The 72,089-nt window shown below is 45.6% G+C and overlaps 1 protein-coding gene across 1 annotated transcript; it reads right to left on the reverse strand.

Annotated features, from left to right (window-relative positions):
* Positions 1-13,040: 13,040 nt before the first annotated feature.
* On the reverse strand, positions 13,041-28,722 carry GALR1 (galanin receptor 1). Its single transcript, XM_019987007.2, has 3 exons — positions 26,698-28,722; positions 22,216-22,281; positions 13,041-16,610 (listed from the first exon to the last, which is right to left on the reverse strand). The coding sequence occupies exons 1-3, from the start codon at positions 27,361-27,363 to the stop codon at positions 16,293-16,295; spliced, it is 1,050 nt and encodes a 349-aa protein (XP_019842566.1). The 5' UTR covers positions 27,364-28,722; the 3' UTR covers positions 13,041-16,292.
* Positions 28,723-72,089: the final 43,367 nt, after the last annotated feature.

A 72,089-nucleotide genomic window follows, 5' to 3' on the forward strand; every position in this document is an offset into this window, starting at 1 on the left:
AGTCACAGCACATAGTCAGGGATCACATTCAGGTTCCCAATCATTTCTGTCTGTTCTCAACGATTCCTTCTATAAAACTCCTTACCTCCAGGCAGGCCACTGAGAGGAAAAGACACAAATGATTAAGTATTTGGAAAGTTGGTGAAGTCGAACAAATGCATACAAAAGGTTAACTGGAATTCAAAACTGTTTCTAAATGCCTAACATGGCATTCCCTCCATGAGACTGAAGTCCCAACAAGGGGGACACAGTTGAAATGAAATCACAGGAGACATTTGACAAAGAGGCAGGGTCCCTAGATTTGTTCTTTACCCTGACTAATCAGAATGTCATAATATTTTTCTGTTCATCCAAACTTTCATTCTCCAAACAGTATGACCTGATTGTACACAGTAGAGTATAGTGATCTCAATGTGGAAAACAGTATGGAGTTTCTTCAGAAAACTAAAAACAAGCTCCAACAATCCCACTCCTGGGCAAATATACAGTGTGGGGTGTGTGTGGGGTGTGTGGTGTATGTGTGGTGTGTGTGTGTGGTGTATGTGTGGGGTGTGTGTGTGGTGTATGTGTGGGGTGTGTGTGGGGTGTATGTGTGGGGTGTGTGTATGGGGTGTGTGTGGGGTGTGTGGTGTGTGCGTGGGGGGTGTGTGTGGGGTGTGTGGGGTGTGTGGGGTGTGTGGTGTGAGTGTGGTGTGTATGTGGGATGTGTATGGGGTGTGTGTGGGGTGTGTGTGGGGTGTGTGGTGTGTGTGGGGGGGTGTGTGGGGTGTGTGGTGTGTGTGTGTGGGGTGTGTGGTGTGTGTGTGGGGTGTGTGTGTGGTGTGTGTGGGGTGTGTGTGTGGTGTGTGTGGTGTGTGTGGGGTGTGTGTGGGGTGTGTGTGGGGTGTGTGTGTGGGGTGTGTGTGGGGTGTGTGTGGGGTGTGTGTGGGGTGTGTGTGGTGTATGTGTGTGGTATGAGATTGAAGCATGCAGAGCTGGGCAGTGAGAGGAAGTGTGTTGCCCCTATGAACACTTACTGAGCCCCATGAAATTGCAAAGATCAAGAAGACAGGTTTGTATCCTAAAAGAATTCAGATGTGAATTGCAGGTTTCCTACTTCAGGGTGTATAGACTTCACCACAGCTGTGATGATGTTGACAGGGACAGTAGCTAACATTCGAGGCGTTCGTCACTGGCAACGTGCTCTGTGATGTCCTCTGGCTCCTGTGAGCCTCATGGCCTCCCCCAGACAAGGCCCTCGTGGCCGCCGTCGGCATCGCGCTGTGCTGCCTGTCCTGCAGAAGAGGGTCAAGTGGACGCTGTGCACGTTGCAACGCCCAGGTCAGCAGGACTGAAGGCCAGCCCAGCCTCACGCTCTGCTCTGACTGTGCAGGTATTAAATGTGACCACGGGTGAACATCAGAATAAAGTCAGAGACAGAGGAGACCTTGAATGTGCGCTTGGCACGATGAAATGTTATGAACCAAGTGTGCAAGCCTTCTGACTTGTTTTGAAATCATTTTTTCAAAAATAGCTAAAAATGTCTAGTGACAATCAAGGAAAGAACAGAACAAGAAAAAGAACATTAAGCAAACAAAATACCAGACGAGTTTCTATGGTCTTTCCCTGCAGAATGTCCTTCACAGGAAATTGCATTTTAAGATCTTCTCAGGCAGAAAGACCCTGTTTGCAAAGTGCAGGGCTTTGTTGGGGTGGAAAACGGGTGTTACTCTAAGGACAGCATCCACCTGTCCTTAGTCCCTGCCGGGGTCATGTGCCTACCCATGCTTCCGGGCGGCAGAGCTGTCCACCTCTTTCTGGCTTGACGCTGGGCACCTGCAGGGCCAGCTCTTCCCCGTCAGCTCCTCCCTGTGAATCCCCGGCTCAGAGCATCCACTCCTGCCACTTCCCCCTCCGTGTTCCACCCACGCCTGCTGAGACCCAATCCTGTCCCCCTCCTCTTGTTTGTAGAAAAGCCTTAGTATCTGAGGCCTTCCTTGAGTTCCAAAGAGCAAATGTAATCAAGTAAGAAAATACAGACACAAAGGAAAGCAGCCAAGCAAGATAAAGTAATAACAGTTTAGCCCGAAAACAAAGCCAAGGGACTTCAGTTCCTCCTCAAGGGCTGTGGACATTATCCTGAGCCATGTCCTTGAGCTGTTTTGTACACAGTCAAACCCACAGCAGGTGGAAAAAATAACTGCCTGCTGACCACTAGCATGTGGACCCCAGAGCGGCTGGAACCAGAGGATTGATTCTGGACACACTACTCTGTTACCTCCCCATCAATCAGGGAATCATGTGTGAGCTGCTCAGTCACTCTGGAACCATCCACCCTCACTTTGCCTTTAGAACCCTTCAGTCAAGGCCATCAGGGAGTTCAGATCTTTTGAACATATTTTTCTTGCTTGGTGGCTTGTAATAAATACCATGTGTCCGGCTCTTTGCGACCCCGTGGATGGTAGCCCACCAGGCTCCTCTGACCATGGGATTCTCCAGGCAAGAATACTAGAGAGGGTTGCCATGCCCTCCTCCAGGGGATCTTCCCAACCCAGGAATGGAACCCGAGTCTCTTAAGTCTCCTCCACGGACAGGTGAGTTCTTTACCACCAGTGCCACCTGGGAAGCCCAATAAATACTGTACTTTTCTTAATAATGACACTTTTCTTAGTGTCGCTAGACTGGCTCTGCTGTTGGGACCCAAGTTTGGTCAGCAACACAGTGAACCTCTTTTAGAAAGAATGGTCAAAATTAATAGTGTCACACCTCTAGAATTCAGAAAAAGCAAGAAGATGGATTCTCTTTGAGAGGCTTCAGAGAGAAATACCGCCCCACTGACACTTTGATTTTAGTCCAGGGAAAGCTGTGTAGGGCTTCTGACCTACAGAACAGTAAGATAATAATATATCTATATTGCTCAAGCTGCTAAGTACTTGGAAATGTGACATATCAGCAAGTGAATTCCAACACACGCATGTGTGTAGGCTGCCATCGTTGTTTCTAGCAAATAGAAAGGAGGTGCGGAGGGTCGGGAACGGTGTTTGTCTCCTCAAATGCAATGAACATGGGACCCAGAAAATGGAGGCATTTTGAAAGCTGAACTTGGAAACAGTAATAGGATAAATTATAATTCAGCTTCACTGAGAAATATATTAACAGTGTCACGTTGTCATCTCCTATTCTTCTTCTGAAGTTGGATTTTTTCACTCTCCGCTGAAGCTACTCTGACTAATCCCGCTGACACAGTCCTCAGTGGAAAACCCGAGAGCCACTTTGAGAGCTGGGTTTTATGTAACTTCTTTTGCATCACAAGTGGAGGTTTTCTCCCCACCTTTTAGAAACTGTTTCATCTGTGACCTTTTCCTCTGATCCTCCTCATGGCCTGGCCCTCCTGTACAAAGGTCCCACGGGGCCACCTCCTCCCGGCCTGCCCTCCGCAGGGTGGCCTCGCGGATGTTTATCCCTGATCTTCTGGGTATCTCGTCAAACCCGCCAGTGATGACTCCTGAGTCCAGGTCCCTACCCAGACCCTCCCCCTGAACTCCAGGCCTGTGCTGGTCGGCAGGCAGCCTGCAGGGATCAGAAGCACTTTCACACTAATACCAGGGCGGAATCTGACTTTTTCAGTGTGCTGATGTTTGTGCTGATGGAACACCAGGATGGCAGGTGAAACCACAGGCTTGAGCACCAGTAATGCCCATGACATCCAGCCCCACTGGGAGGGAAAAGGATTGTAACGCAAGCCCACTCCCCTCACGACAGTATACCTATCTGTACATGCATTTTTTTTACAAATGTGGTTATCTGGGTTAAAACATGCAATGAGTTAATTACTATTATTTTAATAAACTGATATAGATATTTAAATTTTTCTGTTTTAATTTCCAATGCCATAAACATGGACGGATACAATCCACAGAATGAAAAGCTCTCTGGGAACTCATGGAGGTCAGAGACCCACCCGCTCAAGGGCACGTCCACGCTGCCCTGATGCATTTCAGGCTGCTAGTGGTCCAGTTATCTGTCAGTACATTCGAGCTGTTCATGAAGCCTGGAAATCCCCTGCTTGTATGTGTTTCCCTCATCACACCATCATGCCTTCAGCATCCCCCAAATGAACTATTGGACTGAAAGAAGACCAAACCATTCAATCCTGTGTGTGTACGTGTGTGTGTGTGTGTGTGTGATGGAGTTTTATTAAAGTATAAAAGGTATAGAGAAAGCTTCTGACATAGACATCAGAAGGGGGAAGGAAGAGTACCCCAAACCATTCAATCCTAAAGGAAATAAACCTTGGATATTCATTGGAAGGACTGATGCTGAAGCTGAAACGCCAATACTTTGGCCACCTGATGTGAAGAGCTGACTCATTGGAAAAGACCCCGATGCTGGGAAAGATTGAGGGCAGGAGGAAAAGGGGGCGACAGAAGACGAGATGGATGAATGACATCATCAACTCAGTGGACATGAGTTTGAGCAAACTCTGGGAGATAGTGAAGGACAGGGAAAACTGGCAGTCCACGGGGTCGCAAAGAGTTGGGACGCCACTGAACAACTGAGCGACAACAACATGGTGAGTTAGACACAAATGCTGTTCAAAACCGTTTGTGCGTTAACTGAATGAGAAAGAAGACCAATATCTGCGTTTGGACCACAAACTATGATTGATTAAGGTAATACAATCTTTCTGAATTCATGATTAAGAAATACTTTCTAGTAAAAGAGACAAACGACAATACATTATACATTCATACGAATCACTGCAGCATATTCTTTTGTTTTGCAATTATTCAAATAGTGTAACATAAGACTATGATCCTTCATCTGCCAATATTCTATATTACAGTGTGGTCTCTCTAGAAACAAATTCTTAGAATTTTATCCATTTTCTTTCCACTTCTCTGAATGAGGTCATTTCTTAAGAGACACTCTTCAAGAATTATGCCTGGGAAGTCCATGGACGGAGAAGCCTGGTAGGCTGCAGTCCATGGGGTCCCTAAGAGTTGGACACGACTGAATGACTTCACTTTCACTTTTCACTTTCATGCATTGGAGAAGGAAATGGCAACCAACTCCAGTATTCTTGCCTGGAGAATCCCAGGGACGGGGAAGTCTGGTGGGCTGCTGTCTATGGGGTCGCACAGAGTCGGACACGACTGAAGTGACTTAGCAGCAGCAGCAGCAGCAGCAGCAGCAAGAGACTATGATCTGCATGCTGTGATTAGGTTAGGTTTCAGAGAGTAGAGAGGCCTTTGTTGTGTGTGAATGCCCTGATTTCAAGAGTGTACAAGCATCTCTTCTCACAGCCAGCCCCAAACAGTCAAATATGCTCAAACCTCATTCCACATAACAGCATCAAAGACAGGGAGGGAGCAGCTTCAAGTGCGCCAGTTTAAGTCTCTTAAATGGGAATTTTACAACTTGGTACTGTAATCCTCGGGGCTCCCCTGGTAGTTCAGATGGTAAAGAATCTGCCTGCAATGCAGGAGACCTGGATTTGACCCATGAATCAGGATGATCCCCTGGAGGAGGGCATGGCATCGTACTCCCCAGCATTCATGCCTGGAGAATCCCATGTACCCTGGTGGGCCACAGTCCACATGGTCATAAAGAGTGGGACACGACTGAGCGACTCACACTTTCACACCTTCACTATACTCCCAGTGGCAGAAGGTAAGCACCCCCACAGGATTATCTGTGAACACGGCACCTCCAGCCTGTCCCTCACGAAGGCGGGATCACGAGTCTCAGAGATGCACGTCATTTGGTAGACACACCACATTTCTGAACAAGAGGGAGGCACTCGGGCCGGAAAGGCCTCAGAAACGCCATATCCTCCTCACCGCCTCTGGGTGCCCCATGGTCATGCTTACTGATGGGCCAGGAAGAAAGAAAGGGGCATCATCACCCCAAATCCATCCAAAACCTACCAACAACACAAGAGAGGCTGTAGATGTTAAGGGTAGGTCTGCAGGCAGAGATTTCCTTCTCCCTCATCCCATCGACATACCTGAGTGTGCTGGTGAGCAGAGACGGTTCTGAACTCCCCCGGGCGCCGCACTGGCCCTCAAGCCTGGGGACATAGGGTGGATGGGCAGGCAGACTGCATCAGGGGCGACTGCAAAGGCGAGAGTGTGAAACCGGGAGGAGAGACTCTGATCACCAAGGGGGATGCTGCCCCTACCCCCAGATTAATTTGTTGAAACCTAATCCACGGTGTGATGGTGCTTGGAGGTGGGCGGTGATCAGGTCGTGACAGCAGAGCTTTCAGGGATCAGCATCTTATAAAGGAGGTTCCAGAGAGTTTCTCCCCGGTGCCATGTGAAGGCGCAGCAAGAAGACAGCTGCTTATGTATCTACCGGCTATCTTTAGTACTGGAGATTTTTTACATTTTTAAGTGATTTTTTTTTACTGTATCATTGAACATCACCTATACTTGTTCAGTCACTCAGTCGTGTCTGACTCTTTGTGGCCCCATGACTGTAACCCACCTGGCTCCTCCGTCCATGGAATTTTCCAGCAACTCACCGGAGTGAGGTGCCATTTCCTACTCCAGGGTATCTTCCTGACCCAGAGATCAGACCCATGCCGACTCTGTCTCCTGCATTGCAGGCAGATTCTTTACTGCTGAGCCACTGGGGAATTCACAAATAATATTCATAGTACAATCCAATTTTTCTAAAATTCCTTCTCCCTCCCTCCATCCCTTTTGTCTATATTTAATTATATTCTTTGGAGAGAGGTGTAGACTGATAATCAGATGTTGGCAATGGCTCTTTTTTGATAATAAAACTTTGGATGAATGCTTTCTTTCTTCTAATTTCTGTAATTTTGTGACATTTTTATAAAAACAGTAGACATGTATTCTTTTTTAAAATAGAGAAAGAGGAAAGGAAGCAGGAGGAGAAGGAGGAAGGGAAGGGATGAGGAAGGGAAACCTCTGTGAATACAGGTACCAACTTTTCGCCGTTGTGATCCATTCACATTTCACACAATAGCTCCCAACACGAATGAAGCTAATTTAATGCAATAACTTGGCACCGTGTTCCTATATGTAGATGAATGCTTTACAAAACGCTGCAACTATGCTTTATTGAAACCAGCATACTCATAGATAAGAACACTTTGAGGAACAAATTTTATTTTCATTTTAAGAAAAGTGATCCAAATCCTAGATTCCAGCTAGATTTCATGCAGAACACAAAAGTAGGGTGATTCAGAGTGACTACATTTGCTACAAAGTAAGTGAACATCACCTCTTAACTTGGGGTGGTTGGCTTTGCAACTTTATTCATACTATGTGTATATATAATCGTCATGCTAAATTTATAGATGGTGACACAAATGTTAGAGAAACAAACTTTAGAGAAGAGTTGTAACAACATCCGGTATAAGAAGATCCTCGGTCAGCACTATTTATACAGCAGAGTTTAAACAATTGCATTGGTAAAGTAAAAATACAATATACGTAGATTTTCTTCCTCATCCATATTATTAAGTTATCAGGTGATATTTAATTGAAAAACTTGAAGCACAGTATCAGTTACATTTATCTCTCAGAGATAATAATGTAGTTAAAAATTAACAACCACACAGACAAACATGCACACATTTAAAGAGTGAGTTCAAAAATTCACATGTAATGAGTTTTGAACCCTGTATTTATCTGTCTGTAGTATAGGGGAACAACACGAAAGTACAAGTGCTCCTTTCCACCAAGTTATTTTATTTTATTCTCTAGAAGAAAAATGATAACCTCTGAAACTCCTACATGTAAGTTAATAAACTCCTTCACGCTCCTGAAAGCTGACACATTTCTGTAGCTGGGGTCATGTAAGAGTTGAACAGATATTTTATGAACTTGTTCAATGTACGCAATAAAATTTAAATGATTTAGGTCCCACAGAAGCATTTTTTTTTTTTTTTTTCCCCCACAGAACCACAGAAATTTAGACGTGTATCAACCTGATGGCTCAGCACACCTTTGGACACCTGGGAGTGTTAAAAAAAAAAAAAATGCCTAGGCTCCACCTCTAAAACCATCAATCAGACGGTAGTTCTGAAAATGTGGTCCCTAGACCAGCAGCATCAACGTTAGCAAAGAGCTTTGTAGACGTGTAAATTGGGGACCCCACCCTGAATCTACTGAATCAGACGTGGAGGGGAAGCCACATAAGCTGAGTTTTAAGAAACTCCAGGCAATCGGAGGCTCAGTAACATTTGAGAACAGCTGCTCAAAGCTGAAGGCAGAATATCAGGATTCTCTGGATCTCCCCCACTCACTCAAATATGCCGTCAGTCTGGGGTTTTATTCAGCATTCATAGCTATGGTGTCAGCTCTTTGTGACCCCATGGTCTGTAGCCTGCCAGGTTCCTCTGTCCATGGGATTCTCCAGGCAAGAATACTGGAGAAGGTAGCCATTCCCTTCTTCAGGGGATCTTCCTGACCCAGGGATCAAACCCAGGTTTCCTGCATTGCAGGCAGATTCTTTACCCTCTGAACCACCAGGGAAGATCTGGGACTCATTCAACCAAATTCTTTGATGTGAGGGCACCAAAGACAGCGTTTCCCAGCAGACAGCAATTTACCAGCAGAATTCAACCAAATCTCAAGTCCCCTAACGTCCATCATCTTTTCTAGAACACTTCACAACTCTCTTCTTGACTTGGGCAGAGGTCAGGTGAGTGAGTGAAACATGTGGTCACTGATATTCAAGGGATCTTTGCATCTCTACCCCCATTGTCAGATCTTCAGTCGTTACATGGCAGTAAACCATGATTCTTGGAAAACCAACATATGGAAAGTAACACTGATGTATCCCTTCCCGGCTCATAAATATTCCTAAATTATAATCAGGTTTTACTTTGAGAGAAGCATGAAGTTTCACTCTTTATCCACAGTAGACCTATTTGACTTCCCTGGTGGCTCAGACGGTAAAGCATCTGCCTACAATGCAGGAGACCTAGGTTTGACCTCTGGGTCAAGAAGATCCCCTGGAGAAGGAAATGGCCACCCACTCCAGTACTCTTGCATAGAAAATCCCAGGGACAGAGAGGCCTGGTGTAGCAAAGGGTTGGAAATGACTGAGCAACTTCGCTTTCACTTTCAGACCTATTTTGAAAACATCAAAAACCCAGGAGTGTGCTCACTCACTAAGTATCTCCTAGCGCCAGTGTCTCTATGAGGCCCCCAAGGCTCTGAAGATAACAGCGCAGGATGCCTACGACACCCCTGGTCTCATTTCATGTTCACTGACATTGATTTTTAGCTACATCCACATACCAGCTATGGTCTCTTTAGAAGAAAAATGACACACTTTCCATTTAGAACAATATTTTCTCATAGTCAAAGGTGACCCTGATAGGTGACCCTGACAAAATGTACCCAAACCGCATCCTTATTCTTCTTCCCCTTCAACAAGATGAGATTCCCACTGGAAATCAACATGATCCCCATCCACTTCTTTCTTGGATCTCTGTTGTTTCTAAGTGGAGATCTTGTTTAACAGAGCTTCCCTGATGACTCAGAGGACAAAGAATCTGCCTGCAATGCAGAAGACACCGGTGACATGGGCTTGATCCCTGGGTCAGGAAGAGACCCTGGAGAAGCAAATGGCAACCCACTCCAGTATTCTTGCCTGGGAAATCCTATGGACAGGGGAGCCTGGTGGGCTACAGTCCATGGGGGTCACAAAGAGTCTGACATGACTGAGTGACTAAGCCCAACAACAGCAACCTACAACGCTGAAGGACAAGACATCTGTTTACATTCTGGTCATTCTGTGTCCCGAAGTCCCAGCGATGTTTCATCTTCACTCCCAACAGACTGGGAAGTTCAAGTCCGAAGATGGTGGGATATCCTTAGACAGATGGATGCACTTGGCCGCTGCAGCGGGTCGGGGAGGAGCCTGATAGAGCAAGTGCAGGGGACCCGCTGCAGCCTCAGGCAGACAGCAGGAGTCCTCCCACCATCCATTGAGTCAGAGCCTCCCAGAGGTGACCAGGGCCACTCCCAGAGGATGAACTTATTTATGGGCAGCCCCCCAAGAGGGCCCCCAGGCGGACCATGCCCGCAGACCGGCTCCCCTGCCTTTGGTTCTATGCAGAAATTGCTCACGCGTGCTCCCTAGAAAAGTGATGTGCTCTCCCTGTTTGCATTTCTGACAGTTCACTGTTAAAGGGAAGACTGTTGGCCAGGGAACCAGGAAAGAGTCATCAGACCAGCAAAAAAAAAAAAAAAAGTGAAGATAGGGGTGGGGCCCAGGCCACACATGAACCCCTCAGAGATGACCGAATTCAGAAGATCCTGAGCATAGAAATGATGGGTGACTTTAAGGAAACAGCAGGGAGAATAAGAAAGGACACGTCTGAGTCGCAGAAGCAGGGAACAACAGAGAGTCAGACAGTCAACCTAGCCAGCAGGTGGGACGGGCCTCGCGTGAGAGTTCTCTAGTTACCAGTCAAGTTTTGTGTGGAGAGCAGAAGGCAGACGAAAGCAGAGACCCTCCAGCCGAACTGGGAGGGGGGCCGGGGGCTGCTCCCCAGGCGCCCCCCGACTCCCGCGCTCCGTCAGGGCCCTGAAAGCCGGCGGACTCCTCAGGGCTGGAGGAGCGGGCTCCGCGGGATCTCCTCACCAGTCCAGGCCAGGGCCCTGAAGGAGCCAGTGGACTCCCCAGGGCTGGAGGAGCGGGCTCCGCGGGATCTCCTCACCAGTCCAGGCCAGGGCCCTGAAGGAGTCAGTGGACTCCCCAGGGCTGGAGGAGCAGGCTCCTCGGGATCTCCTCACCAGTCCCGCGCTCCTCCAGGGCCTGGCACGGCCAGCTCCATCCCAACGCTCCCCCTGCTCCCCTCACCCCACACAGAAACAGGGACGCGGGGCACTTTCCTGGAGTCTGCAGCTTACAGCCAGGCATGACGAGCCGGGCTTCCTTTGCTGGTCAGCCCCGCGGGGCCAGAAGTCGGCTCTCCGCTGGCTCTGACGCTGAAAGGCGTGAAGGACACGCTCAAAGACGGCTGAGCTCCCTCTCCACCCGCACCAGCGCCCAGACTCCCACATTTCCACGCACCGCAAGGCAGGTTAGCATGACAGCCCCAAACAAGCCAGCTGAAGGGAGAAAACAAGCCTAATGGATCCACAGTGGTCTTCAGAACACTTCAGTTCTCATTTCAATAGGAAACACCCTATCTTCTGAAATAAGGTTCTGCAGAACACGATGTCCCAAAGAAAACCGACAGCAGACTGCACAGCTCCCCCCAAACCCCAGGTCGCCTTGCTGATCCCACTACCTAAGAGTCTAAGAGTCTAAGTGGCAGATTCCAGTTCCCATCGATTCTAGCAGCCAGCGGCCGGTGGCTTCTCTAAAATGTTGAGAACTGGGGGCACAGCCCCCCATTTCTTGAGGTTCTCAGAAAACTATTCCCCAGCAAAAAAGAATGGGACTTGCATACACGTCAGCAATCCCACTCCAGGTGTAAATCCAGAGAAAACTCGTAATTCAAAAAGATCCACGCACTCCAGTGTTCACAGCACCATTATTCAGAACAGCCAGGACATGAAAGAAACCTAAATGTCCTTCGACGGATGAATGGATAAAGATGATGTGGTACACACATACAATGGAATACTGCTCAGTCATCTAAAAAAAAAAAAGAAGGATGAAAAAATGCCATTTGCAGCCATATGCAAAGATCTGGAGATTGTCATACTGAGTGAAGTCAGAGAAGGAGAAATATTATATGACAGCCCTTATATGCAAAATCTAAAAGGAAATTATTCAAATGAACTTACAAAGCAGAAACAGACTCATAGACAGAAGCCAACACAATATTGTAGAGAAATTGTCCTCCAATTAAAAAAAAACAAAACAAAACTACGGTTACCAAAGGAGAAGGGGCAGAAGGGATAAATTGGGAGTTTGGGATTAACAGATACACACACAATGTATAAAATAGTAGCCAACAAGGGCCTGCTGTACAGCACAGGGAATTCTATTCAATATGTTATAATAACCATAATGGAAAAGAATCTGAAAAAGAATCTGTATTATATACGTATAACTGAGTCACTTTGCTGTACACCAGAAACTAACACAATATTGTAAATCAACTACACTTCAATCTAAAAGAGACCAAAAAGGATGAGGCTTTCTACCCCAAAGCAACACGAAAACATTTAGCTACAAAATTGGCTCTTCACACAATTGTGTGAATACAGCAAACTTAGCCAACATTCACAGACCCGGAGGGAAAGTTTGACCAAAGGAAGAGACGTCACCCGCCACCTTCCCCCTCCACTCCCCATCGCTGAGGTGTCCCCACCACTCCTGATGCCCCCAGGACAGAACCCCGATCTCCAAGGCCTGAAAACAGCTGTGGGAGGGCCCTGACCCTGAGCGCAGGACCCAGCAGAGGGGCTGCGCCCAGGCCTGCTGCCATTCCTGGAGACCTCACCACACGAGCAGACCTGCCCACGGCCGAGTCCCAGGTTCAGAGGGTGGAGTGCGTGCACCGGCCCCTCACACCCACAGAGGAGAAGAAACCAGCATCAGAGCCATGCGGTGCTCTCACGGGAAAACAAACAGAGGCCCCTGAGCTACGCAGACAACACCCGGCACGCTCCCCTGCACACAGCTGCCTGAGGTACACCCAGCCCACACCAGGGACGCTGAAGCTTTTTACGTGATTCTAGAGGCTCAATTTTCCACTTTTAAAAAGGAAAATGTTAAAATATAGCATAAATTGAATCCCTTTTGCAGTTTTTTTCCTTCCAAGATAACAAGTCACCATCAGCAGTTTAGGCTACTTGCTCTAGCTATGTGGAAACTTTTAAAATTAGCACATCCTTAGATAAACGAGTCATTGACATCTGCTTGACAAATAACTTAATATGCAACGTTTTTTGATGACCCAGAACAACATGACTAGCTTACAGAGAAAATCACTTAGAAGTATAAAGTCAGGAAGATATTTGCAATCAGTGCAGCTGGAAATTGACAGATTTTAGGTAAGTTTCCAGAAGCAGCCATTTTGATCTCCTGATTCAATTTACATGACTATGTGGTTCTTATACACATTTAATAAATTATTCAGCAAGAACATGACAAAGGTATATAATACATTGCTTTCCTTGATGTAAGGCTGCTTCAAGCATAAGCACTGGGGATCGTACGGCATCTGTGGAGAGAGAAGGGATCGTCTACTGCCCAGAACCTGACCTTGGGTATCAGTTAACGTCTAGGAATTATTTCTGCACCATCTCAATGTATCTGAGACATCGAGCAAATGCAATTATCCTCAGGATCACAATTTGAAGTTGAGTCACAAGAAGCTTTTAGCCTTGCATGAGTCACGCAGTTCAGACATCTCTCCACAGATACGCCTGGGGCGATGGAGGAATTTTACTGTGGCTTATGTCAGAGTGAGGAACTCTGGATCGGAGCAAGGTAGGACGTGAGCACACAGGGCTTGGAGATGCAGAGGAGAGGGGGACGACGGTTTGATCCCCAGTGTGTGGAGTAAAATAGTTCCATTTACAGCAAAAGGATTTCCCTAAGATACTCAGAAATGGGCTCAGCCCCCACATTGCTGAGCACATACATGGTCGGAGCAGCAGAGAGACTCTGTCTCAGCAACTCCTGAGGAGACAGGACAAGACCAGCTCCTCAACCGTGTCCCCATATTCATCAGCAAGGAACCGAAATCGTGCTTTATGCATATGAAACAGCCAGTATGCCCGCTATTTAAATATTCCAGAGCCATCTCCGCACGAGAAAGCAAAAGGCCCAGAAAGATAACAGCTGCCTTGGGCCACTAGGGCAGCCAAGTCTAAGGAGAAAGCATCATTTTTCTTTGAAGTTTGCAGAAAAATGAGGTTTACCCAGCATCCGGACTTTAAAGGCGCACCGGGGGTGGGGAGGTGCAGCGGGTGTATCTCCTTTAGCCTGGCTGCTAGTACTGGGGGGAAAGAGAAGAGGGGGGTCTGGGTTACTCAGTGAAGAAGGGGTGGGGCCTCTGAATGGGTCCCCATTAATTACACATGATTACAAGGGTGCCCCAGGAAGTACTTGGTCTGCAGATACAAGTTCTTCTGGAACCCCTCACTCAGGAAACTGTATGCAGTTTTACATCTTTGCAGACCTCCGTTACCACCGAAACTCATTTGAGGAGGAGACAATGTAAACTCTAAACAAGAGGAATTGATTAGAATGACGCTGGACAGAAGAGCCCACCGGCCTGTGAAATGAAGCAATGCGCATTTATACCCGGAGCTCTGGGCTCTGCAAATCGGAGATGACAGCATCTGGAAGTGACCAAGGCATGACAAGGGTAAGTACATCATGTACAAACCCATGTCAGCACTTGCCCGAATAGGGCAGCAGTGGCTCCTGCGTTTGTTCCAAGGCTTCCTTTGTGTGCGTGGGAATCGGAAGAGAGCGGCCACAGTGCGGGGAGCCACTGCCAGCCGAGCAAGTCCAAGCAGGACGCGCCTCTTTGTGCAGCTGCGTGAATCCACACACACAGAAGACGTCCTGGCGTGTGCAACGGCAGCTTCAAGTTCCACAAAACTCGTGCGGTACCGTCATCAGAGTAAAATGTTTCTGCTGCCATGTTTGAATAAAGTGCAAACATTTTTCTGTGCAAAGGAATTACATTGTTCTTAAAAATACTCACATAGGTGTATGTACAATTTTTCCCCTGGCCATCAAACATGAAAAGTCATGATTTCCCATCCTCTGACAATTTTCTCCTCTTCTATCCAGAGAACTATTTATAAGGTGGCAAATGTAAATACTGTTAGCTGGAGGAATATAGTTAGTAAAATAAATTCACAAACTAGAGAAGCTAACATGCAAAGACTTACACTGAGTTGATCTTTTTGATCCAAAATTTGATATTTCACATGAAGTCCTCATATGACTCAGGTATGCATTACACAAAATTCTTTTTAAAAATTTTTTTCTTGCTTTTGTGTCATCCTAAAATGTATCAGTCTTGCAGTCTGAAAATTATTTACTAATATAGAATCATTTCATCTTTTCATACCATTTTCTCATTATTAAATATAAAACTGTCACAAAAACTACATTTGAAACTAAGTTATGATGATTTGAACCCCAAATTAACATTTCTAGAGGGAGCAATATTTGGGATAAATATGCATTAGACATCATTACAAATTTGATGAAAAAAGCATTTGTTTGGACATGATATGCCCAGCTATATCCAACCATTAGACTGTTTTTTCAAAGTTTATCTGAACCAGACATTTTACTACGCTTACTAACTTGCCTCACATGGCATGACCATTATCTCATGTGGCTTATAATTCATAGAAATTATTCTGAATTCATAGAAATTATTTTCTGTACATCATTTTCACTGACATTTTAAAAATTCTCCTTTTGAGTAGATTCCACTCAAGGCATAGCTAATACCTTAAAATATACATATGTGTGTGTCAATATGTAAATTCTTAATGTCCAGTTTCATTCTCAGAAACTCATTCACAGCTTCCACCATGAGGATAGTTTCAGGTGGTGGTTTTCCCTGATTTTTTTGGTCATCTCAACGAAGACTAAGTTCACAGCATAGCTTTTCACTGACATCCTGATGGCTGACAACCCAGGGTCTTGCTGCTGACTGCCTGAGATGAGCTTAAGAGACCTCATGACTGCAGACGGACACAGCACGCTGCAGAAGCCGCATGCACTGCTTACAGCTGGGAGCAGATGCAGCAAATGTGCAAATAAGCTTATTTCCATCAGATGGATATGTCTTAATACAAACGGCCCCCAAAATAAAACTCAGGATCAAGTGTCCATAATCGTATCTGAGACACATATAGTTTCAACATTACCACTGATCTTAAAATTGAAGAACTAAAGCATGTGTTTTCTAATTACATTTGTTTCCAAAATACGTAGATCACAAATATTCCTGACCACCTTGACAGGCCCTTCTTCCTTATCCTACAAAGAGTACAAATCTAGACAGTCCTATTATAGACTCTTTACAGTCTTTAAATAAAGTTTCTTGAGAAACTTTCATTTCTTAAGATGTATAAAACTATATTATTCTTTTTTTGCTTATGGAATAGAATTTAGAAATAAAATAAAATTTAGAAATGGCCTTCACTAGACCTAGGGATTTTCCAGGTAGATCAAAGTACTTTTTAAACACAAGTGGAATTCAATCAATATAATATGAATTGTTGTTAAGATAGCAAGTTACTGCCTTGCTTAACACTGCAGTGTATTTCTCTGTCTGGTCCACATGCATGCAAATACCACATTTTGAAATAATACTCTTTTTTTCACACGTGAGTACAATTGGTTGATGGTGGGGTGTCTAGTCGACTTTTATTTTCTTTAGTGTCATTAAGAGGTGACTCCTTGCGGGCGTGGCACTTGAACACTTGCTTATAAGCCTTCCTGAAGTTTTCGGAGAGAAAGGCATAAATGATGGGGTTCACGGAGGAGTTGCTGTAGGCCAGGCAGTGGGCCGTGATCCTGAAGAAGAAGGAGGCGGGGGTCAGCGGGAACACCCCAAACTCAGCCCAGAGATGGATGACGTGGTGGGGCAGCCAGGAGACTCCGAAGACCACCACCACCACCAGCACCGTCTGCGCCGTCTAGGAGAAGGGAAGGAAGCAGAGGCGCTGATTACAACAGAGGAGAAGGGAAGAAAGCAGAGATGCTGATCACAACAGACAGGAACAGCGTTCTAGCTCATGCACTGACAGAGGGAATTTCCTGTACATTTCCTCAGAATCAAGTGCGTCCTAAACCTGCTCTGGGTGTTGACCTTCATGTGGCAGTCACACCCCTAAAGGAGCTATAAGTGTGGCCCGGTGGTCCCCTGTCCACTCTGCCCCTGGAGAGAAGCAATCCCACTGGGATCCATGAATTCAGGGAGGCAGGGTGGAGGGGAAGGAGAGAGAGAAGGAAGGTGCTTATTTTCCCTCCAGCCTCACAACCACGGAGCAGGGACTCCCCGACCAGGAAACCGCTGTGGACCCACAGGTCCTTTCACAGGACAAGCTTGGACCTCCACCCTGCAGGAATGTTCTTATGTTATGCCATGACTTTGCTCTTACTTCCTGTGAGTTAGAACCTGACTGTCACAGCCCACAGTGCCCAGAACATGAGGCTTAAGATAGCAAATCTTCCAGAAGAGACGCAGGGTAGCTGACTGACTCGGAGAGGAAGTTTGTCCAAGACGCAGGCTGGAAGCCAGGGAACCCGGCAGAGACGGGAGAGGAGATGCTCGGACTTCAGGACGAGGTCGGAGCAAGGGCGGTCAGGGCGCCAGAGACGGGAGTTACACTCATGTTTACTCTGACCACGCGATGGTCAGAAGGTGCCACGGGCCATGCAAAAGCCAAGAGTTTGATGACCTTTGAAAACTGAGGCCACCTCCCTGGGCCTCAGCCTCCTGGCCTGTGACTGGGGTGACCCAACCTGATGATTCTCTGACTGGACCTGGCCCACTTAACACCTTCAAACAGTTCGGGTACAAAGCTGACCGCAGGGTTTCCAGGGCGGCAGGTTTCCAGACTGAGGCTGCCGCACGCACAACACGCAGAGCAGACCAGCACCCCGCTCCCGGATGTCAAGGATCGTCTGCTGTCCGTCCGTTTACCCGTTAGTGTATGGGATGTGTTCCTGATGATTCAGTAACCACCTAGACACAATTACACCTACAAATAGCAAGGAGCACACCCACTGTCCTTCCTAAGGCAGGAAGGCCATTTCTGTGCAGCACAAAATGCATGCTCTCTGGATATTCTGTTTCACTGCTCCTTTCAGGAGGTTTTCACTAAGTAACAAGCTGAGGGCAGAACTACACCCGACAGCTTACAGATAAGAGCCACACTGTATCTGTATCCCTGTAGGGCAACTGTCAGCAGGGTGGCTTTTCTATGGAGGGTTTGTTTCTGTGTATGTCTACCCAAGGTCATTCAAAACCTGCCTTTTATTTTTAGCAGGTCTACTGGTCTTTTCAGAACCATGAGCAAGGTTCCTTTCCTTGGTCTGCCTGTAGCTTTGAAATGTGAGTGACTTAAGATTGTACATAAATCAGGAAAGAATATCAATGGGTACTTACATAAACTTTATCTTTTATCAAATGACGCTCCCAAAAGACTTTAACAGAATGCTTGTTTAATACAATGTTTGTGCTCCCCGCTATGTGTCGACAAAGGTTCACTATTTATTTTCTGCCTATTTCATAGGCATCTCAGCCCATCCGAGCTGGTACAGGAGTGGCCTCCATACCAGCCACAGCTTCACACGATGCCAGCACATCAAGGTGTCCAGGGAGAGACACGCATGGCTCCCTCCTCTGTCTCTCTCACATCAGAGGACCAGGACCACGGAACTGGGAAGACATGGGAGGGATGCAGAAAGACATCCACCCACGGAACAGTGCCCTCACCCACCCCCAACTCAGAAAACATGCACCTGGAACACACCACCTCAAGGTCAAGATCTGGTCAAAATAACCCACTGTACTAACAAAATAATGGCTGAGCACCAAAGAATCAATGCTTTTGAACTGTGGTGCTGGAGAAGACTCTTGAGAGTCCCTGGGACTGCAAGGAGATCCAACCAGTCCATCCTAAAGGAGATCAGTCCTGGGTGTTCTGATGTTGAAGCTGAAGCTCCAGTACTTTGGCCACCTGATGCGAAGAACTGACTCATTGGAAAAGACCCTGATGCTGGGAAAGATTGAAGACGGGAGGAGGAGGAGTCAACAGAGGATGAGATGGCTGGATGGCATCACCAGCTCAATGGGCACGAGTTTGGTGAGAAACAGGGAAGCCTGGTTGCTGCAGTCCATGGGGTCGCAGAGTCGGACACGACTGAGCAACTGTACAACAACCGCAGACCTGGGTTTGCAGCAGGTCAGCGAGCCATCGTTATGCAGCACTTCATGAAAATTCAAGTATCGGGGTCTCACGGCCCACAGCGCTGCTTCCACAGGTCGTGCGGATGACGTACCCACCCAGGAACCTGCCTTCCTACATAGCTCATGAGTGCTTGAAGAATCAGTGAAGAATTCCGCAGAAGCCACAACAAAAGCAAGCGACCTCTCCCACCTCCAGGAGAAGGCTGAGGAGCTTCCTCGGTGCTGACCGCACCCGGGCTGACCCACACCGCCTCCTCGGAAAGGTTCCAAACCTGCTTCTGCTCTTCCCCTTAGAAAAGTCAGTGAGGAGACGAGGCCCTCTGTGGGGATGGGGGCTATTTTCATTTCTTACAGTATCATTTGCCTGAATCACAAATGGGTTTACACCCAATGCATCGCCTACGTTCCCGTCTGTCCATGTAGCGTGCAGGACCACAGCATCACCGTTGGATAGGGAAGAAGCCCTCGTTGAAGGTTATGTGCCAAGTCTCTGCATGAATTCTTATACCTAAGGTTGGGCCTTTTATTAGCCTGCCTTCTTTTTACTTCTTGCACTGAAAGTATCTGAAAAATAGTAATTTCTCCTCTTCCTGTGAGATGCTCTTTTTCAAGCCATCTGAGACATCTGAATTTTTTTTCCTTCAAAGAATTTTGCTCATAATCCATCTAATGGAACTTGGCAGGGAAGGAAAAAGTGACTAAATGATGAGACTGATGAGAAACATTTTGTAAATTGTACAAATGACAGCCAAAAAGCTTGTTGAGTTACTCCAAGCCAGATGGGGGAAAAGAGCAGCTGTTAAAAGAACCTCATGGTTAAGAAGGTACCACGAGGGTCTCACATATACCTCCCTATTACCAGGAACCATCCTGGGGAAGTCTACCCGACTGGGAAGTCTTCCAGAAATTGTTAAGAATCTTATTTTCCTATCTGATCAGCCTTGTGCCAGAAAACATTTCTCTAGGTCCAGCCAAGCCTAGTGTTAATCAAGGCTGGGCTCTGTACTGTGGTCAGTACTATTTTGGCAAAGAAAAGCACACTCTTCTTCTCTATTTTCCTCCAAACAGGCAGGAGAGCTGTTGAGCAAGTTTGTGTTGAACCTAACCCTCCACCCCAAGAGCGCTACCAGCCTTCAAACGAAGTGGAGCCCTTATGGATGGACACAGCACAGGGGAAGGGGCCCTATGCAGCCACTGAGGCGGGAAGCCAGAAATGGGTACAGCTGAAATGAATAAACCTCCAAGATCTTCTCACATCACTCCATGATCCATCAGAAACTGAGTGTGTACACACCCAGGAACACTCTTTTCTGCCTGGACCCAAAGCAGCATCAGCGGAGCCGACCCAACCTCGGCCTCCAGGCAGAGACGGGCTGGCTCTCCACCCTGGGCCCTCCCCTCCGTCTCCCCGTTCCCTCTTCCTACCCTACTCCCTACACATGTCTGCTAGCCTTTGCCTAGACCCAGGTACATGCACATACACAAACTATTTATTCTATGCAAACAAGGAAGTAATTAAATACATCAAAAGAAATCTGACATCTGTTCAGTGGTTATTAAGGGTCAGAGGTTGTGAGAATAGAAGAGGAAATCTTCCCTCCTCCAAATGTTGAGAACTTCTCCCGTGGGAAGAATTGCATTTACATATACGTTCCCTGGTGGCTCAGCCAGTAAAGAATCTGCCTGCAATGCAGGAGACCCTGATTCAATTCCTGGGTCAGGAAGATCCCCCGGAAAGGGAAAGGCTACCCATTCCAGTATTCTTGGGCTTCCCTGGTGGCTCAGATGGTAAAGAATTTGCCTGCAGTGCAGGAGACCTGGGTTTGATCCCTGTGATGGGAAGATCCCCTGGAGGAGGGCATGGATACCCACTCCAGTTTTCTGGCCTAAAGAATCCCCATGGACAGAGGAGCCTGGTGAACTATGGTCCATGGTTGCAAAGAGTCAGACACAACTGAGCGCCTAAGCACATATAATATATTCCCTCACATGTGAGTGTCTTGTGCTTCCCTAGTGACTCAGACTGTAAAGAAGCAGCCTGCAAAGTGGGAGACCCAGGTTTGATCCCTGGGTCAGGAAGATGCCCTGGAGAAGGGCAGAGCAACCACTGCAGTATTCTTGTCTGGAGAATCCCATGGACAGAGGAGCCTGGCGGGCAACAGTCCACAAAGTCACAAAGAGTCGGAATGACTGAGCAACTAACACAACAACAATACACATGCCTCATACACACACACACACACACACACACACACACATGTACACATATACATATAAAACCAAACAATGTAAATGTTAAAATGCTCACTAATCTTTCAGTTCAGTTCAGTTGCTTAGTCGTGTCCAACTCTTTGTGACTCTAGGGACTGCAGCCCACCAGGCTCCTCTCTCCGTGGGATTTTCCAGGCAAGAATACTGGAGTGGGTTGTCATTTCCTTCTCCAGGATATGATCTGAGTAAGAGGTAAATTAATCCCAATTTGTAAAATAGCTTTCCCTCAAACTGGGTTTGAAACATAATAAATTGCAGGGTGTTAGATGCTGTCAAACTCTTCAGGGGAAGCTTGTGGGAATCGGGATTCAGGGGAGAATGAGAAAGACAATTAAAGATGGGCTGGACCCCCCTGAGGCCGCTCCCATCTTCAGTTCTGCCCCCAGGGGGCCAAACCAGCACCCGACTGGGAGGAAGAGAGCAGAGCACAGCAACTGCTGCGAGGCTTCAGGGAGGGATACAACAGTACTCGCTCGAAAGATAATTAAGACGGGCCTCCTGGCTCCACATCAGAGACGGTAAATACACAATAAAAGAAGTGTGTCTGCTAAGTCTCTTCAATCGTGTCTCTGCGACCCCATGGACTGTAGTCCGCCAGGCTCCTCTGTCCATGGGGTTCTCCAGGCAAGAGGACCGGAGCGGTTGCTGTGCCCTCCTCGAGGGAATCCTCCCAAACCAGGAATGGAACTCGGGACTCCTGCACTTGCAGGTGGGTTCTTTACCACGAGCACCACCTGCTCAAGCAAACTGTGGGTCCAGCCACCTGACACCCTGTCCCAGTCACCCACAGCACACCTTCTCCAGAGGCTCAGAATCCAGAAGACACACCTTTCGGCCCCTCCCCAGACCTCCGCCCACGTTCTCAGGCAGCTCAGTCACCTGCCCACCCTCAGCAGCTGACTCTCCATGTCTCCTCTCTGCCCAGGGCTAAGATGTTCATTTCAAATCGCCGAACCCAGGAACCATAATTTCACAGGAGGATGCAGGAGAGCTAAGAGTATACATTAAACCAAGCTCCGGAAACGGCACAGAAAATGTAAACCCATGAGTTTTACCTTTTTCTTTGATGCCTCTGACTTCTTTGACACGTTCTTCAACTTTTTATGCAAATGGTTAAGGACCTGAAAAACACAGACAGATAAAATCGGTTTGCCTCAGACCGCACAATTCATTGTCCACTTTGCAGTGACATTTCCTGATGTTCTGCAAAGGGAAGACCATGGTTTACAAAATCACGCAAGCTGCAATTCACATGAGCTGGTGGAGTAATGACGACTGTGGATTGCCATGAACATCTGGTCTTCTAATCACCTGTGTCTGGAGCACCTGTTGGCAGAGCTCTGGTGCGGGTAGCTCCAAGGTTTCTTCCAGAAAGACCCACTCCGCTGCCCATACCTGCATCCCCGCTGGCCTCCCTGCCACCTGGTTTCCCCTAAGAGTCTACATTTCCACAATTCCAGGTCCCTGCTACATGTTAAATCCTAGATGCGTGGGAAAACTACAGACTGCCTTCCAACACGCTGATAGCTGACAGGCCACCTTTCTGCAAGGTTCTACAACTAATGGCCCATCAGGGAGGCTTCCAAGGAGACACTTGTTTCCTTCCTTAGAGAAATTAGTTTTGTCTTCTCTCGCCAGAGTCATACTCAGGAGAAATGATGTGAGACACTGTGGTTCCACACAAGAATTTGCACCATAAGCCATACAACAGGGTCGGGATGGTGGTACACACTCCAGGCAGGTCTTGAGTTCATTCTTATGAGTGAAAAACCTAAGGACAATCAGCTCAGGGTGACTAAGGGCTTGAGACTGCCGGTCAATTGCTCAGTTGAGTCCCTCCAAACACTGGAAACAGTGTTCCAGCCACCTCCCTGTCCCCCTGGAGCACCACAGCATGGAAATAATTTAATCAAATTGAACATATTACGAAAGCTGCTCTGTCTGGGCAGATGCAACCCTCCGGAGTCACTGGGCACTCCCTGATCGAGAAGCCATGGGATTTATCCACCACTTCACAATTCCCTGGGCTTCCCTGGCGGCTCAGATGGTAAAGAATCTGCCTGCAGTGGGTTCGATGCCTGGGTAGGGAAGATCCCCTGGAGAAGGCCATGGCACCCCACTTCAGTATTCTTGCCTGGAGAATCCCATGGACAGAGGAGCCTAGTGGGCTACAGTCCCTGGAGTCACAGAGGCGGACATGACTGAGCGACTAACACTTTCACTTCACTTTCACGATTCCCTACCCCCGAAAAGCAGCTGTCATGGGGTGTGAATTTCTGACTCCAAACTCCCAGCCCTACCGAAATACTGCTCACTTCCCACAGGGGCTCAGCATCCTCCACAAGACAAGCCTCTCACTTACTATGGGGACATCTGGGGTCACTCTCAGTACAGCAACAATGGGCCCATCTACTGTCCTGCCATCAGCAACTGGGGTATTAAAAATCAAATGGAAGAGAACGACAGAAGGGAGGCTTGTGCAGGAACAAACGAAGAGGACTTTCAAGAGGGAGGAACGGGCTGGACAGGGCCCCTCCCGGCGAGGACCAACCGGGCCAGGTTCCTTGGGGACAGCCTCCCCACCGCCAGAGGAGGACTCCAGTCACTGAAAGAAAGGGAGAGATGGCAGGCAGCGTCAGCGAGGGCTGCCTGGAGAGGGCCCCACGTGGAAAACTGAGATGTTACCTGCTATGTTACCGGGCCGGGGCCACTCAGTCCTTCCACAGACTCGGGGGTCACATCTCATAACTACGAAACGCCTAAGGAACGTAGTGGAGCGGTCCACGGAGGAAAAGCCCAAGCATGTTTCTCCTGGCTCTGTTCCACTCCATGAGTGCACACTACGGACCCACACTGACACGTGTGACGGACCCCACGAAGGTCTCGCCATCAAAGGAGGAAGGGGTATGACTGCGTTTCTCGGGAAGCTGATGACGTGGTGAGCGGGCACTTCCCCGTCACTCGTGCTTTCAGAAGTGTGTGCAGGAGGCCCACACCCGTCCTGGCACAGGTGCGGGAACCGGGCAGGTCACGAGTTCATCTGGTGTCAGGCCAAGGAGGGCCCAGGAGAAGCACCCCCCCGAGGGCAGAGTGAGCCAGCCCCACAGCAGCAGTGGGCGCCCCAGACTCACCCTCCAGCCCCGCACTCTGGGTCTCCGGGGAGGGCAGGTGCAAAGGACCTTCCACTAAACTCCTGTCAGTACAGAAGGCAGCTCTGGAATGCAATTCCTTTGTTAACTTCAAAAAAAACAAAACAAGAAAAACACTGTGATTTTATATGTCTTTTGATCTGGGCCTTGGGGTAACAACCAATCTTGAATGTAACATTTAAGTAGTGAAACCCTTCCATGCAAAGCAGTGACTGATCAAAGGAAAGCAACTGAAGTCTTTAATCTTTACCTTTTTTCAAGCCCTAGAATGAATATGCAAATATTACTTTGAATTTCAAAGAAATTTCCAGTTATGCTTAAAGGCAAACCATTTCCATATTTTAAAAAAAAATCCCAATGATCATGTATTTACTGAATTTTTTAATTTAGAAACTTCACCTTAGGTGTGACTTTTATAAATTCTCAAATGACAGAAATGTAGGCTGGTTTCTTCCTAGAAGTTTATCTTGTTGTTTCCATTAAAAAGACCTGAATTTCCAAAAGACCAAAGACTTTTGGGAAACAAAGGAAGAATATGCTTCAAGCATAACCCATGTAATGATGAATGAAAAGCCAAACACTTTAAGAATCTCTCTAGTCTCAAGGCCCATGCCCCACAGGCCCACATCCCCCAGGGGGCTAGGAAGCCCTGCATGGAAATCCTTCCTGAATGCTTTACCAGCTTCACAATCTCAATCAGCTGCTTCACTCCTCCAAAACCCTCTATCCTTATCAATAAAATATGCACAGTGGCTCCAACCCACTGGGTCGCCTGCAGATCAAGTGACATAGTGCACACTGGAGACCTCTGCCCTGTGCAGACCAAGCTTTGATTTGCTTTTGCTAGAAGCAAAGGGAATAAACCAGCCATTTATCAAAGAGCTAAGCTACAGTGATTCCCAATTTCCTGCCTTTACTGCATCTCTTTATGCACAACCCTTTGGTGCAGGACATTCTTTCAGATCATATCCAAAAACATTACCATTCAAAATAGACACTGCTCTAGATAGATGACCTGGGGGAAGGGCAAACAAAACCAGGTGGCTCATAGTCCACATTTCTGCTGGGGGGTGGGGGGGAACTATGAGTGGAACATAAGAACTGATTGCTGTTCTACTTCACCTGATTATTCACAGACCTAGAATCACAGGCTTATCAGAAAGAAACTGAGAAACAGAGAGAGAGAGAGAAGATAAAATGCAGCAGAGCTCAGAATTCGGTCACGGAAGTATTTCTCTAGTGGCGATGGTATTGGGGAGGGTGTGTCAGGGAGAGGGGATCTCACCCAATGCACTGCATCTCCTGATTACTAAGCAGATATGGTGGCTCAGACAGCAAATAATATGCCTACAATGTGGGAGACCCATGTTTGATCCCTAGGTGGGGAAGATCCCCTGGAAGGGGGAATGGCTACCCACACCAGTATTCATGCCTGGAGAATTCCATGGACGGAGGAGCTTGACCAGCTACAGTCCATGGGGTCGCAAAGAGTCAGATATGACTGAGTGACTAACACACACAAACAAGTTGTGTAAAAGATTTAAGACTTTTAGATCAGTACAAAATCTTCAAAACCATGTGTTATTAATGAAAGAGAACGTGATTGTGCTGAGCTGGGGGGAAGGGCACTGCAGAGAGAAAGGAGATGCGGGGTAGGGGGACCAGACGCTTGTCAGCTGTGTGTCTCCCAGCGGAGGCTTTAGACCTGCCACCTGAACTACTTAATATTCTTCACCTCCTCCTAAAAGGGCTGAAATGAGGAAACGGCAGCAGCAAACCCATCCATCCAACGTTCTGTGGAGAATCCGCGAGGAAATACTTCTGACCATTTGGATTTATGACGCCTAATTTGTGTTATGAAATAAAATTCAAAGCTCTGTGGCCAGGAGCAGCGGTTTCACAAAGCCGGTCCTGGCCGGCGCCCCAGCCCCGTGCACCCCGCGGGCAGGGAAATCCCCCTATCCGACCCCAGTTGAGGGCTGCGGAGGGGCGCGCGCGGGCCCTCCATCCAGCAAAGGGGCCCGCTCGGCAGGACCTGGCACTCGCATAACGCTGCGGCCACGCAAGCAATCAGGCAGGCTGAGCGGGCTACAAGGCTAAAACCTCCTGAGAAGTGGGCGTTGAACTCCGCCTCCTCTGGGGACAACCTCAGGGCCCAGGGCTTGCGGGGGCCAGGACGGACGCCCGGATCTGCAAACTTTCCCGGTGTCGCCCAAACTCCAAGCAACTTGCGCACAGCATCAAACCCGTGAGCCCAAGCCGCGGCCGGAGGAGGCGATGGCTCGGGCAGAAAACTCGCGGGGGACGAGGGAAAGGGGGCGGGGCCCCGGAGGGGTGCGGGGACAGAGGAGCCGCCCCGGGCCCGCGGACCCGCCCGGCGCCCCGCACCTTGGCGTAGCAGAAGCAGATGAGCAGGAGCGGCAGCAGGTAGCCGAAGACAAAGGTGCACACCACGTAGGCCTTCTTGTGGCGCTGGTTGGGCCACTGCTCCCAGCAGAAGGTCTGGTTGCTGACATCCCGGTGGAAGAGGCGCTGGTGGTAGGCCACCGGCGAGGCCATGGCGATGGACAGAGCCCAGATGAAGCCCACGCCCAGCAGCGCGTTGCGGGACACCCGCAGGGCGGAGGAGCGGCGCGAGTGCACGATGGCCACGTAGCGGTCCACCGACATCGCGGCCAGCGTGAAGATGCTGACCAGCATGGACACGGTGAAGAAGTAGTGGATGAACTTGCAGATGAAGGCGCCCAGCACCCAGGTGGGCAGCGCGTACACCGTGGCCTGGAAGGGGATGCAGAAGAGCAGGTAGGCCAGGTCGGCGATGCTCAGGTTGAGGATGAACAGGTTGGTGGTGCTGCGCGGCTTGCCCGGCTTGCTGCGCGCCAGCACGGTGATCACCAGGCTGTTGCCCAGCACGCCGAGCGCGAAGATCAGGCCGAACACCACCAGCGTGACGAAGTTCTCCACGCCGATGCCGAAGAGCGGCCTGGGGTCCGGGGTCGGGGGCTCAAGCCCGCTCGCGTTCCCCTCGCTGAAGTTCCCAACCTCCAGCTCCATGGCGCGCAGGGGGAGCCTAGGTTGCGCTGGCGAAGGGCGCCTGCCGGGGAAGGAGGGGCTACGGGTGACCCAGCTCAGGGCACTCAGAACCCAGGCGCCCGGGCCGAGTGGCACCGTCTTTTCGGACGGGGCCACCTGGAAGAGAACGCAGACGGGAGCCGGAGCTGGACCTTCCCGCACTCACAAGGCTGTCCCAAGAGCTCCGGGCGTCCGCTTATCGGCCACCGAGCCGGGGACGAGGGACCGGCCGGCGCAGCCCTGCGGGAAGAGAGAGCTCTCTCTGCTCCTTACCAGCTCCGCGCCCCTGCAGGTCGTTTTCCTCGTCCCGAGAGGCTGCGGGCGGCACCTGTTGCTCCGCGCGCCTTCCTTCTCGCGGAGCTCCGGGGACACTGCCGGGCGCGCAGCAGAGCAGCGCGCGGTTCGTGGAGAGGGCTCGCCGCGCCCCCCAACTGGCCGGCTCCGCTTTCCCCTCGTAGTTTTTGGTCAACCGGACGAGCGCTCTGTCTGCGCCTTCGCCGTCGTCCGCAGGGTGCCGCTGAGATGTAGCGAGGACTCAGCCGGGCTGAAATCCGCGCTGCCCGGGGGTCCCCCCGCCCCCCGGAAGTCGAGGCTCGCGCAGGGACTGGACGAATCCTAATGGGGTGGGTCGCCGCCCACCGCCTCTCCGAGAACAGTCGCGCGCTCTTCTCTGCGCACTGCGGACCTGTCTGCGTCCAGCGACCGCAGCAGCCGCCAGGGTGCAGCCCCCGCCGCGACCCCGGCGAGCAAGGCTGTGCGCGATCAGGGCGTGCTGGGCGGGGAGACGGGCGGTGCGCAGGCCTCCTCCTCTATCTAAACCGTTCATCCCTTCGCTCCAGGGCTGGCGGTCGCGGAGCTCGCTCCCCGCCCCAGGAATGAAGCCCAGAAACCAGTGATTGGCCCTGCGGCTACCTGGGGCTTTGTAAAATCCCTGACCCCACCTCCACCCTGCCGGCTGCTAGGGAGGGAACTAGGGTGGCCTGTTTGAGTTTTCTTGATAAACGTGGGTAAGATGAAAGGGGAAGATGCCCTGTTTACATCGTCCAACTTTATATCAGTTTTGCCTTATGTTACTCATCCGAGTGACATACACAGAAGGCGCGAAATATTTGTAAAATGAAAAGAACAGATTTCACTTCACTGCTGTGGATCCGCCGACAACAAAAGAGGTGTTTACGTCTCGAAGTGTCAGTAAGCGTTACATGCTTGCCGGTTCGCAGTTAAGGCGCTGAAATTGATCCCTTCAATTCGCAGTGTTTACACGATCTGTCTATATTCCCTTTCAAGTATCCCCATACCTCCCACCATTCTCCAGATGACGCCCGAGTGTCCACTAGGCGCTGGACGCCGTGGCTGAGGGGGCGGGGAATGCGGTGGGGAACAGGGTACAGTGTCCCCCGGGGCAGGTCTGTGAGGGAAGTGCGCACCTTGAGGCAGGTCTGCCCTGGCACCAGAAGTTTAGGGAGTAAGTAGGATTTGATTTCTCTTTGACTCTACGTGGATAGTTGTATTCTGCTTCATTTCCAGAAAGATTCTGATGCAGTTCATCGAACACCTGCTGTATACCAGGCATCTTACCTGCATCCTTTGCTTCCTTTAATGCTGGCAGTTCCCTTCTTGTTGTGTCCACACCCATTTCCCAGAGGACGAGATTAAGTAGCTTACCAAGTATCTTGGTAAAGCAAGAACACCCTTGCCTTCCCTAAGAGGATGGCTGGGCCTTGTTCAGTTGTCTTATCCATGACCCTCAGGGCCAGGGGGCCCTCTGACCTGCACTGTCACGGTGACGGTGTCCTGTGCTGCCGGGAAGTTGTTTGTAATTAGATTTGGGGGAGGGTTTTCTTATTATTACGAACTATTTTCAACATGGAACAGATATTATAAAACTGTATGCAGTACTAATGTGCCCATCAAGCAGCTTGGAATCATAAAAGAAATTATCAATAAAATTGAAAGCACATTTGTATTCTTCCCCAATCACAACCTTCGCCCTCACCCCAACTCTCCAGATAACCTAAGTGTATCATCTGTTGATCATTTATTTATACATTTATGGCATATACATATGTTCCCAAATACTATTCTGTGGAGTTTTGCTCTTATTTTAATATTATATGGCTGGGGTTATATTTCCCTTAATGTGTACTTTGTTATTACTGTAAATATACCAACATTGTTGCTTTTCATTGGCCTGCTCAACCTTTTTCAATCTCCCTATACCCTGTGATTCCCTGATATCTCTTGGAAACAGCACATAACTGAGTTACTCTAAAATCCAACTTAATAATCTCAAGTTTTTTTTACCTGGTGAATTTAATCTGTTCACATTTATTGTTATAATAATTTTTATAACTCTAAGTTTTAACATTTTATTTTATACTACCTATTTTTTTTCTATTTCCGTGCTTCTTTTCCTCCTCTTTTTTGTCATACTTAGGATTGCATTTGAAGGTGGCTTTTCCCCTTTAATTGGAAGAAGAAAGAATGTGGTCTGTTTTTATTCTTTTACTCGTTACCCTTCAATGACTGCTACTTGCCCAAAACTATTTTAGGTTCTGAAAACAGAAAGGAAAAAAAAAACAAATCCAGGTTCCTTATTTCATGGATCTTATCTTTTATTATGCATAAAAGAGATGGATGCAACTCCCTTCCCTAAAATGTACCTTTTACATTCTTCTTTCCAAAGACCACACTGCGTGCTGGTGGCGGAGAGTAAGTTTAAGGAGGAGAAACCTGACAGCCACGGCCTCAGGCAGGTGACCAAGCAGACGCTGGGGGAATCTGGTAAAACCCAGAGTCAGGACAGAGGTGGTGGGCTCGGATCCATCAGTGTGGCTCTGTCATCACCCTGCGTGCACCCAGCATCGAGACGACAGAAGGCACGGGCCCCAGAGGGAACGCGGTGCAGGAAGCCTGCAGACGGCAAATGCATGACCAGAACCTTCTCTCACACAGTGTTTATTTGTTAAACAGGAAAGAAGTATGACCCAGGAGGCCAATCTGACTCAACAGGTAAATAATTCAAGTGCAACACAGGAGATGCAGGAGACGCAGGATCAATCCCTGGGTCAGGAAGATCCCCTGGAGGAGGAGATGGCAACCTGCTCCAGTGTTCTTGCCTGGAGAATCCCATGGACAGAGGAGCCTGGAGTCCATACGGTCGCAAAACACGACTAAACACTCAGCCCAGCATCCCTGCATCATCTGCATACTCATTGTTCCTAGATCTCAGTGCTCCGAGGAGCTGGTGCCTCCCCATCTGGGCTGGGCTCACCAGGACAGATGGTTAACAACGTGGGTGATGTCAAGGAACACATAGCCCCACGAGGAAAAAAGACAAAAACATGTTACTTACAGGATGATAAGTCTTATGACAGAGACAGGTGTTCCAGGGAGTCCTGACAAAGGAGAGAGAGAGCTATACGTTTGTCCTTTGGATGCTCTGAGCTGTTTTTACTTTTCCCACGTTCTTCATTTCAAACCCAGACTTTCAAATATTCAGAAGAGAAGTAAACATATACTTTCTAGTCTAAAAGAATGAAGGACATTTTCCAAGTCTTTACAGAAAAAGTGTCACTGTTTCATCTCATAGGACTCAATAAATTGAAAACTACAGGTAGAAATTCCTCTTTTACGAGAAAATCACTCAAAATGATCCAAATGAAGTCATTTAAAATGTCGTCAAACCAGAACTCCAGGTTCAGCACGGGATAGGGGACCTGCTTATGGATGAGGTGTGCTTGGGGGCTGCCGTGAGTCCCTAACCCAGTCCACAAGCCACTCCCAGCTCAGGACACAAACCATGAAACTCTGGGTGCAAACGACTCAGTGAAGCAGACCAAGTCCCTCCATGCTGTCCGCCACACTTCCAAGAGCACCCACGTCCCGTGAGCGCAGTCAGCACACACCTCCTCCCAAGCTGGCCTGATGCTTGGTCCCAGTAATTCCTGCCTCCTCCTCCAGCAAGTCCTTCACCTGGTCCTGGAGTGGTCCACCTCTGCTCGGCTCCATTTCCTCAGTCTGCAACCATGCCACAGCAAACATGCCACGACCTGGAAGAAACTCTAACTCTGCCTTCCCTCAAGCTCCTCCCTCCTCCCTGCTCCACTGTCTGACTTCTCAGAGAGCCCTGAGCTACAGATTCAGCTTTATTCAAACAGTACCCATTGGAATGTGTTCTGACCCTCCAAGGAAACTGAGGCCTGGGTCCCTGAAGACCCTGAGGAGAAGAGCTGCCCCACTGCCTTGAACAAAGCCCCAGAATACTGAGTCTCAAAGAGATCTCTACTTGATAGAGGGGTTGATGTATTAGGGTCTGCTTCTTACTGCAAGCAGCCTACCCTGGTTAACATCCCTGGCAGAAGTCAGACCATGGAGCGTGTGCAGAATGCCAAGAAACGATGATACGTGGCCAAAGCTTGAGGAATCCTAAAACTCAAGGAATAAGGATTTGAGAAACCAAAAAGTGACTGGAGAAAGGATCTTCCTGTACCTAGGAGAAGGAGGACAGGAGAAAGAGACAGAGAGCAGGGAGAACCTGGATGTTCAGACAGTTGACAGCATCATTAATATTTGCAACAGGAGGAATGAGGATTGAAGTTAAATATTGATTAAACAAAGATCAGTTTCTGTGGATTTAAAAAAAGAAATAATGACAAGCATAGCACCTGTAAAAGGATTCCCTGGCTTTTATTGGCTCGATCCTGAAGGAATTTCTGACATTGTGCTATGCTCTTGTCAGTTCTCGCTTTTAATCCACCAAGTGGAGAGACAAACGTTTACTTAGTTCTTTTTCTATTGTTAAATATTTAGTTTGCTTATGATAATGAAATATGGAAAGCAAGGTCACAATGAACTTTTGTGCTTGTAGAAATTATTTCCTCTGATGGCTTATCTCCTTCAGATTAAATATGTAGACGTGTGCTTGATATTATATGTGGTGCTTAGAACCACTGGCAATTATGCCATCCAAAATTACCTAATATTTTCTGCTAATTTAATATATCAAATCTTTTAATTTCTTAGGGTAGTTTAACAACTGCACTGAAAGCTGTGGAGCAAATTTCTCACGTTTCACGACCTAATGTTCTAATCAGCTTATTACAATGAAGTTTAACGTAATTAATCGTTGCATATTAATGTACTAATAATCCTTTGCTATGATGTGCCCAGAAACCTGCCTAATAAAGTGACAATATCCCTGGGAATTACACAAAAACAAGTACCTTCTTTCTATGTAAAAGCAATGGTACATTAGTTCACTGTCTGACCCAGGTATATTCAATTATCTCATTCTCCGTGAGATCATGTAAAAGAACATTTATTGGGATGATTTTAAAACAGGAAGGCATCCGTAAGAATTGCAAATGGTCCATAACCCTTTGCCTTCATAATCCATATTGACATTTTGTGAAAAATGAAAGTAACACATGCAGATAGACAATTCAAGTCATACTGAAAGGCATAAAATTGAACGCTACCTAAAACAGGCAGATTCCTGGAGACAGAAAGTACATCCGAGGAGGGGTGGCGGGGCTGGGGGTGGGGGAGCTGATTGGTACAGACCTTCGCTTTGCGATGCTGCAGAAGTTCTGAAACTGCAGAGCGGGGACCGCTGCGCAGCACTGTGTATGTGCCGAATGCCACTAAATTGTACACTTTTTAAAAAATTAATTTGGCTGTCCAGAGAGGCTTCCAAGATCTTAGTTCTCTAACTGGGGATGGAATCCAAATCAGGCAGCTGCAGAACCCTACCCGCCAAGCGGCACCCTCTCCCACCGGCGCCCTCTGGGCGAACCACACAGCTCCCTTGGGGGTAGCTCTTTCCTTTCACATCAGGACGGCATGTGGCCGATGGGCCGTGTAGCACTCAGCTCCAGCAGGAGGAGAGCTGGGGTGGGTCTTACACAGCAGAGGCCCTGCCTTTGCTTCCAGCCACATAGAGTAAGAATCTCTAGCCCTCTCAAGGCCATGTTTGCAGGCTCAGAAGGGTTAACAGTCTAGGAGCCAAAAGCTTCAGGGAACATCCAGCGTAGATGTCAGCTCTGCACCCAGGTAACTCATTGTCCTCTGGGGTCCAGATTGGCTTCATTGATGGGCGTCTTGCATCCATGAAGCTCCTAAAATGTTATTCAAAATCCACGTGCAGCAAGCATCCTAGCCTTATTAACTCCTCAAAGATGTCAACGACTCTGTGAAGTGAAGAGCCAGAGTCCAGGAGATTTCCTGAGAGATGCCCGAGGAAGTCCACACACATGATCCTGACACGGTCAAAGTACCCCCTTTTACTGGGCTAGGGAAGACGAGGACTTCTTCTAATAACAGTGACACGTTCACTCTGAAAATGAGTGCAGTTTGGAGTGAGGGGGTCATAAAGCTTCTGTCACTATTCTGATTCCTCTAGGAGAGGACGCCCCTAAAATAAGCCACATGAGAAATCAGTTGCTTGATCAAAATTTCATCACATAGATTATTGGCTGCACAGGAGAGGGCAATAAGGATAAAAGTGCAGTCATATTTGAAATCTAGGTCTGATAATATTCATCATGGAGCATAACGTGAAATACTCTGAAAAGAAAAACTTCCTAATCACACGACTGAAAGTGGTCAGTGAATAGTACCTTAAACATAAAGCTTTAAATCTGTGTGTCTGTGTGTGGGCTCAGTGGCTCAGCCATGTCCGACTCTTTGCCACCCCTTGGACTGTAGCCCACCAGGCTCCTCTGTCCATGGGAATCTCCAGGCAAGAATACTGCAGTGGGTTGCCATTTCCTTCTTCAGGGACTCTTCCCAATCCAAGGATCGAACCCGCATCTCCTGCATTGGCAGGCAGATTGTTTACTACCGAGCCACCTGGTGGTAAATCTCTATATAACATAGTAATATGAATATGGGATTGAAACGGTCCAGGTTCAAATTCCAGCTTTGCCACTCAGTACCATGGGCTGTTAAGAGAGTTCATCGCAATTTGGCCAATAGGCATAATCTTTTATACCCAGTGGAATGACGTTGACATTTGAGAAGAGAGACACAAAAAAACCTCAATGGGCATAAAAAAGAATGAAATTCTGCAATTTTTAGCAACGTGGATGGACCTAGAGATTATTATGCTCCAGTGAAACACGTCAGACAGAGACAAACACTGGATGAGATCGCTGATGTGTGGGATCTAAGAAATGATACAAACGAATGTGTATGAAAAATAGAAACAGGCTCAGGGACATAGAAAACAAACCAGTGGTTACCAAATGGCAGAGGGAAGGGGGAGTGGTGAATTGGGGTAGAGGATTAAGAAAAACTGACTGCTGTGTATAAAATTGATAAGCAACAAGGATGAATTGGGTAGCACAACTATAATCATTATCTAGTAATAACTTTCAATAGAGTACAATCAGGAAAAGACACTGAATTACTATATTGTATGCCTGTAAATAATAAAAATGATAGATCAACTCCACTTGAATTAAAAAAAAAAAAAAACAGAAGTAAAAAAAAGATAAGCTTAATTCTTTTTGTGCCCTGATGTTCTTGGCTGGACCACTGCAGATGATGGTGGTGATTATGACAGCAGTGGCCATAATTCCTGACTCAAAGGATGCTGTAAAAATGAGATGCGCTAATACACAAAGCTGGAGAAGTGGGCCAGAGACCCAGGCTGGGTCTGTCCGTTTTGAGCTGTTTCATATCCAAGCGAATGCAGGAAGCTGGCGTCTGGTCTTAGCTTGGCCGCTACCTGTGCAGGCGACTTTATGCTTCTTATACTCTGCCTACTGTACCCTTGCTGTTAATTAGAATAAGCAATCATATAATTTTAAGACATTTTAACAAATGGATGTCGTTTCATCATGCATACGTTTAAATCTAATCATAGTCTATTTGAACAATGTAGCTCTGAGTCATCCTTCTCGTCTGCTTCATTGAATCACCATAATATTCTCTTAAGCTCCATCAAACAAGACAATTTTTAAATGACTATAACGTGAATAGTGACGAAGGTAACATTAACCCAGTATTGAATCTAACCAATTAAAATATGTGTGCATTTTTTTAAGTGATTAAGTCACTGGAAATAATCAATGGCTCCCAAATACTTCAGAGCTGATAAAAGAAACAGAACTCAGGAAAAACAAGATCTCTTTCAAAGGGCTACATATATAGACCCCCTAAGAGCTCTATGTTTTTACCAGGTGAACTCTGTAACAAACTTTATTTTTCCAAATACTTGATGGAGAAGATATTTCAAAGATATTAAAATTATTCAAAATATCTAGAAACTTCATTCTGTGAAGTTAGTGCAAGGGGCATGGGTTCGATCCCTGGTGGGAACCAGGATCCCACGTGCTGTGGGTGTGGCCAAAGTAAAAACAGTTTTCAAACGAAGAAGCAGGGTGGCAGAGACTAGGGATCTGGCTGGGCGTCCTCTGTCCCCTAAGTGTGAGCTGTGCTTCACCCAACACACCCGCTCTGACCACCACCTCCACCCATCACCCCGTCTCTCTCTGTTCAGGCACAGAGGTTCCAGGCTTTCCAACTCTGGGGAAGAAACGGGGTAAAGAGCAGGCAGAACATGGACGAGGGCGGTGTTACAAACGGACAGGAGTAGCCTTCAAAGAGAGGCCAGGGGGTCAGCACCATTGTCTGAAGTAACTCACGGACAAGCAACCCTGGGTTTTTAACCATCAGAATCTTCACAGACACTCAGGATATGAAGACACGGAAATCCAGGCTAGAAAAGGGAGAGTGCATGCATGCATGCTCAGTCATGTGCGATGCTCTGGACTGTAGCCCGCTAGGCGCCTCTGTCCATGGGATTTTCCAGGCAAGAATACCGGAGTGAGTTGCCATTTTCTTTTCCAGGGGACCTTCCTGACTCAGGGATCGAACCCAGGTCTCCTGCATTGCAGGCAGATTCTTTACTGTCTGAGTCAGAGTGCATCTCCACAAATCACACAGGAAACAACTAAGATCAATTCAGACTCAAATTCAGTCAGTTCAGTTCAGTTGCTCAGTTGTGTCCGACTCTGTGACCCCAGCACACCAGGCCTCCCTGTCCATCACCAACTCCTGAGGTTTACTCAAACTCATTTCCATAGAGTCAGTGATGCCATCCAACCATCTCATCCTCTGTCGTCCTCTTCTCCTCCCACCTTCAATCTTTCCCAGCATCGGGGTCTTTTCCAAGGAGTCAGCCCTTGGCATTAGGTGGCCAAAGTATTGGAACTTCATCTTCAGCATCAGTCCTTCTGATGAACACTCAGGACTGATCTTTAGGATGGACTGGTTGGATCTCCTTGCAGTCCAAGGGACGCTCAAGACTCTTTTCCAACACCACAGTTCAAAAGCATCAATTCTTTGGCACTCAGCTTTCTTTATAGTCCAACTCTCACATCCATACATGACCACTGGAAAACTGTAGCCTTGACAAAGTAATGTCTCTGCTTTTTAATATGCTCTCTAGATTGGTCATAACTTTTCTTCCGAGGAGTAAGCGTCTTTTAATTTCATGGCTGCAATCACCATCTGCAGTGATTTTGGAGCCCAAAAAAATAAAGTCTGTCAATGTTTCTACTGTTTCCCCATCTATTTGCCATGAAGTGATGGGACCAGATGCCAAGATCTTAGTTTTCTGAATGTTAAGCCTCAAGCCAACTTTTTCGCTTTCCTCTTTCACTTTCATCAAGAGGCTCCTTAGTTCTTCTTCACTTTCTGCTATAAAGGTGGTGTTATCTGCATATTTAAGGTTATTGATATTTCTCCCGGCAATCTTGATTCCAGCTTGTGCTTCATCCAGCCCAGTGTTTCTCATGATGTGCTCTGCATATAAGTTAAATAAGCAGGGTGACAATATACAGCCTTGATTTTCTCCTTTTTCCTGTTTGGAACCAGTCTGTTGTTCCATGTCCAGACTGGCAGCTGGTTAAACCTGGAAGGAGACATGAACACACCCAGTGATGGAGAACCAGGCCCCAAGGCAGCCACACCCACTGGCTAGGTGCCTCGAAACTTGTTTTAGGAGAAAAGTGCATAATGAGGTTGAGGCTTTGGCACTATCAAACTCACACAATCTAGAAAATAAATCCCATATAAATGGGTCATCAAGACCATCAGGAGTGTAAAGAAAAGGGGTGACCCAGGAGAGAAGAATCAGTACACACCAACATGAGAAAAAGACTGAGATTATTCAGGGAATAGAAAAAAAAAATTAACCTTAATTAATATGCCAAGAGATTCAAGACAAAATTGTTGTTCCCTCTCTAAGCTGTGTCTGAACTCTTTGTGAACCCATGGACTGCAGCACGCCTGCCCTTAGCTACCTCCCAGGGTTTGCTCAAGCTCATATCCATTGATGCTGTGATGCCATCCAACCACCTCATTCTCTGTCGCCCCCTTCAGACAAAATTTCAGTCACAAAATGAACTCGTGTGCTAATAAGTGGAACAACCAGAGAAGAAAAAGGCTTTTAGACATTAAAATATGCCGATAACTTTTTAACGTATAGCAGGCTTGCAAAGTAGAGTCTAGGAGGTACCCCAACATGAAACAGAGAATAAAAGAGTAAGAAAGAAGAGAAATAAAATGTGAAAACAAAGCTAGAACCTCTGTCGTCCCGGGTCTGACTCTTGGCGACCTTGAAAGGAGCGACAGAGGTGAAGAAATTGCCAAGAAACCATGGGGAAGCCCTGCCCAGCACATCTGAAGAAGAGCAAAGTTTTTCCCATCAAAAAGGATTCCCTCAGAGACAAGTAAGGCGACTTTGTAAAGACTTCTCTGTAGACACAGCCTGAATGTTCTGAGACTAGAAGGAGAAAGTGGCAGCTTCCACAGAGAAAGCTGACCACCGATGACCAAGACAGGGCCTGGCATTGACTTTGCTCAGCAAACGCCGGACTGGTCTGAGCCTGCCCTAAAGAAAAGAAAGAAAGTGAAGTTGCTCAGTCGTGTCCAACTCTTTGCGACCCCGTGGACTGTAGCCTACCAGGCTCCTCCGTCCGTGGGATTCTCCAGGCAAGAGTACTGGAGTGGGGTGCCATTTCCCTCTCCAGGGGATCTTCCCGACCCAGGGATTGAACACGGGTCTCCCTCATTGCCTGCCCTCAGTTCAGTTCAGTTGCTCAGTCGTGTCCGACTCTTTGTGACCCCATGAATCGCAGCACGCCAGGCCTCCTTACTGCTGGCTAAATTATCGGTCACGTGCACACATGCGAAGTCCCTTCAGTCATATCCAGTTCTTTGTGACCCCACAGGCTGTAGCCCACCAGGCTTTTCTGTCCAAGGAATTCTCCAGGCAAGAATACTGGAGTGGGTTGCCAATTCCTCCTCCAGGGGATCTTCCTGACCCAGGGATCAAACCTGTGTCTCACGTCTCCTGCGTTGGTAGGCGGATTCTTTACCACTAGTACCACCTGGGAAGCTCTGTCACAGATAAGGCTAAACAAGGACGCTTTTGAGTGTGGAATAACTCAGAAACTGTAGTCTTTTTTATAACTTCTTGAAGACATTATACAGGGATGTTATTCGGAATAAAAGATACAGTGCAATATAGTATAAAGAAGACACTGGATACATTTGACTGTGAGTTAGAGGCCTGTGCTGCTCCTGTCAGTGAGAAAGAAAAGAGCAACCAGAAATTCACAGGGAAAAATTAAATTTCTACCATGGCAGAATATTAAGTAGGCGATGGAAACATACTTCTTGCATGGGGAATGCACGTGATGTCGCCACGTGGGACGTTGTCTTTGCAGTCGCACAGCTGTCCCCACACGAGCCTTCAGATAAAGGCCGGTCGCCTCCGTAAGTTATTTGCCCTCATGTGGTCCTACAGCAGGTGACAGCATGGGATCTGGGATCCCGCCTTTTAGATTCAAATCGAGTTCTGTCCTTCAGTATTGAGAGATCTCGAGAAAGTTACTGAAATTTTGTTTTACGGTTGGACACTCAAAATAAAATTTTATTTGGAATACATAGTTTAACATTTTAAGGCACCATTTTTTTTCTTAAGGTGTAGATTTACCGACATTCTTTCTTTAATTCTTTATTGTAATTTTTTTTAATTAAAGGATTTAACTTTGACTCTCCTGCTTTTTATATTTTCCAGACTTTTGCCCATTTTTTTCTCACTGAACTCTGCTGCTGCTGCTAAGTCACTTCAGTCGTGTCCGACTCTGTGCAACCCCATAGATGGCAGCCCACCAAGCTCCCCCATCCCTGGGATTCTCCAGGCAAGAACACTGGAGTGGGTTGCCATTTCCTTCTCTAATGCATGAAAGTCAAAAGTGAAAGTGAAGTTGTTCAGTCATGTCCGACTCTTAGTGACCCCATGGACTGCAGCCTACCAGGCTCCTCCGTCCATGGGATTTTCCAGGCAAGAGTACTGGAGTGGGGTGCCATTGCCTTCTCCTATAAGACTAAAATAATTTATGAAATATGGTACTTAGTGATTCTTCCCTCGTGATCCAGTGGTTAAGACTTCGCCTTCCAATGAGGGAATACAGGTTTGATCCCCGGTCAGGAAACTAAGATCCCACATGCCTCACGGCCAAAAGGAAAAAAAAAAAAAAAAAAACCAAAGCCACTTGAAAGACTAAAGCATAAGACAGAAATATAATTCTAGTAAGTTCAGTAAAGACTTTTAAAATGCTCCATCTTAATGATACTTAAGTATTAGTTTTGAAAGGATATTAAGTAGTAATGTACATGCCATTTTATGTTATTTAATAGATCAGTGTAATAATGACAAGGAGGAAATGAAATAGTGTACATCCACGCAGGACAAAATACTAGGGCACTGGATGAAGTCCATCAAGGTCCCAAGGAGCTCAGATTTTTTTCTTGTAATTTAAACTCTTTCAGAGCAAAGAGAAAGCAGAACTTTCTGAAATATTTCTTCTGGACATAGAGGCAATAGCAACATCTGTCACAAAAAAGGAACCTATAAAACAATCTCATTGCCATTAATGGGATACACCATTAATCCTATGTGCCACTCATGGAATATGGCAAGAAAAGAAATAAAAGCCTGGAAACACAGGGAAGGAGAATCAAACTGTCCCGTTTTCACACATGAGGTGATTGTCTAAGTATCAAGAAGAAACAAATAAACATTCAAACTGAGAGTTCAATAAGATAGTTCAACATTATCACTTATATGTGGAATCTGAAGAATGAAACCAATGAATATATTTAATAAAACAGAAATAGATTTGTGGATAGAGAGCACGAGCTAGCAGTCACCAGGGGGAGAGGGATGGGCGAGGGGCAGGGTGGAGGAGGCACAGGCCACTATATCAGATGAATAAGCAGCAAGGGTCTTCTGTGCAGCTTGGAGACAGTCATTCCTGTAATAACTTTAAATGAAGTATAATCTATAAAAATGTTGAATCACTATGTTGCACACCGGAAACTAATATATTTTAAACTAACTGTACTTCAATTAAAAATAAAGCAGCTCAACGTAAGACTAACATAGAAAAACATAGCTTCCCCATGAATTAATCAAAAAAGAAGATACACTTCTTCGTATGTGCAAAGTATCCAGACACATGGTGCAAACAGCAGACGATGCAGACAATGTCTTAAGTACTCTATAGTAATTTCCCCCAAAATTAATCCATAACTTCAATGCACGTTCAGTCGAAAGTTCATTTCAGTTGTAGAAGGATGGTGGGAAACTTGACTAAGGTGGTTCCAAACTCCGTCTGGAAGAGTCAGCTCTAAGAAAAGCCCTGACAGTTTCTGGAATGAACCACATCACTAATGGCAGTGACGGCGATGATGAAAGTGGGCTGAGCCTCTTCTAGGGGTCGTTCCTACAGAGATAACTACACGTCATTGCCCTCATCTGAGAGGCACTGCTGTGTTATGCGATAGTGAGAGAACTGGAGATGATCTGAACGCCTATCCAACCACGCTGGAGCATTCCTTACAGTCCATTCATTCTGTGGTCTTCTGTCCATCCACTGGGGAGAATCATGTCTGTGAAGTGCACTGATGCATTCCGAATACATATCTAAGCCTACGCTAACAAGGAAACACAGCAAGAAATGTACTTCGGAGTAAAAAAAATAAAGTTACAAAACAATAGGTATAGCCTTGTCAGTCTTTTTAAACATTTGATGTGTGAACATATCTCTACAATACATGTATATAGTTATGTCATGGAAAAGAACCCATACCAAACTCCAGAGGATGAAAGAGTGAAAGGGGTTGTTCCAGTTTTCACTAATACATTGTGTGATTTTATTGAGTGGGTATTTTGTAATTTTTTAATGATAAATTTTCAGTCATTCGGTAATTTTAAAATATTTTTCTATGTACGCATATAATCAATTGCTATTCATTGGCGCCTTTGTTACTTGGTAACTTTTGCCTAATCTGACAACTCACCAAGTTCAACAGATAAAATCCCCCTGCACCATAGCTGACACAATAAAGCCTCCAGCTGATAATTCTGATTTTCCAAAATGCGCCTCATTACACACAAAAGCGCAAACACCGTCAGCTTGCTCTTTCTCGATGGTGGTTCTGTGGCGCCCCCTAGAGTTCATCCTGGAGAAATCTCTAGAGACAGGCAAGCAGCTTTGCTCAAACTATTCGTGGACTCGACTTCCAGGCCATCCTTGGGCCACTCTTCCAAATGACACGGTGATTTAATCATATCACCACTTCCTTTCAGGGAGTCATTCCCTAGCAAAATAAAGCCGAAGCAGTGAGCTCAGCTGAATACAAGGTCAAGTCTTGAATATACTTTTTATAAATAATGGATATATTTTTGCAATTCTACTTACTGAAGCCCTAAGCTTCTCCTTGATGCCTCTCAGCTTTAACTAACACAGAACCTTTGCTTGAAGTGGCTCACAGTCCTCCCTGAACAGGGACCTTCGTTCAATAGCACCAACCTGAAAGTAAGTATTGTTGGTTGAAAGGTAAGGTTGGCCACAGAATGGGAAATTGCAAAACACAGAGGAGAGCCTCTCAGCCCAGCCGTGGGTGGGCACCAGCGCCCCCTGGAGGGCTTGTCCCACCCAGCAGGCTGGGCACACCCCTGGTTTCCTGACCCAGCAGCCTGCAGGCAAGGCCCCAGGTTTCTATGTTTCCAGGCAGGTAAGAGTGATGCTGCCCAGCCAGGGATACAGTCAGAGGTCCCCGCATCTGCTGGTCTGCTTCATCTCACTATTTTTTAAAGAGAGTTCATCTCTTCTCGGGTTTCCCTGTTGGCTCAGACAGTAAAGAATACACCGGCAATGCAGGAGACACAAGTTCAATCCCTGAATCAGGAAGATCCCCTGGAGTAGGAAATGGCAGCCCACTCCAGTATTCTCGCCTAGACAATCTTGTGGACAGAGGAGCCTGGTGGGCTACAGTCCATGGTGTCAAAAAGAGTCACAACTGAGCAACTAACACTTCCAATTTCCTCTCATTCTTTTCTACCTGACTATCTGGCTAAAGCTTACACAGTTGAGTTGGTTTGTTAAAGCTAGCTATCACAAAATCTTAAAAAGGACTACAGACCTATTAATGATTAATTCTGATTTATAAGACTCTATAACTTTAAGACTTCCCCAAGGGTAATGTTTTTAAAAAAAACATTTCAATTTTTGTACTGGGATAGGTCAAAATGTTTAACTTTTTTTTTTAACTTTTCAGGGTCTTTTGGGGAGGGAGGGGACAAATGACTAATTCATACTGATGTTGGCAGAAACCAACACAATACTGTGAAGCAATTATCCTTTAATTAAAAAAAATAAATATTTAAAAATAAGTGATATTCCTAATATCAAACCCATTTGGCCCTGCACTCCGGCTACTCTGGCGTCCCTGAGCCATCTGCTCTTGCTGAGCGACCAGCTGAGTCCAGACCCAGCCACCCATCCGCTGTGCTTACGGCACGCCTTCTCAGTGAAGAGTTAAAACTTCCACAACAGCTTTCAGAAAGCAAACAAACAAACTGGTATTGAATAGGAATTTCCTGTTTTTGCTCTTCATTTCTACTTCTGACAAATTAAGGTTTGTTTCTTCAGAATTTGCCCACGATTAATTTTTGTCTAAGATGAGTACATTTAATGGTGCTGGTCTCACCCAGAAGTAATTGCAAGGGTGTGCAGACTTCCCCTCCCAGAGGCAGTTGTCAACAGCACGGACCGCCTCTGGGAGACTCTTCGACCCGCTTCACACCTGAGTGTCTGGTAAAGCCGTCCAGTTTGGCCTCAGCAATTACACAGACTGAGGTACAGCTCTGTCATGCAGGGTCCGTGGTAAATTTTCACAGTTGATGCAACCAGCGTGAATCAGGGGATAATACTACGTGAAAATCATTTTCAAAGAAATGCAGATTCATTGTTTCCAAACACGCCTCTAACCTTCTGTGCTTGCTTCAGTTTTATCCCTTTTCAAAAATATCTAATGGCTCCCCTGAGGTAAGAGGAATTTTCCTAAAAGACAATTTCTGTAAATGAAAATATGAAACCTTCTTTGCATTTAATCCTCTTGTCTTCAGGGTGAAGTTCAAACTCCTAAGGAGGCCCCCAGAGCTCTTTATCTTCATACCGTCTCTGATCTGTGCACTTAAAAATTATTTCGAGAGTTAGGTTTTATTCGGCAGGAATAAATTTTTATGACTTCAAGCCCAGGAGGCAGCGTCTCAAGTAGCCCTAAGAGAACTGCTCTAGGAGATGCAGGAAGGAGCCAGGTTCTATAGAAGTTTTGCAACAAAGGGCAGGTAGTCTGAACATCAAAAGACTATTGTAAATTAAAGCAAACCAGACATTCCAAGTTAAGGAACTTCGTGTTCTTCTTTGTATGGGAAGATGCAAGAGCCTGGGCTCCCTGAGATCAGTCCTTTGAGACGCACCTCAGCTACCTGGGGGCAGCGTTCTGTGATTTTAGCTCCCGAGTGGCCGGAGGCTCTCCAGACAAAGGGCTGGTGTGCTACAGGAAGGAGGCTCAAGTGTGTCCATTCCCGCAAACGAAAGTGCATTGGCCCTGGGCGTCCAGCAGGGAGCCCTGCCCGAGCCTGGGCAGGGGTCAGGGCAGCGTCACACAGACTAACACCCAGGTCATAGCAGAGGCGTGGCTGTCCACACCACAGCCAGCCCTGGGCAGGTCACTCAGCCCCCAGCTCTGGAAGAAGCCTCCGGGAGCACAGCTAACTCCTGTGGGCAGTGGAGCACGCAGGGATCAGAGTTAAAGGTCAAATGACGCTTTGCGGACAAAAACACTTGGACATTCTGATCACTGAAGTCGTCGGGGCTCAAGAAACTACTTTTTTAATGTGGCTCTTTTTGGACCAGACAGTAAAGAAGTGTTAGATGAAATCACATAAAAGTGCAAATTTTTTTCATTCAAAGGTGGTAGAATATTGGCACTTTCATGTTTGAAATTCACAGATTATATGCATTTCATTAACACACTTTCAAGTGATCTGTGTGTGTGCTCAGTTGTGTCAGACTCTTTACGACCCCACAGCCTAAAGTCCACCAGGCTCCTCCATCCATGGGATTCTCCAGGCAAGAATACTGGAGTGGGTTGCCATTCCCTTCTCCAGGGAATCTTCCACACCCAGGGACCCAACCTGCGTCTCCTGCATTGGTAGGTGGGTTCCTTACCACTAGCGCCACCTGGGAAGCCCTTCAAGTGATCTGCTCCGCCTTAAATCCACACCGTCTTATCATACCCGGTCCCCGTCATGGAAGAATTCTTTCTTTTCTCAAAACTGACTTTGCTGCCTGTGTTCTTCCCACCAGTTTAAGAAGGCTATTTGGTATTTCAGAAATCTTGTACATTAAATTTCAAATCAAAATCTCTCCTAATTCGCTCTGTATACACAGTATCGTTTGTCCCAGTCAGATTCTATCTCACACCTTGGCTCACGGTCCTGTTCTGTACAGAGACTTGGATGATACTGTTCCTTTTAAGATCTCTATCAGAAAAATATTTCAAAAAGCACCACACAATTCCTACAATCAGAAGGATATTCTTTCAGGTTTCTGTAACTCCTTTAAGAAGTTTATAATATTCGACCAGGAGTTAAGAGGGAACTAAGATTAGAATTTACTTTCTTTGCTTCCTGCCAGCACATTGCCGGGGTGAATTTTAGGCTAATGAGCTGAAGGTAATAAGCAGGAGCAGAAAGGAGGAAAACCGTCCCACCGGTGCGGTGAATTCACACGCTGCATGAGGCGCCGACAGCACCTAAAGGGGCCTGAGACTTACAGATGCATTTGAGATGAACTGAGTTTTCAAGATTTCTCTCAAGAGAAATTAACTTAACTTGCAGAGTAGTCACAAATGGTGCTTTAATGGGCAGACGGAGAAGGTGGTTGTGCAGAGTGATGGAAGGAGGAGATGAGACAGCACCCTGGATGGGCCCAGAGCCCGAGTGACATGGGCTGACCGTGGTCCCGGCGAGGCCGGCAGGGTGCAGAGCAGCTCGGGGCCCCGGCCTGAGTGCACTGGCCCACGTGTGCCCTCTGGGAGCCCACAAACTGCATCTGCCCGTTTGCCTTCTCGACACACTCAGAACATCACCAAGCCTTTGTGTCCTCATCTGTATGCTGGCGATGGGAAGAGCACCAAAATTAGAGGGTGGTTAGGAGACTAGGGAGAGAAACCATGTCAGGCATTCAGCATGTCAGGATGAGAGGGAAGGTGGTGACACGGAGGGTCACCTGCGAGGTGTAAGCCCCACTGAGCGTCTCATAGGCGAATCGCTAAAGCCTGGAGGAGAATCCTGGGAGTTTCCATATGTCTGGGACTTCATTCATTCACTTATGGGACAAGAAAGCAAATTAGGTTCCTGGAAAAGGACATATTTCAGTCCGTTAAGAGAAGCCCAGGGGAAAAAATTAGGCATAACTTGGATTTAGGCAGATCATCGTACACACAGCCTGCCCCCACCATGAAAGCTGCACAGGGACCAGGAAGAAATGTTTTCCTTTGATGAGAAGTAAAGAGTCAATTTTTTTCATCTGCTCGCTTGGAGACAAATTCGCACGATGGCATACAGGCCCACACCAGCTCTCTAGAAAACCAAATCTATTTGTTAATTTAGATAAGTAACTCTATTTACAATGTTAGAGGCGTATGGGCACAGCCACAATTTAAAAGGTGCATGTATAATCATTTCAGCAAAAAGATTGTGAACAATTTATTGTCAGTGAGAACAATGGGCCAAGTTAAAATCATACTCATTCAGGAAATTGCAGGTCATGCTATCCAGCAACAGAAGAGAAATGAGCTCTTTACCATTCCCATATGTGAATAGCTCCAATATATATTGAATGATGATGGCATGAGAATAGCCAGATCAATGGAATAGAATTAAGAGTCCAGAAAAAAACCGTTACATTTGTGGTCCACTGATCTACAAGTACATCTAGAAGTAGAATTATAACAGCTTGCCAAGTTTTCCAAGAAATATGATAAGAAGTCAGTTGCAGAAAAGAGCACATAATATGATGTCTTAGCTTTAAAAAAGGAGATTTAGAAGAAGAAATTCTTCTAAAGGTTTAGAAGGTTTAGGTTAGAAGAAATTCTGCATAAATATCTTTGTGTATGACTGGAGATGTTTGAAACATACACAGAATGGCTGGAGGGGAGGCAAAAATGTTCATTCTTGCCTTTAAGCTTCTGGTCTTTGCTCCACGATGACTATGATTATTTTTATAACACTTTAATATTTAAATGGGCTTCCCTGGTGGCTCAAATGGTAAAGAATCTGCCTGCCAATGCAGGAGACGTGGGTTCGACCCCTGGGTCAGGAAGATCCTCTGGAGAAGGGAATGGCAACCTACTCCAGTACCCTTGCCTAGAGAAATCCATGGACAGAGATGCCTGGCGGGCTCTATAGTCCATGGGGTCACAAAGAGTCGGACACAACTGAATGACTAACACACTGTAATATTTAAATAGAGAAGAGAAACTTCTTTTTAAGTATTTAAGAACTCAGTCTGATTTTCTACTGTCTTAATAATGCTAATTCCAGTTAGTTTGAAGGGCAAATTTGAAAATCGCTTGAAGGCAGATCATTTTTTATGATTTTATTATTGGACTATAATTGCTTTACGAAGTTGTGTTAGTTTCTGCTGGACAACAGCATGAATCAGCCCTAAGTACACATGCATCTATTCCCCCCCCACCCCACTCCCACCCCGAGCCTCCCTCCCACCCCCGGTCCCGCCCTCTAGGTCTGCACAGAGCCCCGAGCTGAGCTCCGTGTGTCATGCAGCGGCTTCCCAGCAGCTGTCTGCTCCACACACGGCCGTGCGTCTGTGTCAGCGGTCCTCTCCTTGCTACCCAGCCCTGCCCGTGTCCACACATCTGTGATCCACGGCTGAAGGCAGATCGCTGAATCTCTGGAAGGTAGGTCAAGTGTAGGTTAAGAAAGGAGGAAACATGGGACTTCCCTGGCAGTCCAGTGGTTAAGACTCCGCCTACCAATGCAGGGGGTGTGGGTTCGATCCCTGATCAGGGAGCTAAGACCCCACGTGCCTCACGGCCAAAAACCCAAAACATGAAACAAGCAATATTGTAACAAATTCAATAAACACTTCAGAAAAAAAAAAAGGAGGAAACAGGATTGCTGTTTTAAGCAGACGGAAAAAAACCAGAACAGCCTCCTTGTCTTTGACATAAATTAAACCTGAGCTCTGGGCACCTTCCCTTCTGGTTTCTCTCCCCCCATCCCACCCCCAAAATGTACCAATCTGATTAAAACAGATACTGACAAACAAGGCAGATGTCCCCCAAGCAGGGCAAAACACTCAGCCAGAGGATTAATGAGCTGGGTCCAAGCACACACCCGGAAGCAAAGAAATAGAGTCCCCGAGGGAAGAAGACACGGCCCAAGCCAACATGCTTTGAGACCAAGCAGAGGAGATGCAGCTTTTGCCAGATTTCTATACAGATTCAACGGGCTTGAAATGGGGACTATTTATTCTTGTTTGATTTCTTATTTGACATGTGAAAGATGTGACATAGCCAGCTCAAATTTTAAATAAACGTGAGTTTCTTGATAAATTGTGCTGTGTGCTCACTCAGTTGCGTCCGATTCTGAGACCCCATGGGCTGTAGCCCACCAGGCTCCTCTGTCCATGGAAATTTTTAGGTAAGAATACTTGAACAGGTTGCCCCTTCCTCCTCCAGGGCCTCTTCCCGACCCAAGGACTGAACCCGTGTCTGGGATCTTCTGCATTGCAGGCAGATTCTCTACTGCTGGGCCACCAACATACAGCACCTTACTCAATTAAATAATCCAGATGGATTAACTATGTCTTCTTGTCACCACTTGATGGCAACATAGTTAACCTATGGGGCAGTTAGGGACACAGCAACGTCCAAATAGGCTGTTACCGAGGCGGTTTCCTGGCTCAAGACACGGTTCAACAGAAATTCACAGGGACAGGAAAATTATTTCAAACCCTCCAAAATGATCGCATATATTGACCTCTGCTTTCTAAAAGATCAAGCAACACTCTTTGGTATTTCTTCCTCAAGAAGCCAGGAAGAAAAAGACTGCTGGCTGCATCCAGAAAAACTCTCATTTGTCTAGCTGCCGTAATTGAATTTTTATTCACAAGCCATATGTAGAAAATCACAACAGAATGTGCTTAAATTAAGTTAAATTTTATATCTTTGAAATGTCATTTGCAAAATTCGTTTGCAATACACAGCATTCTCCTGGCCTGATGGTGAGTGGATTGGGGATGACGTGTATCGAAGCAATTTCCTATTGGAAAAGTTCAAGTTATCCTTCCTTGAGATTCTCCTGGTGGCCATGCCACCCAGGATATTGATCTCTTCCTTAGCTTTAATACGGAATCTTGAAGGAAGAACAGAGCCTTGAAGATGCAGCTGTGGCCAAGAACAGTGACCTCTCTGAGCAGGAGGGAGAGTCCACCCTCAGGGGAGTCCTCTAGCCCGAGGATAAAGCTTTTTATGTTTAACCATCGTATTAGAGTTTTTCAGAGAAACAACCAATAGATGTGTGTTTGTGTTTATGAAGGGTCTTATTTTAAGGCATCACCTCACACTGTTACATGAGCTGGAGGCCCAGGACAGCGGGTGGCAGAGCTTATTGCCTGGAATTGGAGACCTGAGGGCAGGAGGAGACCAGCACCCCAGTTCAGCCAGGTGGGCCAAGCAGGTTCCCCCTCCTCTGACCTTTTGTCCGAGTGGGCTTTCCGTGACCCAGTGAGGCCCACCTATGCTGGGAGGGCCACCTGCTGTGCCCAGTCCACTATTTCAGATGCTAAGCTCTCCAGATACACCGTCTTTCTCACACACACTCACAGAGATAATCCTTAACCAGATGTCTGGGCATCCATGCCTTGGCTCAGCCACGTTGATATTTAAAATTAATCATCACAGGCATTTTCTACTCCTTAGATTGTGAGACAGAGTACAAGTAAGGAAAATGAACAGCAGGGTTCAGAACCCCCCACATGTGTGTTGGAGATTGAAATGGATGGATTTTGTGTTTGCTTCATAGCTGTGTCTTGCAGTCACCCCCACAGGCCAGCAATAGAGACCCCGTTCCCACTAACGCCACGATCAAGGACAGAGGAGGGCCACCCTAGGCTCAGGACGTCTCTTTTGTTCTAATGTCAACAGTTACGGGACCAGATACCAAGGACCACAGGCCTGAGTCCAAAAATGCTGACGTGGAGATGAAAGCCCACAGTGAGTAAGAGCGCATGCACTTCCTTTTGTTCAGTGCCAAGACATTCAGGTTCCAGGGAGAATGTCTCCTTACCACTGCAGAGGGAGACCCCCCAGCTGGAGCACAGGTTGCAAGCTTGTCAGGACACGCTTGGGGCCCAGCGGGGGTAAAAGGTCCCTCTAGTCAAAGCTACGGTCAAAACCAGCCATCACGTACGAATGTAAGAGGTGGACCATAAAGAAGGCTAAACACCAAAAAACGGATGCTTTCAAACTGTGCTGCTGGAGAAGACTCGGGAGTCCCTTGGACAGTAAGGAGATCAAACCAGTCCATCCTAAAGGAAATCAACTCTAAATATTCACTGCAAAGACTGATGCTGAAGCTGAAGCTCCAATACTTGGGCCACCTGAGCTGCTCACTGGAAAAGACCCTCATGCTGGGAAAAATTGAAGGCAGGAGAAGGGGATGACAGAAGATGAGATGGTTGGATGGCATCACCAGCTTGATGGACATGAGGCTGAGCATGGTGAAGATGGAGGCTGGAGATGGTGAAGGACAGGGAGGCCTGGAGTGCTGCAGTCCATGGGGTCGAGACTGAATAACGACAAAATGGATAAACGTCACCGCGCACCCAGCCTGGGGGGATTCTGACGCAGCAGTGGTGGGGGCTCCGGAGCTTCCTCCCAGAGCCTGTGTGAGATAATTCCCACACCTGGGCTCCACTTTCCCCCGCATCGGCTCATCTTCCCTCCAGTAAAGAAGGACCACACGTCCCCCAAGGCAGGATGCTCATAATGCCCCCCGCAAGGAGTAGAAATGGGGGAGCAGTCCCAGGCCTGGTTTTAAGAAGCGAGAGCAAGAGGCCTTGAGCAAACCTCACAGCTGTGGGTCACTCGTCCCTAGGATGTCACCTTCACGTGGACCAGCCCTGCCCCAGACCTGGCATTTCGCACCTTGCAGGCACAAATAAAACTCACATTAGCTAGCCAGGAAACCCTTTCCTCCAGATATAATAAACCCTGACACTGTGATTCTGTGACTCAGACAAATGGTATCAAGAAACAGTGTTTACACGGTACAGCGCAGGGAACCAAGACAATGCTTTATAATGACAATAAATGGAGTACGACTTTTGAAAATGCGAATCACTAGGTTGTGCACAAGAGGTTTATATAATATTGTAAATCAGCTATATGCGTGTATGCGTGCTAAGCCATTTCAGTCACGTCTGACTGCGACCCCATGGACTGTAGCCCGCCAGGCTCCTCTGACCATGGGGATTCTCCAGGCAAGCGTACTGGAGTGGGTTGCCATGCCTTCCACCAGGAAATCAGCTCTATCTTAATTTAAAATAACAAACAATATTTACCGCTTTAAGAATTTCACTACATGATTTCCACTTGAGAAAGAAAACAAAAATTAAGTTTAACTAATTAAAAGCAGAGATTTCCATTTTAAAATTATAAGCACTTCTTTTGGAAGCACAAGCCTGAGTACTTAGCTGGCTGAAAGGCACTCTGGGTTCAAGGGATCATGTTTTGTGATAATTCTTGTGTTACCTTTCACATGTTTGATTCTTTGATTTTGTCAGGAAAAATGTAATACGCTCTTCCAGTTTAAGTTTGGCAGAATAACGCATTTCTGACTTTTCAGAAATTTTTCCAATAAAATAAAAACGAGAAAATAAAGCCAAACTCCACTTTTAACAAAACTAGGAATATCCACACTTGCAAATCACAAAATATGAAGATAGACAATGGGTGCAGAAATGACAACCAAGAAAAGGAGACTTGGGTGTCTGCAGAGAGGCACCCTTGGAAGACTCAGAATTCTGAGTGTGGTTGGTGGTTGGGTAAGACACAGGGTGGAGATAGGTCCCCACCCACTCTTAACACATTCATGTAATAACTTCTCTTGTTTTGCAAAACATAGGAAATAGATTTTTCAGAAGATTTAAGCAGAGGAAAACCTTAACCAGGCCAGAAATGGCATCAGCTATAGAGTGACACAGAAAATAGATCCCCATGACTGAGACTCCAAATGTCTTGATCTTGAGAAACACGTGGTGGTGGTTGAGTCGCTCAGTGGGTCTAGCTCTCGCGACCCCGTGAACGGCAGCCCACCAGGCTCCTCTGTCCACGGGACTCTCCAGGCAAGAACACTGGAGTGGGTTGCCGTGCCCTTCTCCAGGGTACCTTCCCAACCCAGGAATCAAATCTGCATTGCAGGCAGATTCTTTACCAACTGAGCTACCAGGGAAGCCCTAGTTGGGAAGAACTGATGGTTAATTTTTCTTTTCAAAACTGCTGGGAAGATATATAGACCAGTGGTTCTCACAGATGAGAACCAGTTGAGAACTGGTGAGCCCAGTGGAATTGGTTTTGTCCTTCGCGGGACACTGTGGAGGAAAGGTTGCTAACAGCATGTCATGTCTAGAGTCAAGGTGACACGAAACATCCCAGAGGGCACAGACTCCGCCTGCAGCCCCACGAAGGATTAGCCAGCCCGGATATCAATAATGTCGCAGTTAAGAAGACCTGGTTGAAACCTACAATCTTCAAGCCAAGTCTGTAATATGTGGGCTGAAAAAAAGCATGACACAGAAAGGGAACAAAGGGGAAAGAGAAGCACTGCTCCCCTGTTCCCATGGACACTATGTATTTTTGTCAGTTTCTGAATCATATTAAAGGCAAAGGCTAAGATGGCATGACTAATTCTCCATGATCTGCTTCCTTTTCTGGGTGAGTAATACCTAAAGCCCTGAACAGACTAATGAGCTGCACACACAGTTGGACGTGCCAACACAGACTCGGTGCTTTAAAATATCCCCTTGGTGGAACAGGCAGAGAGCGGGAGAAGGCTGGAGAATCTACGGCGCTGAGATGTGCTCCTAACTGGGGCACGTCAGCCTGACTGACGATCCCTGGAGGCACCCTCACACCACGACCACGTGTTTCCACCATCTGCTGGGGTCCCCACACCCCAGCCCATCCACAAAAAGCCCCATACCTTAGTCAGTAAACAAGGGTGAGAGGAGCTCCCAAGTCCCGTGGAGCCTGCAGAATCCCTTCAAGTACAGCTCTTGAACTCTCTGGCTCATTTCTTTAAAAGTTCAGTGCTGACAGCATCGACATTGCAGCTCAAGCAAAATAAAATATATCCTATAATGAGAAATTCAAATTTCAGGAACTAAAAGTTATAAAATAAACATTTTCAAATGAAAACGATGACTAGAAATTTGGTTCAGGAATGAAAGTTAAAAACTGGGGGGAATTAATCTTCTGAATTAATTCAACTGCTAAAAGTTATAGAGTAATATCTCAGTTAAGCCATCTTTCTGCTTGTGAATCATGTCTACATAATCATGGATGCATAACCCCACTCCCAAATTTTGTTTTATATTTTTATAATTTGGTTGGGGGAATCAGAGACCTGGTTTATTCCAAGCTTTCCCCATTACTCTCGTTTTTCCTGAAATAAAGTTACATGGTTAATGTTTCTAATGTAAATTTGTAACTACTAAGGTAATAAGAATGGGGGTTCTTTGTAAAGTGCTATATAAATGGTTGTTTAATCTGCTTTACTAATAATCACCCCAAACTGGAAGCAACCAAGATGCCCTTCAGTAGTTGAATGAACACACAAACAGGGTCCATCCAGAGAATGGACTGTTATCCAGAGATAAAAATAATGAGCTATCTAGCCAGGAAGACACATGGAGGAGACTAAGTTGCACGTCACTCAGTAGGAGAAGCCAGTCTGAGAAGCCTCCGTATGACGTGATTTCAACTACATGATATTCCAGAAAAGCCAAAATGTGGACAAAGAGGCTAGTGGTTCCCAAGGTTGGAGGAGGGTAGTTGGAGGGAAGAACAGATGAGAACTGAGGACTTTCAGGGCCGTGGACTGCTACAGCTGGCACCAGCTCATTAGCAACAGTTGTTCAAATCATAACTCCACATTTATGAAGTTCCCCAAATTAATTACAGGCACCAAAGCACATATCCAGGGAGCACAGAGAATACCATGTGTCACACACACACACACACACACACACAAAGCCCTACAAAGGTATGTCATATTTAAAGCAGATAATGTTGGGGAAAATGTCAGAGGAAACACTGTCTTACGCACAGAGGAAAAAATACAAAGATTATGGCAGAATTCTTGTCATAAACTGTGCAAGAAGAGAGTGGAATAAGATATTTTAAATCTTTAAGGGAAAAAAAACCCCTAGAATTCTATATCCAGAAAAAGCATCCTCCCAAAATGAAGGAGAAATAAGGACTTTCTCAGACAAATGAAAAAAAGAAAAATGGAGGGAACATGTTTTCAGCAGACCTATCCCGCAAGAAATGTTAAAAGAAGTTCTGCAGGTGGAGGAAGCTGATATGGATCAGAAATACACAAACACACACACACACACACATCCAAAACAAAAACAAAAAAGTGGAGCTTCAGAGAAAGATAAAAGACAAAATCTTTTATTTTCCCTATTCTTAGTTGATTTAAAAGCTAAATGCTGGTTTAAAATAATAAAAGTAACATTGTGTTGGGCGATTACCATATACAGACAAGTGAAATAAACAACAGCAATGTCACAGGGATGGGAAGGAAGAGTTGAGAATATTCCGACATGAAGAGTACGCATGACACTTGTTATTAGAAGGTAGACTTAGAGCAGTTAAAATTACCGCAAGCTTTAGGATAGTAGCTGTAAAAGAAAAAATTTTAAAGGCATGTACTTGACGTGCATACTTCAGTATCCTTGCCTTGAGAACCCCATGAACAGTGTGAAAAGGAAAAAAGATAGGACACTAAAAGATGAACTCCCCAGGTCGGTAGGTGCCCAATATGCTACTGGAGAAGATAGAGCAATAACTCCACAAAAAAACGAAGACACGAAACCAAAGGGAAAACAACACCCAGTTGTGGATGTGACTGGTGATAGAAGCAAGGTCCAATGCTGTAAAGAGCAATATTGCATAGGAACCTGAAATGTTAGGTCCATGAATCAAGGCAAATTAGAAGTGGTCAAACAGGAGATGGCAAGAGTGAACATCAACATTTTAGGAATCAGTGAACTAAGATGGACTGAAATGGGTGAATTTAACTCAGATGACCATTATATCTACTACTGTGGGCAAGAATCCCTTAGAAGAAATGGAGTAACCCTCATAGTCAATAAAAGAGTCCGAAGTGCAGTACTTGGGTGCAATCTCAAAAACGACAGAATGATCTCAGTTTGTTTCCAAGGCAAACCATTCAATATCACAGTAATCCAAGTCTATGCCCCAACTAGTAATGCTGAAGAAGCTGAAGTTGAACAGTTCTATGAAGACCTAAAAGAAACCTTCTAGAACTAACACCCAAAAAAGATGTCCTTTTCATTATAGGGGACCGGAATACAAAAGTAGGAAGTCAAGAGATACCTGGAGTAACAGGCAAGTTTGGCCTTGGAGTACAAAATGAAACAGGGAAAAGGCTAACAGAATTTTGCCAAGAGACCACACTGGTCAGAGCAAACACCTTCTTCCAACATGAGAGAAGACTCTACGCAGAGACATCACCAGATGGTCAATACCAAAATCAGATTGATTATATTCTTTGCAGCCAAACGTGGAGAAGCTCTATACAGTCAGCAAAAACAAGACTGGGAGCTGACTGTGACTCAGATCATGAACTCTTCAATTTCAGAAAATTGAAGAAGAAATTGAAGAAAGTAGGGAAAACCACTAGATCATTCAGGTATGGCCTAAATCAAATCCTTTACGATTATACAGTGGAAGTGAGAAATAGATTCAAAGGATTAGATCTGATAGAGTGCCTGATGAACTATGGATGGAGGTTCGTGACATTGTACAGGAGGCAGGGATCAAGACCATCCCCAAGAAAAAGAAATGCAAAAAGGCAAGATGGTTGTCTGAGGAGGCCTTACAAATAGCTGTGAAAAGAAGTGAAAGGCAAAGGAGAAAATGAAAGATACCCATTTAAATGCAGAGTTCCAAAGAATAGCAAGGAAAGATAAGAAAGTCTTCCTCAGTGATCAATGCAAAAATATAGAGGAAAACAATAGAATGGGAAAGACTAGAGATCTCTTCAAGAAAATTAGAGATACCAAGGGAACATTTCATGCAAAGATGGGCACAATAAAGGACAGAATGGTATGGACCTAACAGAAGCAGAAGATGTTAAGAAGAGGTAGCAAGAATACACAGAAGAACTATACAAAAAAAGATCTTCATGATCCAGATAATCATGATGGTGTGATCACTCCCCTAGAGCCAGACATCCTGGAATGTGAAGTCAATTGGGACTTAGGAAGCATCACTACGAACAAAGCTAGTGAAGGTGAAGAAATTCCAGTTGAGCTATTTCAAATCCTAAAAATGATGCTGTGAAAGTGCTGCATTCAATATGCCAGCAAATTTGGGAAACTCAGCAGTGGCCACAGGACTGGAAAAGGTCAGTTTTCATTCCAATCCCAAAGAGAGGCAATGCCAAAGAATGTTCAAACTACCGTACAATTGCACTCATCTCACAAGCTAGTAAAGTAATGCTCAAAATTCTCCAAGCCAGGCTTCAATAGTACGTGAACCATGACCCTCCAGATGTTCAAGCTGGATTTAGAAAAGGAAGAGGAACCAGAGATCAAATTGCCATCATCTGCTGGACCATTGAAAAAGCAAGAGAATTCAAGAAAAACAACTACTTCTGCTTTATTGACTAAACCAAAGCCTTTGACTGTGTGGATCAAAACAAACTGTGGGAAATTCTTCAAATGATGGGAATACCAGACTACCTTACCTGCCTCCTAAGAAATCTGTATGCAGATCAAGAAGAAAAAGTTAGAACTGGACATAGAACAACAGACTGGTTCCAAATCCAAATATACGTCAAGGCTGTATATTGTTACCTTGCTTATTTAACTTATATGCAGAGTACATCATGCAAAATGCCAGGTGAAGCACAAGCACAGACTGGAAGAATGAAGGAATGAAACACAAGCTGGAATCAAGATTGTGGGGAGAAATATCATTAACCTCAGATATGCAGATGACACCACCCTTACGGCAGAAAGTGAAGAGGAACTAAAGAGCCTCTTGATAAAAGTGAAAGAGGAGAGTGAAAAAGTTGTCTTGAAACTCAACATTCAGAAAATTAAGATAATGGCATCTGGTCCCATCACTTTATGACAAATAGATGGGAAACAGTGGAAACAGTGGCTGACTTTATTTTGGGGGGCTCCAAAATCACTGCAGATGGAGATGGCAGCCATGAAATTAAAAGACGCTTGTTCCTTGGAAGAAAATCTATGACCAACCTAGACAGCATATTAAAAAGCAGAGATATTACTTTGCCAACAAAAGTCCATCTAGTCAAGGCTATGGTTTTTCCAGTGGTCATGTATGGATGTGAGAGTTGGACTGTGAAGAAAGCTGAGCACTGAAGAATTGATGCTTTTGAACTGTGGTGTTGGAGAAGACTCTTGAGAGTCCCTTGGACTGCAAGGAGATCCCACCAGTCCATCCTAAAGAAAATCAGTCCTGAATATTCATTGGAGGGATTGATGTTGAAGCTGAAACTCCAATACTTTGGCCACCTGATGAAAAGAGCTGACTCACTGGAAAAGACCCTGATGCTGGGAAAGATTGAAGGCAGGAAGAGAAGGGGATGACAGAGGATGAGAAGGTTGGATGGCATCACTGAGACTCAATGGACATGAGTTTGAGTAGACTCTGGGAGCTGATGATGGACAGGGAGGCCTTGCATGCTGCAGTCCATGTGGTCACTAAGAGTTGGACTTGAGTGAGCAACTGAACTGAACTGAAAACAAGGGAGAGTAGAAAAAGAGACAGGGAAAAGAAGAAAAATGCGATGAATAAAAGCAGTTACAAACCTGGTGGATAGTAATCCAACTATATTAATAATCACATTAAGTTATACCAATTAAATCAGATTGTCAGGGTGGGTTAAAAAAATCCAGTTCTAACAATGTGTTGTTTATCAAAGTAAAAAGATTATGCTGTAAAGAAATTCATAGCTTTCTAAGGAACTAAAAAATGTATCAAAAGTTCATCCAGAAGGGGTTTGTTAAGCAAGTAGTTAATTTATTAAATATTTATCCCTTGCCTACTATGCATCACTCTTTATTAGGGGTGCAAAGTCAATGAGGTCAGGACTCCGTTCTCTAGGAGATGAATGTGTAAATGCATGCATGTAATAAGGCTTGGTGGGTTTTCTAGCAGGTGGTACAGAATACAAGGCCCAGAAAGAATCCAGAGATGACCCAGGACACTTGGCAGGCCAGGGAGCTGTGATCTTGCAGGTACCAAGTCACCTTCTGCAATCACAAAATCAAAGACACCCACAAGAGAGCTTGGAGCTCTGTTCCCTGCAGCCTCTCACCTGGCTCCTCTCTGCCCTTGGTGGGTGCTCTCAAATCCCCGTAGTTGCATCTTCTTGCTCCTTTCCACTTGTGTGCTGGGCTGCATAACAGGTTCACATAGGCACTGCCCTGTACGTTATACTGTAGCCCCCTCCTGACCCCCTTATCCATGGTTTCCCTTTCCTCTGTTTCAGTTACCCTTGATCAACCAAGATCTGAAAGTATCAAATAGAAAATTCCAGAAATAAACAACTCATAAGCTTTAAATTGCCAGCCATTCTGAAGAGCGTGACGAAATCTCCAGCTGTCCCCCTCTGTCTTGCCCAGGACATGAATCATCTCTTTGTGCAGCTAAACCAGACTGTAGACATGCTTTAGGACAGGGGAAAAAATGTGTATACAAGGTCCAGTAACATCCATGGTTTCAGGCACCCACTGGGGCCTTGGAACGTATCACCTGCAGATGTGGGGGGATATTGTCATGATCTGACCTGGTCACCCTGCCTCCAGTCCTACCCAGCCTATACACAGCAGCCAAAAAGATGTTCCTAGACCCCCCTCCCCAGTGTATTTCATGGCATAAAACCCTCCACCAGTTCCTAGTGCCTCTGATGGGCATGTCCAATCCCTTAGGGGCTATAAACCCTGTCCATCCTGACATGATCACAATTTTGTATTTGTTGACAGGCCCTTTGCTAGTGCTTCTTCCCCCACATCCCCACCTAGAAGGATGCCAGGCTTGCACACACTCTCACGGTCACCTTTCGTGCTCAGCACTTGGCCAGATTTCCACCCCGGCAGTGATCAGTAAATACCTGTTGAAGAAGTGGGTGGCTGGACAGATAAGTGAGTGCACGGCCTCCTCAGGATGTGTCTGTTGCCAGGCTCTGGGTGTCTGCAGACCCACTGTGCACCAGGGAGCCCCAGGAGCTTACATTTCCCTGCATCTACATTCTCATGCCCGGGAGCCCTTGGCTGAGCTACTGTTGGCCCGGGATGCCCCTGCCTGACCCTTGAGCAGACCCTACCACCCCTCCTGGCTCTGCTTGAAATGCAGCTCCTTCTGGGAGCCTTTCCCCACTCATTCTAGGATACGAAATAGCTAAGACTTGGATTTTTCTTTTTCAAATGTTGGCTCAATCCTTTATTTTGAAGGCATTTTTGAGTTCCTTTTGTTTCTCAATAACAGAAGGAACGGAACCCTTTACATTCTCTTGCTTATTGCAGGCTTCATCTGCTATTTCAAAGAGATTGACACAGAATTAGTAAATCTGTTCTTCCTGATTTTGTGCCCTTAGAGCAAAGAACTCAAGTAGATTTTTCTTTTATTTCATTTACTTTCCAAATTTAAGGGTCACTTTGGAAATGCAGATCCAAAATAATACATGATCTTTAACCCAAGATGACCAGAAGTGGCCGAGGTGTGGAACCCAGCATTCAGCTTATTTCTGAAGTCTGAAGTTGCAGAGCCAGACTGTCCCTCCTGCCTTCTCTGGTCCCACACGCATATTAAACTTTCATAAGTGAATTCAAATGAGTGCCTCGTGGTAAAGGGTGAGATCTGGGTTCATGAGTTTCCCCAGGAGCCCTGCCAAAATGAGGCAAAGCTGATTAGCAGCCCACAGTCAGTCTGTTCCCAGGCTCCCGGGGAAAGGAGGATTAAGAGATCAGGCGAAGGCAGGATGAAATAAACATGCTTTCACCATCAGGGACGGAATTTTGTGTTGTCCTGATATCCTACGCCTGGAGAAGTGTGAAGAGTCTCAATGCAACAAACTAAAGTGTTTTGCTCTGGCCAGAAAGAGGGAAATCTGGTGATGGAGAGGTCAGCAAAACATCTAGGTTCTGACTTCAGAAAACTCTTCTGGTAATGATCACCCTCATATGCTGTAAAGGAAATGTGCAGCTAAAGCATGAAGCACGAATCTGCAAAGCATGAAGCCAGCAGAGTACAAGAAACCAGAAACTCAAAACCTGTTACCTGGGTAACAAAATTACTTTAGGGGTAGAGCTAGAAGAATGCCCCCAGGAAATGGTTTCATTTCATTTTCTACAATCCTAGACTCAGGTCCAGTGGTCAGGAAGGCAGGCTGGGAAGGACCTCCCAGAAACCCCAGCCAACATAAGTGGCATGTGTACCAACATCCGGCCAGGGGTCACCTCAGCCCTGCAGGGTAGAGCAGTCTTGGTCGTGGGAATACGACCTTGGAATGCACAGATGAAATCCCCCTACAGCAGGGAGACCGTGTCGGCTCTCTCCTTCTGCCTTTGCAGCTGGAGTCCTGAGGTCTCACCACCTCATTTCAGATAGGCATGTGATCTGTGGAGTCAGGCAAATGTCTTAACTGAATCAATGCAACACAATCAAATCTCAGTCAAAACAGACGAGGCACATTATTTATCATGAAACTATTGTCCTTCTCTGGATTGTCATTAGGCTGAGGGATTACCATCTACAGAGAGCCTGCATTTATCCAGAAGGATTTGAAAAAGGAAAAAAAAAGCCACAGTTTCTAAGACCTCTTCAATAATTTGTTATTAGTAAGAAATCAAATAGAGAAATATAATCCTAAAAGAACCATCATATTTTATGTTCCAAAAAGAAAATTTTATCAATTCAGACAAGATTGGAGACAGAGAACATTGGGAAATAATTTCACATAATTAAATATTAGCGTCAACTGACTGAACAATACAAGTGTTCCCCTTGAACCTGATTAATCAGCTAATGAATCAGCAGGTGCATGATAGACTTGGAATGGTAGATTGGTTCCATACACGGTACAGAGGGTCTAGTGAGAACCTGGGTTGATTTCCTCCTCTTCCAAAGGAGGATTCTGACACAGAGCAACTGGGTCACCCGCCCATGGCCCTAAGAATCCTGGCTGCCGAAAGCTGTCGACATGAGGTCACCACCTGCGGCGGGAAGCTGGGTCTACTTTTTAAAGAAAATATTCCTTTAATAATCATATTAAATGAATCAAATTAAATATAAATAATCATATTAAATATGATTTTAGCTTGTGAAAGTCTGTTCATTTAGAATAAGCATTTGAGGCTATAGACTGTTGTAAGAAACATCTTTAAGAGGAGTTGCAATCATATTTATATTTATATACATTATATATAATATGCTATTATTTATTGGGGGAGTCTTTCAAAACTGTATACAGGAGTCAAAAAACACTGTCAAATACTATATTGTTGTTATTCAGTTGCTAAGTCATGTCCGATTCTTTGTGACCCCATGAACTGCAGCACGCCAGACTTCCCTGTCCTTCACCATTTCCCGGAGTTTGCGCAAACTCATGTCTGCTGAGTTGGTGATGCCATCCAACCATTTCATCCTCTGTTGCCTCTTTCTCCTCTTTCCCTCATGTAACAACTCAAAAATATATAGGCAAGATTGTTACAAAACAAGCATTGATTGTTCAGAAATTACTAGTCTCTAGCTTCAGAACTGGAGAAGGCAATGGCACCCCACTTCAGTACTCTTGCCTGGAAAATCCCATGGATGAAGGAGCCTGGTAGGCTGCAGTCCATGGGGTCGCTAAGAGTTGGATACGACTGAGCGACTTCACTTTCACTTTGCACTTTCATGCATTGGAGAAGGAAATGGCAACCCACTCCGGTGTTCTTGCCTAGAGAATCCCAGGGACGGGGGAGCCTAGTGGGCTGCCGTCTATGGGGTCGCACAGAGTTGGACACGACTGAAGTGACTTAGCAGTAGCAGCAGCAGCTTCAGAACAAATTCTATGCGAAGCTCCTATAGAAACTGAAAGAAAATGGAAGGAAGCTTAATAATAAGCTATTGCCCTAATCCTCACTCATGCAGTAGCTGTTCCTCCCCTCCCTCTCAGGGTCATTATGCTGTGATGGAGACAAACCAGGTAACTCCACTGCAGTTGGTGTTCAGCCAGTGGACATTATCTTCCTCACTGAGAGGTCTTTGAAGGTCCCATGACCTGTAGAAGCAAGCTGCTCCTGGCATGAGCATTCTTAGAAGCAAGCTGCTAACGGCATCAGCATTCTTGGCAAACATGAGGGCTATGATACAAAAACCAAGAGGGATTCCCTGGAAGTCCACTGGTGGGGGCTCCATACTTCCATTGCAAGGGACACCGGCTCGATCCCTGATCGGGGAACTAAGATCCAACATGCCACGCAGCAAAGACAAAGAAAATGAGCCAAGATGAGATGAAGAAACATCTGAAACTCATTTTAGTTCATTTCATAAATCCTCAAGTGGTCTTGTCCAAGATGATGGGATAGTATCTCATTAACAGAACATTATCCTGTTAACAGACCAACAGGACTGGACTGTATCATTGAGCATGAAGCTACAGACTGAGAAATGGGAAAATAGCCAGTGGGTTTTAATAATAATAGCTATTTGTTGCTACTTAATTACTAATAAATAATATTTTATTTATGTTGTGTTTTTTAATTGCATGTCAATCATGTTTATCATTATTATTATTTTCTGTCTATTTCAGGTTGCCCTAATAATCTGCAAGCTTGATGACTTTTTGTGATCAGTGAAGTCTGGTCACGACTGCATAATGTTTTGCTTACAGGTTCCTCAGATTCAACTTAGAATAATTTAGTGCCGCATCAGACCCAATACTATAGAAGGATTTATATCTTACAGAGAATTGAAAAAGGACCTATGGTGACCAAATTTGTGATGGAATTAAAAGAACTAAGAATCATTTTGAGGTCTACTCTACTATCAAGTGGGGGCTTCCCAGGTGGCTCAGTGGTAAAGAATTCACCTGCCAAGGCAGGAGACACAGGAGACATGGATTTGATCCCTGGGTCAGGAAGATCCCCTGGAGGAGAAAATGGCAATCCACTCCAGTATTCTTGCCTGGACAATTCTATGGACAGAGGAGTCCGCTGGGCTACAGTCTACGAGGTCACAAAAAGTCGGACACAACTCACTGAGCATGCGTGCATGCTACTCTCAAATAACTTGAAACGAGTTTCTGTCCCTACCCTCGAGAAGGCCTTGGTCTGTTAGGCCAAGCAGCTCGGTACGTAAGATATTCCCTGTGGTCTTTTTAACACTGTAGTGGATTCCATGCTGCTAGAGATGGCTGATAAATGAGGTAATGATTTCCAGGTGTGCTGTCTGTCTGGGCAGGAGAAATGATGATTACCTTCTGGGATTTTGGACATGCATAGCTATTGTTTGTCTGGTTATAGGTGTAATTGTGGATGGTTAATGTGTACCTGAGATTTGAATTCCTCTCTCATTTTGCCTACTGACTATGTTCATCCACACCAACTACGATGGGCCAACAAGTACCCTGTGCAGTGCAGTGAGCAAGTAAGATATCACCACACGCTGCAGAGAGAATGTGTCACCATTTGGTACCTGCAGTGACACATTCAGAGCATCAGGACTCTTATTTTCACACTGGTGGACATACAGACAAGAATAAACAGCTAGACACACTAACATGATGCATAAAGGCTCGTTAAGAATGCAGACTTTCTGATAGGAAAACATCCTCCAAGTTTATGGTGAGTAACCCACCTGTTGTGAAATTATGGCCATGGGAGAAGCTGAACAATGTCTAGATTCCTGGAGATCAGAAGACATGGTAGGTTGCAAACATACTTTGTTTCATAACAAAGTTCTTATATCTGATAACTGGTGTCATTTTACAATGTGCAGAGCTGGTGTGTTGCTTGCTTGTCCCTGTATGCCTACCCAGATTCCAAAGCCAGGAGTTTCTTCATGTCATCATCTGTGAAGCATCTCCCTTTTGGTACATTTAGGTCCAAATAGACAATAAAGTACTTTAGCAATTATTGCCTATTGTGCAAGTAATTAATGACAGACAATAACTAGACTCACAGCTGGATTTTTTTGGCAAGTTCTTAACTTGGACTTCCAGTCTTAGAACCCTACCTAGAGGGTGACTTGAGTGAATTTATGTCCCTTGTGAACCACCCAGGCGAAGCCATCAACATTCCCGGTCTTCCACAGTAACTTCCTAGCTGGTCCATTGGCTCCCACACCAAGCTCCCTTCAGAGGAGCAGGAGTGTTTTTCAAACTGTGGATTTTATCTACAGAACCCTCCTCTGTGGTGTCCAGCCACAGCCAGGGTGGAGCTGATAGTAGCCGCAAATAACCGTTGCTGCCTGATGCCTGTTCTGAAGTGGGGGAGATGAAAGACTTGCCGGGGGTTACCAGCTTACTCCTCTCTTATCCTGTTGCTTTCAAGCTGAAAATGGGGACTTTTGGAAAACCACACGCACAGAGCACTATAATTAAGACAAAGAGATTAATAAACAATAGGCTGCATAGATTTAGGATCATTAATTCCCCTTGCTGATCTCAAGTGTAAATGCAGCCCCAGAGATGTGAAGTGAGCTAACCCACTTCAGCATCAAGAGGAGCAGCCCTGAGCTGCGGTACTTGTGCAAAGTACCCATCGCCTCAGCAGTTGTCATGGTTTCATAGAAACCAGCGGTCACAGAAGAGATGGGCAACAAGAACCTAATGCATCACTCAGAGACAATGGACTACTCAAATATAGCTTAAATAAAAGATAATCAAACAATTATATCCAAAATCCTTAGCAAGGGGCCTTTTTCAAAGTGGGCTTGAGGCTAAAACAACCTCATGCTTAACAGCTGGAGCCCCTGCTCAGAGCTCCCATCTCGTGATTCTGTTCTGAAGATGTGCAAACCGGGATGAAAATGAGAGAGAAGTGCTCTTCTAATTAGACGAAAAAACATTCAGAAATATATGCAACTCTCTCTCTCCCTCACCCCCACATCCATTAGCATGGATTCCTAAACACACCCAGCATCATTCAATACTTCCAGAGTCAAGTAACTGGGAAAAGCAAATGACTACCGAGCAGAAGACATACAAGTTAGAAGTGGAGAGAAAGCCCAGGTGAAGACTGTGGGTGTCTGTGCCCAGCTAAGTGGTGTGGGGTGCGTTACCAACATCCACCTCGGTGCCAGGCTGGCTGGGTAAGAAGCACGGTGGGAGGGTCGACAACACAGACCCTGAGGCTCTGGCTCTCCAGGTCTGGAGGGGTTGAGAAACACCCATCTTTAGCAAGCATCCAGGACATCCACCGAGGGAACCATTGCTCTGACGTGCTCAGCTGAATACCCTTTGTCTCAAGTTTACAGTGATGCCTCAGAAAGAGCCCTGAGCTTAGACCCAGAAGCAGAAAAGGCAATGGCACCCTATTCCAGTACTCTTGCCTGGAAAATCCCATGGACTGAGGAGCCTGGTAGGCTGCAGCCCACGGGATCGAAGAGTCAGACACAACTGAGTGACTTCATTTTCACTTTTCCCTTTCATGCATTGGAGAAGGCAGTGGCAACCCACTCCAGTGTTCTTGCCTGGAGAATCCCAGGGACGGCGGAGCCTGATGGGCTGCCGTTTATGGGGTCGCACAGAGTCAGACACGACTGAAGCAACTTAGCAGCAGCAGTAGACCCAGAAGACACAGACTCAAGTCCAGATGGCGAGTATTCAGATGAACGTGAGCAAAGGATTAAACTCTCTGAGTCTCAGTTTCCACGTAGTAACAGACATACTATTACATACCTATCTAATGTGCAAGGGAATGTCATTACTGTTACTATTATTAATATAGTATTTGCATTTTTTCCATTACTGATAAATTGCATTAATAAAGTTTAATAAAGTTGATATTTATTGAAAACCATGTGCATTATCTCATTTAATTCCCATCATAACCCTACAAATCAAGTACGATTATGACCGAATTATAGGTTAAAAGAGGTTAAGTGGCTCATTTTTAATAACTGTGATGAATTTACATTAAAGCAGAATTATGTGGTCTCTAAAGATAAAGGCTGACCTGTGTTCATAAGATTTTCCCTCAAAGCCATCTGCCTGCCTCGGTCTGGTTGACTGGTCAACGAGCAACTTTCTCATCTAATTAGAACCCGAGTTCCTCTGGGAGATGCCAGCCCGGCCAGCTGCTGCCAGACGGCAGATTTCCTCAGCATCAAGAGTCCTCCTGTTTGGGCCAAAGAGCCCTGGAGCAGAACTGCCATGGCAACAACACATCACCACGCTTGGAAGATTCCGGCTGGAGACGTCGGACCTAATCCCGCAGCTGGCGGTTTGGTCCCCTCTGGCTCCCGAGCTTTGCACTTGGCGAAGCAGTAAATCGGCTGCTCAGTAACTGACAAGCCCTTGTGGTTTACTGGTTACTCCCTGGCCTCAGTCACGTCTTTGTCAATCTAGAAGATCCCTTTTCCAAGCTCCAGATCCACAGGAAGTGAGGACACAGCACGCAGCATGGCCGGGGTTGTTCCTTGTCAGGGATCCTCAACTGGGAGCACTTAGCCCAGAGGACATCTTGAAATGTCCGGAGCAATCAGTGGTTGTCGAGACTGGGGTGTGTCCTCCTGAGGTCAAGGTGCTAGGGGCCGGATACTCCCCACCACAGACAGGCTGGCCCCACTGCAGGGCAGGGTCTGGCCCTGACAGTGATGGAGCCAGGTGAGAGGCCGGCTTCAGGGTCACCCTGCTCTCCACAACAGCCCTCCCCCTGCAGGCTCCTCCTGACATGTGACGTCACCTCGGGTGCTCATCTGCTGGGTCCCAGGGGGTGTCTTTGGGGTAAACATCCTGGCATTTGTGGATCAGAAACTTGGACCCTAAAGAAGACTGAGAGCTGAAAAATTGATGATGTTGAACTGTGGTCCTAGAGAAGACTCTGGAGAGTCCCTTGGACATCAAGAAGATTAAACTCGTCAATCCTAAAGGAAATTAGTCCTAAGACTTTGGCCACCTGATGTGAAGAACTGACTCATTGGAAAAGACCCTGATGCTGGGAAAGATTGAAGGTAGGAGGAGAAGGGGACGACAGAGGATGAGATGGTTGGATGGCATCACTGACTCAATGGACATGAGTTTGAGTAACTCTGGGAGCTGGTGATGGACAGGGAAGCCTGCTGCAGTCCATGAGGTCGCCAAGAGTCGGACACAACTGAGCAACGGAAAACATCAAGTGTAATTGTTAGTCCACTCTGATCCTGCATCTAGAATAGCACCGCCCAGAATAGGCACTTGATAAATGTAAGATGTTTTAACAAATACATTGTTTTATGTGTCCCTCTTATGCCAATAATATTGTGAAGAAATTGATCCAGTTGATAAGTTAACTTGTCCAGTCCAGGTATAAATCAGAAGTCCTAAGATAAAAATGTCAATATTCCTACCCCAAAGGCAGGAGTTTGAACACTTATGTAAGGCATCATCTTTTTAATTAAAAAAAAAAAAATCCTAAAGGAGTATCATTAAAATGATAAAAATGGATCTTTAAAAATGAGACCGAGTGAATTCTGCCAAGGATTTCATCAGCTGAGTACAAAGAGAATCTTAGGATTTCCTCTGCCTCCCACCTGGCCGATTTTGCAGGGACTGTTCATAAATTCACCCATAAGCCACAGCCGTCCCCTCATGGTGCTGAAATTGGATGGAAGCGTAAGACAGACCCTGCTGCCCTCAGGGAACGCACAGTCAAGTTGGAGAAACTAAGATAAACATTAGAAGCTTGTCACTAAGGACAGTGTTTTCATTTTGTTTCCTGAGGATGAAAAATATGGACCCTACTTTAAACATTGCATGGGTAGGCTTCCACTAAGCAGAAATAGTGAACACAACTATATATTTGAGAAAATTCTTTATAAATGTATTGCTTGCTAAGGTTCAAGAAAATATATCCCAGCCTGTATTATCGTGCACAAAATGAGAAATTGCAAATGGGCATTCATGCATAAATGCCAATTTGTGTCTCTGCTTCTGCATGTAATGATGTTAAGAGAAAATTGTGTGGAAGCAATTAAGTCAGCATATTTTCAAAATATTTCTTCCAGACATTTATAAGGAGAATCTACATCTGTCTGAGAAAAGTCATTACACAATGCTAGCAATGAGCTCACTGATAAATGAAGTTCTTGGAAAAGTATTAAATTGTGTTAGTTTGCTTTAGACATGCAAACATTTTGTACAAATCCCAAAACATGGAAAGTTTTGAAACTCAAGCACTGGCACAGAATACCACTGAAATAAGATATATTCATATTCTCTAAGTCAGGATCCAGCACAAAAAAGATGACTCCTTGTTTTGAAAAATACTCTCTCTTTATTTTTCTACGTATCTCCTTTTTAAGAAAAAAATATATTTTGAGATGGCTCACAGTAAAACAAGCATGTACTAAGATAGCGAAACAAAAATTTTAACGTAGAGACAATGATAAAATTATTACCTTTTCCCTCTTCTCTCTAAATTTATTGTCAGTTCTTCAGAGGTGAGATAATTAAAATTTGCCTGGATCCAAGCAATAACAGACAAGTGACCAGCACAGCGCCCTTTCATGGGGTTCTCTCTAGTCGATGGTTGAGTGTGGGCACTTTTAGGAAAGCATCAGAGTAAAGCAAAAATTATCTACAGATGACAGAAGATTTCAAATGACTGGGCTTCACTTATTACTGATAATATTCAAAAGTGTAAGATATGAAGAGTTCATGACAAGAAGAGCAAACGGACCAGGAATGTAGCTGTTTTTGTGGCTTGCAGCATAAGATAATAAAATCAGTCCCAAAGAGTTTCAGACAAAATAACCATCAACATAATGGTTTGCACTATATTAGAAACAATAGGTATCACATCTAATATAAAAATGAGTGAACATAATCTTTACAGAGAAAAATGTCTTCAGACATAACATAATAATCCCGACACACTGCCTGATAAATAGGCTAAGCATACATCAGCAATATCAAGGAAAGATGTTCTGTAGCCTGGAGTAGGTTCCAGATGCCTGAACACTCATCACTGAGGTTAGTGACGCCAATCCCCAGCTGAAAACCACTGGCCAAGAAAATGCCTGATCCATGTTGAAGAAGTAAAGTGAAAAAAAACTAACATTTTAAACAGCAGTTGAAGCTGTGACTGATAGCACCACATTGCGGCTAATTTTCAGTCCAACTGGCCAGGATGCTGGCAAGTGGAAACATTTTAGACATCAGAGCTCTGTTCCCTGGGTTCTCCTGTTGCAGCAGGAGATTCTGAGACATTTGTGTTGAAAACCTTTTACCCACACAAATTTAACCTAAGGAGGGCTGAGCCTCCCTTCTGATTTGACAGTGATCCCCATGAGAATCGTCGGTGAGAACACACCAAATAAGCCTAATTGTTTTCACAAGTTGGGAGAACGAGTCCCTTGTGATCTCCAGAGGCCCTCTGGGAAATCTTAAGACAGCTTTCAGTTCAGTTCAGTTCAGTTCAGTTCAGTCGCTCAGTCACGTCCAACTCTTTGCAACCCCATGAACTGCAGCATGCCAGACCTCCCTGTCCATCACCAACTTCTGGAGTCCACCCAAACTCATGTCTATTGAGTCAGTGATGCCATCCAACCATTTCATCCTCTGTTGTCCCCTTCTCCTCCTGCCCTCAATCTTTCCCAGCATCAGGGTCTTTTCAAATGAGTCAGCTCTTCACATCAGGTGGCCAAAGTATTGGAGTTTCAGCTTCAACATCAGTCCTTCCAATGAACACACAAGACTGATCTCCTTTAGGATGGACTGGTTGGATCTCCTTGCAGTCCAAGGGACTCTCAAGAGTCTTCTCCAACACCACAGTTCAAAAGCATCAATTCTTCGGTGCTCAGCTTTCCTTATAGTCCAATTCTCACATCCATACATGACTACTGGAAAAACCATAGCCTTGACTAGACGGACCTTTGTTGGCAAAGTAATATCTCTGCTTTTTAATATGCTGTCTAGGTTGGTCATAACTTTCTTTCCAAGGAGTAAGCATCTTTTAATTTTATGGCTGCAATCACCATCTGCAGTGATTTTGGACAGCTTCAATTGCCAACATTAGTATTTACAATTTTATTTGGGGAAAGCAAAGTATCAAAAATTGTCAGGGTTCCATACTGGGTTTCACCACCAAAAATAGGATCATGGTTTACTAAGAAGCAATACTTGGTGACATATTTAGCCACAGTGGCCATAAAAAGTTTTAAAGAAATTACAGCAGTAATATCAATGTGAAGATCCTTAACTCTAAGTGAGTAACCCGTATTTTCTTACACAATAAATGACACAATACAGTCAGTATAAGCCATAGAAGATTATTCTGGTCAGACACAGACTTTAATATCTAGGTGGTTTACATATGAGGTAAAGAATAACCTTGCACAACCTCATGTTACAAGCAAAGTAATAATCCTATTATTGTCATTTTAACAGATAGAAAACCAAGTTCTAGTTTTGCATCAATATAATATTTCATGTTAGATTTTTAATTGTGTATTTGCCAATAAATCTTACAGTTAAACTTGTCAAACCTTAGCCAGCTTTGAGTACAACAAATAAAATTCCCTTCTAATGAAACTTCCTAAAGTTTCTATATAACAATACATCCTTTAAGGTAAAATTTTTCAAAATGACAAAATGAGCACATTTACTAACAGGCCCAAATATATATGTTTACAGCCTCTCTGAGAATATAAAACTTAGAAGTAAAAGTACATAGACCTAAATTATGGTTCATAATCAACATCTCAGTGTTCTGTTTTACTTATAAATGATCTGTGCATCTAAACAATATCGGTTAATTAATAATTTAATACCAGTTCATTTTTAGGTTACAAAAAACTTTTTAAAAAATCAGGTTATTCTCTTCAAGTTACTATAATTACTATTGAAATAAACGTTGTCAGAATAATGAATCAACTTTGGTTAAGTGTAGTTTTGCATTTTCCATAAGCATTTATTAGAAGCAAAGCTGGGTTATTCAGCAAGTCCTATATAGGTATAGGAAGAGCATATCGAAGTAGAATCAAAATGTACACTTATACTGTACCTGACACTGATATCTCAGAGAACACACAATTTGTTTTTATTAAAACAATTGCAAAGTAGCCTTATTTGCCAAAGACCTGTTAACTTGAATTATTAAAACATGCTCAAATTATTTTTAAAAGAATAACTTTTTTCACATTGAAAGCATTATATTTTCAGTGTCTTCAATTCCTAGGATTTTTAAAAGATTAATTTGTATAAGCACTTACTTATATGCAATTTGATCAGGATAGAGTTTAATTAAGAGACTTTATAGTCTACTTTGGTAAAACTTTCTTTACTGGTGGCTCAGATAGTAAAAAATCTTCCTGCAATGCAGAGACCTGAGTTTGATCCCTGGGTTGGGAAGATCCCCTGGAGAAGGGAAAGGTAATCCACCCCAGTATTCTTGCCTGGAGAATTCAATGGACAGAGGAGCCTGGTGGTTTTCAGTCCATGAGGTCGCAGAGTCAGACATGACCAAGCAACTGAAACTTTTCAGAGAGTAGGGAAATACCAATTCACACACAATGAAAAATAAAGGTTTTCCTGAATTAGACATACGATCTATAGACACAGAGGGAAAGCTGACAGCTTTAACCCTAAAACTGCAGCCACGGATCAAGCATAAACACAGAACACACAAAATTGATCACTTACTGTTGGGCATGAAATTCTTAACTGATGTGGGCACAAAATAGACCAAGAGATCACCAAACAGTCAGATCACAAAACCAAAAGGATTCAGCAACCACAATCAAGCAAGTACTAAAAGGTCCAAGCTCAAATTCATGTC

The sequence above is a fragment of the Bos indicus genome, chromosome 24 (genome assembly GCF_029378745.1).
Source record: "Bos indicus isolate NIAB-ARS_2022 breed Sahiwal x Tharparkar chromosome 24, NIAB-ARS_B.indTharparkar_mat_pri_1.0, whole genome shotgun sequence".
Taxonomy (NCBI): domain Eukaryota; kingdom Metazoa; phylum Chordata; class Mammalia; order Artiodactyla; family Bovidae; genus Bos; species Bos indicus.

What these genes read in the sequence shown, in the direction of transcription:
- GALR1 (XM_019987007.2), bottom strand. Translation starts at nt 27,363, where the DNA reads ATGGAGCTGGAGGTTGGGAACTTCAGCGAGGGGAACGCGAGCGGGCTT. An exon ending in TCTGCTTCTGCTACGCCAAG is followed by an intron (nt 22,282 to 26,697) that starts GTGCGGGGCGCC and finishes TGTGTTTTTCAG; the next exon opens with GTCCTTAACCATTTGCATAA. An exon ending in CAGAGGCATCAAAGAAAAAG is followed by an intron (nt 16,611 to 22,215) that starts GTAAAACTCATG and finishes CCCTTCTCCTAG; the next exon opens with ACGGCGCAGACGGTGCTGGT.